Source organism: Mya arenaria, chromosome 16, assembly GCF_026914265.1.
Source record: "Mya arenaria isolate MELC-2E11 chromosome 16, ASM2691426v1".
Taxonomy (NCBI): domain Eukaryota; kingdom Metazoa; phylum Mollusca; class Bivalvia; order Myida; family Myidae; genus Mya; species Mya arenaria.
The window spans coordinates 27821253-27882200 of NC_069137.1; the positions used below are offsets into that span (position 1 = coordinate 27821253).

At 33.8% G+C, this 60948-nt stretch overlaps 2 protein-coding genes and 1 long non-coding RNA gene across 13 annotated transcripts in view; 1 reads left to right on the top strand and 2 right to left on the bottom strand.

The window, feature by feature from the left end:
- Window positions 1-11156, bottom strand: part of LOC128221041 (UPF0394 inner membrane protein YeeE-like) — a 57553-nt gene extending 46397 nt beyond the window's left edge. The window contains exons 1-2 of one of the 2 annotated variants that reach the window (XM_052929448.1): window positions 10748-11156; window positions 3792-3829 (exon numbers count right to left, since the gene is read on the bottom strand). The gene's annotated coding sequence lies outside the window, so the exon portion shown is untranslated. Of the gene's footprint in view, window positions 1-3791; window positions 3830-10743 lie in introns of both variants that reach the window. The other variant, XM_052929447.1, reaches the window with a different exon arrangement.
- Window positions 11157-20428: 9272 nt separating this feature from the next.
- On the bottom strand, window positions 20429-33609 carry LOC128221190 (uncharacterized). Of its 7 annotated transcripts, XM_052929666.1 has the most exons (14): window positions 33272-33609; window positions 32572-32608; window positions 31477-32344; window positions 31094-31216; window positions 29515-29673; window positions 29058-29276; window positions 28789-28944; window positions 28339-28484; window positions 26937-27095; window positions 26467-26685; window positions 25097-25244; window positions 24539-24723; window positions 23440-23634; window positions 20429-23315 (listed from the first exon to the last, which is right to left on the bottom strand). In XM_052929666.1, exons 3-8 carry the CDS (start codon window positions 32102-32104, stop codon window positions 28357-28359), a joined length of 1413 nt encoding a protein of 470 aa, XP_052785626.1. In that variant the 5' UTR covers window positions 32105-32344; window positions 32572-32608; window positions 33272-33609; the 3' UTR covers window positions 20429-23315; window positions 23440-23634; window positions 24539-24723; window positions 25097-25244; window positions 26467-26685; window positions 26937-27095; window positions 28339-28356. The 7 variants fall into 7 exon arrangements, with proteins under 7 accessions (XP_052785626.1, XP_052785627.1, XP_052785624.1 ...); XM_052929667.1 differs by having other exon boundaries at window positions 20429-23634; window positions 33307-33609; XM_052929664.1 differs by having other exon boundaries at window positions 20429-23634.
- A 5225-nt stretch (window positions 33610-38834) lies between these two features.
- LOC128222129 (uncharacterized) lies at window positions 38835-58678 on the top strand. Of its 4 annotated transcripts, none has more exons than XR_008259078.1 (8): window positions 38835-38917; window positions 39421-39542; window positions 39799-39936; window positions 40185-40286; window positions 40514-40645; window positions 40824-42652; window positions 43978-44092; window positions 58279-58678. It is a non-coding gene; the product is annotated as an uncharacterized LOC128222129 (long non-coding RNA). The 4 variants fall into 4 exon arrangements; XR_008259077.1 differs by lacking the exon at window positions 58279-58678 and adding an exon at window positions 45903-46030; XR_008259080.1 differs by lacking the exon at window positions 58279-58678 and adding an exon at window positions 45903-46030 and having other exon boundaries at window positions 43981-44092.
- The last annotated feature ends 2270 nt before the right edge of the window (window positions 58679-60948 follow it).

The window sequence follows — 60948 nt, forward strand, 5'->3', positions numbered from 1 at the left end:
TCGCTCGCTTCATTTATGCATGTTGCATTAAATCTATTAAACAAGTATTTCATATTTGTAGTTGGTATGGTTCAGCTACATTGTGTTTTTTTCGAAACCAAACATATAATGAAAATATGCTCGTCAAATAAAACGAAGAATAGACATTTTGTCAAATGTTTGAAACGATATAAAACCATTTATGCAACCATACAATTTGAAAGTTAACCTTAGTCGCCCATCTAAACAAACAAAAGATAAATCTGATATTAGACACAGATAATATGTCCGCTTTGTTTACTTTCGTGGGCTGAATTCACGTTGTCAGATAGTTTTTAACTATATCGAATGTGGTTTTGACTAAAAACTCATCCAGACATGTGAATAACATTTATTGTAAAGCCAGTCTCTATTTTGGTAAACAGAATGCAATTTGACTTGGTTAATATCTTAAATAAATTATATGTTGCACAATGGTACACTGGATCCGAGAGAATGGTACGCAGTGTGCATACGAATTGTTTGCCAGTTAATGAAATGGTACGCAGTATAGTGAATGATGGTACGCAGAACGCATTCCGTGTTGCACACAGTAAGCATGGGCTTTGTCCTGTATATAAAATTAATGGTACGCAGAATATTGAACGATGGTATCGTCACGCATTTCGAATTTGCACGCAGTAAGTTAGGGTGTTGTCCTGTATATAAAATAGTTGATACGCAGTATGGTGAATGACAACCGTATGTAAAATGAACGGTACGCAGTAAAGTCAATAATGGTACGCAAAACGCATTTCTAACATTTCGGACAACTATAACACTAGACCGCTCTCACCCTGGTTGGGCACTGACCCACCTACACACACACACACACACACAACCTCTTGGTTGAGGGGCGGACAACTATAACACTTGACCGCTCTTGACACTGGTGGGGCACTGACCCCCCCCCCCCCCAACCACTACCACAACCTTTTAGGTAAGGGGCGAACACCTTTACCAATTGACCGCTCTCACCCTCTTAAGACACTAAACCTCTTGGGTGAAATGTGAACATATTGACCACAAGACAACACTCAACCTTAGACCACTCTCACCCGCGATATACTTAATGATGGTACGCAGAATTACAAGTTACATTTGGCTGATTGTTAAGAACTTTGTTATAATTAACAGTTTAATTCATGAGATCGGTGTTTACTTTTAAACGTGAATTTTGTGATAATGTACTGAAATATTTAAAATCAAAAGGGTACTGACCAATAATTGTCTATAATATTGCAAGAAATGCTGCAAATCACACGAATGTCAATTAAACTTCCTGAGAAGTAAAGACTTGAAAGTTTACAAAGATTATGTTAAAGGTCTAGTTTAAGGAATGTTTGGCATGATAATCCCCTGCTGTGCATCTCTTGCTTATTGCACTGGTGGCATCGTAGGGGCCAATTGGCTCAGGATCATTTAGGGTCAATTTCTATAATTAAACATCCAAAACTGCATAGCAGGATACTCAGATCGAAGATCTGATAAAAGGGATCAAGGCAAGTAGATTAGGATCAATAAACAGAGGCTGTGTACTGTACATAGTTTGGGGGTGGGGGTCACTTGTATAAAGCTTAAACAGAGGCTGTGTACTGTACATAGTTTGGGGGTGGGGGTCACTTGTAGAAAGCTTAAACAGAGGCTGTGTACTGTACATAGTTTGGGGGTGGGGGTCACTTGTAGAAAGCTTAAACAGAGGCTGTGTACTGTACATAGTTTGGGGGTGGGGGTCACTTGTAGAAAGCTTAAACAGAGGCTGTGTACTGTACATAGTTTGGGACTGGGGGTCACTTGTAGAAAGCTTAAACAGAGGCTGTGTACTGTACATAGTTTGGGGGTGGGGGTCACTTGTAGAAAGCTTAAACAGAGGCTGTGTACTGTACATAGTTTGGGGGTGGGGGTCACTTGTAGAAAGCTTAAACAGAGGCTGTGTACTGTACATAGTTTGGGGGTGGGGGTCACTTGTAGAAAGCTTAAACAGAGGCTGTGTACTGTACATAGTTTGGGGGTGGGGGTCACTTGTAGAAAGCTTAAACAGAGGCTGTGTACTGTACATAGTTTGGGGGTGGGGGTCACTTGTAGAAAGCTTAAACAGAGGCTGTGTACTGTACATAGTTTGGGGGTGGGGGTCACTTGTAGAAAGCTTAAACAGAGGCTGTGTACTGTACATAGTTTGGGGGTGGGGGTCACTTGTAGAAAGCTTAAACAGAGGCTGTGTACTGTACATAGTTTGGGGGTGGGGGTCACTTGTAGAAAGCATAAACTGTTAAATTTGAACAAAGGTCGGAACAATCTGTCCATTGTTGTCTATAAATATGCAGAAGCTGTCGCGTATTTGGAAGCTGGGTTGTTCAAATCCAATATTGTTGATATGAATAATTTATTTAAATTCTGAAACATTATCTGTAGACAGCTCCATCAGCGAATGGTGGAAATAAAAACAACGGAATTGAATTGAATTGCATTATCAAATATTAATTATTTAAGGATTTACATAGCTTTATAAACGAAGTGGTTGATTCACAAGTTTTAAGCAAAACTAGTTACGATTTTCCCTTAAAGGGACTGGACACCAGATGGTCCCAAAATCGGCGAATACAGTTTTTCCTCTGAACAAGCCTAAAACATCAATAGGAGCGGGCATGGGTCCGATAATACATTATTTTAAATTATTAAAATAATATTTTTATCGCTGTCTCAGATGAGTATACCCGTTTAAAAATAGCGCATACTGGTTTCCCAGTTAATAGTGTATATATATATATAGCATGTGAAGGTCCAGTGATTAGTACATATGCCAACGCTGTGTTTGAATTACTAGGATTTATGTGGCAGACAAACCCAGTAAATATTGCATAACAAAAATATGAAATATTCAAAAGATATGCTTACATGTGTCGTAAGCGATGAGATACATCAGTTAAGTATGATTCAATGCGTTGATCACAACGATATAAATTTTATGTAAATTTGTGACAATTTTATATTTTTTTCTTGCCATTGGACCATCTGGTGTCTAGTCCCTTTAACGTAGTTTGCACATACGATAGCGTACTAGGGTATAATACTTCTATTACAAGATAAGTGTTAAGTTTCTTTATCAGTTTGACCTAGACACGTCATGAAACTGAATATACTGCGTTTTGTCTGTCATTTTGATTATAGCATAAAGCTTTCATTTAAATATTTCAATCACTTAAGTAATAATATAATATAGATTCCTATCAGTAGAAATTCCTGAAGAACGCTCATTCACGTTCGCAAAATATTAACTTTTCAATAACTCCGCTCTAGTTTAAAAACCACATCGATTTTATTTAAAAGTCATCTTTATGCGGGTTTTTTTTTCTTGTGGGCGTGAAAGGTGGGTTTTCGAGAGTTTATCGAAGTAAGCTTTCTGGTTAAAAAGAAACACATAATAAACAGGATTTCAATCGGTCAATCGACCAACCAACCAACCAACCAATCAATCAATCAATCAATCAATCAATCAATCAATCAATCAATCAATCAATCAATCAATCAATCAATCAATCAATCAATCAATCAATCAATCAATCAATCAATCAATCAATCAATCAATCAATCAATCAAAATATATCAATCAATCAACCAACGTACCAATCAACGTACCAATCAAACAAATCAATCTTACAAGCAATCAATCAGTCAGTTAATCAATAGATTCCATGAAGACGGCATTTTTAATATTAAAAAAATATATTCAATAATCAAAGTCATTAATGTATTAAGACACGGAAACTACTTACAAAAGCATGTCTGAGTTTTTAAAATCCAACGGGTAAACCTGAAATAAAAAATATTGATATTAATAATATTTCTTAGAAAGAAGTTTGCTTCATACTTCATCACAAATCTATAATAATAATTTAGAAATCTTCATCTTTATGAATTTACTTAAGATAAAACCTCAATACAAACGATGACACAATTATGCCAATGATGATGATGACAGAGATGACGACGACAACGATGATGATGATGATGATGATGATGATGACGATGCTAATAATGTCCCAACTATTGCGCACAAGTTTAGATGCAGAATTAATTCAAATTGTATGTTTTCCTCCCATGAAATTTGGTCGACTCACACTTTACCTGATGTATCTCTCAGAAAAACAATCACATACGAATTAGAAATGAAATGTTAATAACACTTTTTGGTAAGCCTTATTCGTAACGTTTTGGGCTTCGACCAAAGATTTAAAGGGACATTGTTCAACAGAAAGAAGCCTTAATTTAATTAAGCATTCAAATACCTCACGTAGACGATACCATTAGAATTTGTTTTATTTCTTATGTCGACTGTTGGTAAATTGATGTTTTTAGACATATGAAGCAATGTCATGTTCTAAATGTCATGGTCAAATGCTATGGTCTAAATGTCAAAGTATAAATGTCATAGTCTAAATGACATGGTCAATATCATGGTTTAAATATCATGGTCTAAATGCCATTGTCTAAATGTCATGGTATTTTTGTCATGGTATTTATGTCATGGTATTTATGTCATGGTATAAATGTCATGGTATATATGTCATGGTTTGAATGTCATGGTCTAAATGACATGCTATAAATGCCATGGTATGCATGTCATGCTATAAATGTCATGCTATACATGTCATGGTAGAAATGTCATGGTCTAAATGTCATGGCCTAAATGCCATGGTCTAAATGTCGTGGTTTGAATGTCATGATATACATGTCATGGTCAAATGTCAAGGTCTAAATGTCATGGTCTAAATGTAATGGTCTAAATGTCGTGGTTTGAATGTCATGGTATACATGTCATGGTCAAATGTCAAGGTCTAAATGTCATGGTCTAAATGTCATGGTCTAAATGTAATGGTATAATCGTCATGAAATGAACGTCATGGTATCAATGTGATGGTATAACTGTTAGGTATAATTGAGGTTATAACCCCCACGTTGAAACCGTCCATATGCAGCCGAGGCTGATTTCGTAGATGGCAGAGGAGACCCGAATGTTTTTGGGCACGTATAAAATGCGAAATTATTAGTTTTCTTCATTCTTGACTGAGCCTTTGAGCAGTAAACGTTGAATAAGGAGAATATCAAACTCATAATGACTTAAATTGTTGGTTCATATGGTGTTTTACCAGCGGATGCAAAGTCTTATTCAGAAAAGCAGTTAGACCCTGGCAGTTGATGGTTGAGCTAGTGGAGGTTAATGTTGGTATATTTCAAAAGTTTTAAAGATATATAGATGGTGGTTACAGTGAGACGATATCATTTAAACGCACCTCTATTCATATCCTAGGAAAAGGTGGTGCTAAAGTAGAAAGTGCTGCAGACGGTATTTTATGTGATAGTAATGACTGGGCTGCTTGTTGTATTCCTTAAAATAAAGTCTACACTCGATATGTCGAAGTCTGTTATCTCGGTGATCTGGTTACGTCGAACTTTTTTCAAATGTTTTTGGTTAATTAGACGTGTTTTGTAATCCGGTAATGTCGAATGTTCTTTATCTCGAAGGATTTCCCGTGGTCCCAACGACTTCGATATATTGAGTTTTGACCAAAATACAAATGCCGCACGTACTCCAACTCATTTGTGTGAATATATGTCTATAGCTATTGTTAAGATTCAGAGACATGGTTGTCATATGCACGATTTAATTACAAGTCGTGATGAGATTCAGAGATGGTAGGATATTCACGCATTCGAACCCCGCTGGCTCGAACTCGCTTGGCTCGAATTCCTCGTTGGCTCGAACTCGCTTGGCTCGAATTCCTCGTTGGCTCGAACTGGATGTAAAAGATCGATGTTTTATACTGAATGTAAACATTTCCGCTTGGCTCGCAATTTTCGAGGCTCGAGGTATTTTCGCCGGTTCCCGGGAGTTCGAGCCAACGGGGTATGACTGTATTATATTGCCTGATAAAAATCTGTTGTTGAGGCTATGGAACATTATAGCAATTGGTAGTAGGGGTATGTTTGAGGTCAACATAGCATTTAGGAAAATAAAACTTTTGTTTCTTTTGTGATGGACTGTTGCCTAGACTTTAACTACCATTGCCTAATGAACAAATTAACAGTACAAACAATGAACTAGAAAAAATATACTTTAGACTAAGAGCTTTTGACGTATGAAATGAACTAATCTACGCTAACACGTGGCATACCGGTAAAGAGATGGACTTAAATACACATTTGGATTCTGGCTGTATACCTTTGGGCGTATTTGCTAATAGGCTTGCCTGTAATAAGATTTCTCTCAACTTGGCTAAAAAACTTTCAGATTCTTTCTCGGGTATTCAGCCCAACATGTAAAGCAAGCTATCAAGACATTTTATTTGTTCAACAGAGGTTTATTTACCGCCTCGGTGGTAGAGTGTTCGCTTCGGGCTCGGATGGTCGGGGGTTCAAGCCTCGGCCCCGTCAAACTGAAGTACGTTAGCATATGTTACTAGTAGCTTACTTGACTAGCGTTTCGCATTAAAAGGTAAGTAAAATGGTGTACTAAGTACTGGTTCAACCAAGGAAAGTTGTATCCCGTGTAGCGGTGTTTTTTCACCGCTCTTCGCAAAGAGCTAGGGTATCGCACCCGGTATCTCACTCTGTTTCTTTAAGTTTTCCAATGTCTGGATTTGACTGCGAATTGCTGTTCCTACTTTCTCGTGTCATAACGTATTCAAACTTATTTTTAATGTTAAGGTAATTTTCGTACACAAAAATAAACTGATATTTTTGTTTAAAGAAAAATAGTGTCCCTTTAATTTGTTCATATTCCAGATTGTGTTATAACACAATGACTATTCAGTTTATTGCATTATATATTTTAAACTCATACTAACACCTAGATTATCAATCATTCTGATATACTAATACGATTTGTCAATTTCGTTTTTAATCTGGGATTAATTGATTGTGATTCAGATTGCTAATCTACAATGACACGACAAAATTTGATTGTAAAATTACGCTTTATCAGTTATAATATAACATTATTAACACTAAATTGATGTTAGAAAGGGTATACAATGACTGAATTGTAGATATTCTGAACATTGAAACGAAACTCTGATAACAGAACTCTGACATAATTTTTTATGCCCATTGCAAATTTTAAAATGTTTGTCATTGAAAAGTATCGTCACAAAAATCCTATACAAAATGATACTCCTTGCCTCTTGGCTACTTTCAAAAAAGATTTTCAATGTTTCTGGCCAACTTTCAAAGGTGATTTTCAACGCTCTTGCTCACTTTCGAAAGAGATTTTTAACGCTCTTGCCTACTTTAAGAGGAGATTTTCAACACTCTTGCCTACTTTCAAAGGAAATTTACAACGCTCTTGCCTACTTTCAAAGGTGATTTACAACGCTCTTGCCTTCTTTCAAAGGTGATTTTCTTTGCCTCTTGTCCATTTTCATAACGCTTATATTAAAACGAAACTTTCATAAAAGTGTGTCCAAAATATTTTTTTCATGAAAACAAAATTCGACATTGTTTGTCCAAATCTATTCGCGAATATATCTATATATAATTGCTTACTTTATGTTTTCTTATCTTATTATTTAATATTTTATTGATTTTAAAAGTGCTATTAAAACGTACATTTTATCACTAAATGTTATCTTCAATGTTGGCTAAGTAAACACTATATGTCAGCCCTATGTCTATGAGGTTTAATAAATTGTTCAAGTGATCCATCTATAATCATAAACACATAAATTGAAACGTTTTGGACACACGAATTTGAAAATCTAAGCAAATGATCTGAAAGCCTGTATTTCAACTGAACATCAAACGAGGTTTACATTTGAAGGGCAATGAAATATAAGGTCAACCCATATTGATTTTATCTCAAGCGTCAACAACCAATTGAACAAAATCTTAAAGATCTACTGTAAAGGTACGAAAAAAATCTACATTAATATATAAACACATATTTGGTACTATGTTATCTTATGTAAGCACATGCAAATGTTTTGATTGGTTAATATATATACTGGGATAAATATTGACCAAACAACAACAAGTTGGCTAACTTTGACCAATACTCGGCACCCCAGCGTATCATAACCTATATGATACCCTGGGCAAATTGGCTAGGGACAATTCGTAAATCTTGAATATTCATAATCATTTTCCGACCAATGAAAAAGCCAATAACAAAATGGAAAGGATCTCCTTTGTGAAGAGCTATCGGCATATTATACAATATCCTGCCTAAACCGATATTTAAGTCGTGATCTCATTGGATTATTTCAAACCGAGATTACATCCGTCACTTCTCGGCCATTTCCATAGCACATGAGGTGTGTCTCATACGACCAATCAAGCGGCCTTATTTCACCTCATTCATTTTTCATCAGTACGAGATTTTTACAGCTGATTTGCACAGGGTATATCATATATGTTATGATACGCTGGGGTACCGAGGATGACTTTAATCAAACCTAAGAATAAACCAGCTTTCGCCATTGGTTACTGGTTCAAAATTTATAACCTACATCGAAGCAAAATAAAGCGCTGAAAGCGTTAAAGCTGCACTCTCAAGGATTGAACGTTTTGACAACTTTTTTTATTTGTTTGTCTTCGAACGAGCCAATTTATGCAAGAATGCACGGAAACCAGTCATATAAGACAAACATTAGATCGCAGATTTTTATATTTAAGTTCAAAAATTGATGTTTTATGCATATATTTTTAAACCGTTAGTAACGGTTTAAGCCATAAAACATTAATTTTCGAACAGAAATATGAAAATCTGCGATCTGATCTTTTGTCAGCAGTTTTGTATCATTGGTTTGCAGATATTCACGCAAAAACATGCTCATTCCAAGACAAACAATAAAAAAGTTGTAAAAACGGTAAGTCTGTGAGAGGGCAGCTTTAAAAGGCTGATGGCGCGGCAAGCCGATTTTTTTAACAATTCTGTACACAGGCAATAAAAATAGATTCTTTCATGCTTTACGATGAAATATGGGGTTTTAACAGTGAAATAACAAAAGTGAAAATATCAATTTGATATTTTCACTGCAAAATAAGGAGTGAAAATATCAATTTTCAGAACTACTTTTAAAATCCTTTGTTGTTACATATACTTGCCTTGGTCAAAACAGAACACTGGACTTCAGTAAATTATGTCAAAAAAGGTTAAAAAAATAAAGAAATATTTTATAAATTTAAATAAATATATAATTGGAAATTAACAACTTACCGTTTATTACCGGTTATCCCGTTTATCAAACATTTTACTGATCTTTGAAGCTGAATGTTCGAACATTTGCTTTCATTCCAAACAAATTACAGACAGAAACAACTGTTCGAACATAAATAAAATTTTATAGCATCGATCAAATGTATTTTGAACTGTTAACCGTTGTAGTACGTAAAATGAGCTTCCTGGAGAATTCACACAGCAATTTACAGATAGATCCGATATTTTTTACCCCACCCACATCACAAAATGTGTCAACAAACTAGCGTGGCATTTACTCTTTATCTGGTCTATGACAGTAAGATGACTGTATATTAACTTACTTTAAAAACACGCGTATATGCAGTCTTAAAACTAAGAAGAATGGTTATTATCCAATGAGTATCCACATTTGTTTTGCTAACACATTCGACCTTCCAATTTTTCATTCTATAAATAGCGTGAAAATATGTTTTTCTATGACACTCGTGAAATAAAATACGATCTTACACTGAAATAAACAAATATCCTCTATATCTTATTGTTTTTAGAGTGCCCCCGAATTGTACCAGATAAGTGTTTGTCATAACATAAGAATAGGTAATGTTGATTGATGAATTTGTATTACAATTAGTTATTTACGTATCAATAACTGGTAAACCTATACGTACTAGGATATATGAAAATTTCTTTCATCTCACAAGTGTTTTGCTAGAGTTAAGTTTATTTAATAAAACCCGATTTTACTGAGGACGTTATGACTATTTGAAATAGGTAAAATAAGGCAGGCCAAAACAGTCAACAGTCAACCCGTTTCGATTTTCCGCGTAATTGTCTATTATCACCTATTGCAATCTTATGAACATATTTGAATAAAGTATTCTTTTAATTCGCACTATTTTAGACCGCATCACACCATACATCCAATATATTAACCTCGGCGCATTAATTATTTCAACATGTCATGTCAAAAAGTAGATCTTATGATACCTGATTACGATTCGCGCTACTAAAGAATGTAGGCATGTGGTCTACAGCCTACAAAACATACAAATGTCGAGAGAAAAAAGGTATTTCATGGGTCTCTTCGCAAAAGCTACACCGACAAAACTATATACTTACAGGTTAATAACGTATTGAAGCTGTATAAGTTTGTGGTTTTTAGAATTCGTCTTAACTTGTGTTGATGTCATATCAGGTTCATACATGTATTTTAGTTGGCTATAAGTTGAGTTTTCATAACTTTTGGCTTTGAATAACATACCGCTCGAGATGTCGCTACACGTTTAATGATTTTCATTCGCTCATTGAAATAATTCTTGGATTTCTTTTGAACATTTTTGAACAAAAACACAATATGAAACAAATGAATTTCTATATACGCAGCTGCAGCAACAACAGCAGCAGCAACAACAACAACAACAACAACAGCAAAAGCAGCAGCAGCAGCAGCAACATTAACATCAGAAGCACCAAGGTTACGAAGAATGATTACTATTTTGATAAAGACATAAACAACGATAAGTCATTACCTACGATAGTTTGCGTAACTCCAACGTCATCGTTATGACGTCATCTGTATGACCTCGGTAGTAAAGAATAATGCCACATCAAGCGTTTGTTCTTCACACGTACAATGTCGATTGAAACGAGTCTTGATACCTTAAATTAGCTAAATCTTGTATATATTACACATAACTATCAGAATATGTTCCGTTCAGTTTCGGTATTTTCCGTTTGATTATACGAACCAAATATTCTAAAGCACGGTCGTTCTCCCACAATCGTTAACACTCAGCAGTCCCCGACAAACTCCAGATACTCTCAAAAGTTTCCGTGGGACTTTTTAAACACATTCAAGTTTAATAATTATCCTCCAATGCTAATAATGCCGGTATTAACTAATGCAATTGTGCACATCTAAATATTTTACAATACACTAACCCAAGCAGATATTCATAATTGATAACCATACTGTATTTCGACACATATTGAATATCAGCTCATTCTTTTAAATGCATGTGCATATGTAGTTTAGACAGAGTTGATTATGCAACATGATATTGGGAACTTTAGTACTTATAAATATATAAACGTATGTTCTATTTGGATAACAAAATCTATTCTACTTTATGAAATGGAGTCTATAGGCCTCTTTTATTTTATTATACAATACTTACTATTCAAGTTATTGACCTATCATCGTGGTTGGGAGAAAAGCATTCTAAATTAACCAGTAGGATTTTCAATGAATTTAAAATAGGCCTTCAGGTAGCTAAGGCCATTCCAATTTGATTTATTTTAAGTTTCTTGGCCTGGTCTTCAGAAATTGTTAAAATCCTTATTAGTATGCAATGAACTATGCTTTCCTTGTTATTGAATATTTAAATTACTATTATTAACTAATCACTCAATATATTTATCAGACACGGGGTATGTTTCATTTTCGCGATTTATGGACCAATATGCAAAGGAGCTTTATTGTTAATTTTGCTATCTAATAATAACAATGTTAAAACATTCAATGGTTTTTTCCCTGCCTCAAATGCAAACAAAACAATTGTAAACAGTTTTTCTATCTGTAGATTTTGATTTCTAAAAATTCTGAAACCGTAACAGAGAATAACCATTCGCCTTGAACTACAGCGGCCATCGTAAAAACACACAACCACACTCTCGCGTGACCTTGGGCCAACAAGAGTGATTAATATAATGTTGTAATAACTTGCTTCTCAATCGTTGCAAAATAAATAAGTTTAAACTAAAGCGCTCCTAATTTAGATATCGTAAAAATGACAGACTGTCGCAACAGCGGAATTTGTAGAAGCGACCTACTATCGCTACAGCGGACATCATAGCGGCAGCTGACTGTTGCAACAGAGTACATTGCAATCTGCTACGAAGTGATCTCCCCTGACAAGCAGAGTTAACCTCTGCAAACATGAGCGAGTATAAAAATATCACTGTGTGTATATCGTACAACGCTCATATAAATATTATTGCTTGTATATCTTATAACGCTTATATAAATATCACTGTGTGTATATCGTACAACGCTCATATAAATATTATTGCTTGTATATCTTATAACGCTTATATAAATATCACTGTGTGTATATCGTACAACGCTCATATAAATATTATTGCTTGTATATCTTATAACGCTTATATAATATCACTGTGTGTAAATCGTCAAACGCTTATTTAAATCTCACTGTGTGTAAATCGTCCAACGCTTATATAAATATCGTTGTATGTATATCGTGTAACGCTTTCTTAAATATCACTCTGTGTATATCGCAAACGCTTATATAAATATCCTCGCGTGAATATCTTATAACGCTTTTATAAATATCATAGTGTGTATATCGTCAAACGCTTATATAAATATCATTGCATGTATATAGTGTAACGCTTGTATAAATATCACTGTGTATATATTGTATAACGATTTTATAAACATCACTGTGTGTATATCGTCAAACGCTTGTATAAATATCACTGTGTGTATATCGTCAAACGCTTGTATAAATATCATTGTGTGTATATCGTATAACGCTATTATAAACATCACTGTGTGTATATCGTATAACGCTTTTATAAATATCACTGTGTGCATATCGTCAAACGCTTGTATAAAAATCATTGTGTGTATATCGTATAACGCTATTATAAACATCACTGTGTGTATATCGTATAACGCTTTTATAAATATCACTGTGTGCATATCGTCAAACGCTTGTATAAATATCGTCATGTGTATATCGTATAACGCTTATATAAATATCACTGTGTGTATATCGTCAAACGCTTGTATAAATGTCATTGTGTGTAAATCGTTAAACGCTTTTATAAATCTCACTGTGTGTATATCGTATAACGCTTTTATAAATCTCATAGTGTGTATATCGTATAACGCTTTTATAAATATCACTGTGTATATCGTATAACGCTTTTATAAATATCATGGTGTGTATATCGTATAACGCTTGTATAAATATCGTCATGTGTATATCGTATAACGCTTTAATAAATATCACTGTGTTAATCGTCAAACGCTTATACAAATACCACTGTGTAAATCATCAAACGCTTGTATAAAAATCATCGTGTGTATATTGTATAACGCTCATATAAATATCACTGTGCCAATAGGTCAGCACTAACAACGAGCTGATACATAATCGGTTAAAAACGCTCAAAGGCTTCAAACAATCCGGTGCTCACATGCTTTAATACTTCATACCATTTTGATAGCTATCTTAGTGGTAAGGATCATTCTATCCGACTAAAGTCCGCTGTATTTTGATAAATTGTTATCTATGAGTTTAGTCTATCTTTTGACATGCCAATTTTGTATGTCATCAAAGCATTTATCGAACTCATTGATCAGATAAATGATCAATACTTGTTTGCATCGCAGTTCAGTAAGTTTTGAATGAGTAAAAAAAAATACAATAGCAGTAAAAAGGCCTTTAAAGATAAATTCATAACATAAAAACATAATAACATGATAGCATAATTCAATCTTTATTAACATTTATTAAAGACAATCTTAAAAATTGATCTGATGTGTTTTTGGACAGAAATGTTTTTATACATTGTTAAATATTATTCTTTATTTCAGATAAAGAAGCCTTTAAGGTTGTAATGACGATGTGAACATATTGATTTCGTATTTTTAAAGCCTTCTTTCATCATATATGTGCTTTATGACGTGCATTTCGTAGACTGGCGGGCTATTATAAACAATTGCCAGACCAAGTCAGACCCAAATATGACATTCAATAATCATACTTATCACCTTACAATGAAAAGTTTTAGAGGAAATCCTTAAAAATCACTTTGAAACATTTTGGCCTTTTTTGTTAAAATAACTATATCACATACAAGTAACCTTAACATATAATATGTTGGCAGCATAATACACCCTTGTTGTAGATGAATGAATTTAAATACTTTATGTTTAGAAGCACTCGCTTCTAACCATGCGATCCAGGTTTGATTCCCGGTCTGGGCTCCTGTGAGTTTGGTTGGTGGTCACCAAATCGGGCAAGTAGGTTTTCTCAGGTTTCTCCAGTTTCACCAACAACACAAGACCACACTCTCACGCAACATCTGCCAACTTAGTATAAGTTAAGATACCTTCCTTCACAATCGTGTAAAATACATAAGGTTTAACTTAAATGCATAAACATGCACTATTACTCCCAAATAAGATTTAACATAATTAATAATATTGTTTTAATTTTCCAAAAGGTATGAACAAATGTCGTAAACTTGGGATCTTATGAAGGATACCGACTTTGACTTGAAAGAAATGAGCAGAAAACACGGTATTTCAACCTTATAAGACTATAGTAGACCACAGTAAATCTTTTAGCATTCACCAATCATTTAATATATTTGCGTTTTCTGCTATTAAATACACGGTTACAATATTTTATCAGTAATAAATAATTTCAATAAATGCATTATTTAGTAAGTAGTGAAAGGTTTATAAGTCAAAAATAATGTTTATTACATTTGTGTTTGTAGTGATTTTGAATAAGAATGTCACTTGTAACAAGCAATGCTGACTTGTTTCATTATTGGGAACAAATGAGCTGGTCTCGATAAGATTTGAGTCCAAATAAAACTAAAGGGCAAAATCCAAAGTTCTTATTTACTTCAGGAGTTACCTCCCTTAATAGGCGCTTATGCCTCTATGATAAGAGGAAATGATTCATGAATACAATTTTGGGTTCAGCACTCCTGTGCCAACTATGAAACATCAATATCTTACCTCGATAGTAATTTCCAAAAAAATCATAGTTTCGTTTGGCAATTCTACAATAAAAGCCCGCGTGGAGCTATCATCAACATAAACTTAGAAAGTCACATTTTTAACTGACCCCATGCTTTGGTTGATTAACTGTCAAATGTTTTATCCCTTCGACTAGCAGGCATACAGGTTTTCAGGAGTTCAGCAGAGCAGTAATTTCGAATTTGGAGATTATGTTTAACGCAATTAAGAATATCAAAGTACTGAAAGTGCTGAAAGGCCTAGGCGATGATTCTTTCGAATGACTATTCAAAATCATAGAATTCAAATGAATGATATCATGGAACTCGCCACAACCACCGCCACCTTTTATACAATTATCTTAAAATGTCTTGAATTTTATTGAAATTATCAAAACAAATTGATTCGGTGTATTTCACGAGTTGGAAATGTTATATTGTAATCGTATGAGTTAAACTTAACCATAGCAAAAGGTGGTATTCAGATTCAAATAGTGTGTTATTTTATTTAGCCTTCCAACTTCAATTTCAAGACAATTTGAGTACAATTGTAGTGTAGATAATATTGTTGTTATTTAGAACATAGCTTTAAAAAAGACGGTATTACAACTTATTAACATATAAGACCAATTATCCGTAGCAATGCTATATGGAAATAAAAATCATTAAAATGTTCATTAACATAAGAATAAACAAGAAACGCCGCAGTGCGGCGAAATCAGGTTTTTAATGATTGGTATAAGAAATTCAGCCTTCATTGTGAGAATCAGTTTCAATCGTTTTTTCTAATTTAGGTAACAGTGACCTTGACCTTGACAACAGGGGCCGCCCCGAAACGCAGGGGCCCTAATAAACTCATCTTAAATACCAAGTTTAATCAAGATATGTCAACCCTAACAAAAATTATTCGGGTGCAACCGTTTTGCCCTTTTTAGTAAAAGTGACCTTGACCTTGAACCCAGGGGCAAAATGGCAACCCATTAAAGGTCTCTATGAACTTTTCCTTAAAACCAAGTAAGTCGAGAATTGTCAACCCTAACTGACGCTATGAAGTATTAACTATTTCAGTTTTTAGTTACAGTGACCTTGACAAAGGGGGCCCAAACGCAATCTCATGAAAGATATCCATAAATTCTTTCTATATATGAAGTTAAGTCAAGTTATGGCAAACCTTACTAGATTATTCAGTTTCTAGCTTATTCCATTTTAAGCAAAACATGCTGACGTTGACCCCAGGAACCCCAATCGCGATTCTATGAAAGGTCTCCACAAGGTCTCCACAAATTCTTCCTAAATATAAAGTTTAATCAATATTTTTCAAACCTAAAGTTATTTAGTTTCAAATGTTTTTCTATTTTTAGTAACAGTGACCTTGACCTTAACCCCAGAGGCCCAAAACGCAATCCCATGATATCTCAATAAACTCTTCCTGAATAATAATTTAAGTCAATATAGTTTTCAAACGTTGTTTTTCATTTTAAGTATCAGTGACCTTTACCTAAACCCTAGGGGCCCATAACGCAAGGAATTCTTAATTTCTTTCTATGTGCAAAGTTTGGTCAAAATATGTTATTCATAATTAAAGTTATTCATTTGCATATGTCAGTCTGACGCCGCCCGGCCGCCCACACGGACAACGACGTACGTCATTCTAATAACCAGGTTTCACCATGTAAAACCTGGTTAAAAAGTAAGGATGGATGATTTTTAAACTTGCACAAAATACCTCATATTATACAATATCGTTCCAGTGAGATTAAGAAACAAGAACTGCCAGGATTTGTCCAGTTTATAGGAGTTTTTTCCCCTTCATATCCGTGTTTTATGAGTGGGTTTATTGTTAATATACGCAAACTATTACACATTCTTGCTTCTTATTGTCATGAACTTATTTTGTTTATAAAACATTATTCAAGGTATAATTCACAAACTGGTTTTTATTGAGGTTTGGTCCTCAGTCCAGTTGATTTTTGTTGTATATTACAAACCTCTTGAGCTCAAGGCCAGGCCTATTAAATAGACGTTGATGTTAAAGAGTAACAAAAAAGAGGCTTATGAACTTTCTTCCTGTGTTAGGTGAGTTTGATGCCACCCTCCCTCCGGCCACCCGAAGAACCAAGTTTTAAACCTCGATCAAGGGCCGTAATCTGCATTTAGAGTAATATGGGGTTATGCAACCTAATTGTGTGATGGCCGTTAACAACTGTGTGGAGTTTAAGGTCAAATGAATAAAGGGTATAGAAGATATTAGTGAAACTCCTTGCCTTAATTATGTTGCATTAAAACTTAACCGGACACAACGTTACCAAGATCTTTAACCTAAGATCTTAAGTCAATCAGGGGCCATAATTTGTATTTAGGATGTTATTGTTAGACGATTGTTAATAATTGTGTTAAGTCAGTTGAATTAAGGGTATAGAAGTTATAAGAAAATATCACAACTTGCCCTAAAACCTGACACAATGTGCCCAAAATCTTTAACCTTAGTTGCTTAGTCAATCTGGGGCGATAATTTGTCTTTATGATAATATGTAGTTATGTACGTCAATGTGTGATGGTCCTGGACACCTGTGTGAAGTATTTAGTGAATTAAATAAAGAGTATTGGAATTATAAGGAAAAATGTCGGCTTGTCCTAACACTTAAAACGGGCGACGATGCCTTATTTTTCGAATAGTCGAGCCAAAAAAAATTAAACCTTAAGTTCCTAATTGTTAGAGCACTTGGGATTTTAAGCTCCAAATGGTGGCATATAGTACTCTGATCGTCTGTCATTCCGTCCGTCTCCATGATTTCCGATCAACATCATAAAAACGCTTAGGCCTTAGGGTTCTTGAACTTTGCAGGCAGGTTCATCATGACCTGTAGATAAAGCCTTTTGATTTTGAAGTCTGTTGGTCAAAGGTCAATGTCGTGGTGACCTTAAGCTTATTTTTAGCTGACCATCGGTTCCGATCAATTTATGATGAACGTGTAGGCCTAGGGACCTTCAAGGTAGGTTGAACATGACCATGGTATGAGCTCTGTTAATTTTGAGCTCAGTGGGTCAAAGGTTAATGTTGTGGTGACCTGCAGTTGAAAATCGGTTTGGTCGTGACCACAAATGAACCAAATTAATTTTCAGGTAAGTGGATTTAAGTTCAAGTTGGTGGGGCCTTTAAGCTGAAAATTTGTTCGATTAATATCTGAAGGACGCTTTGGCCCAAGAACCTCAACCTTTCTAAGCAAGTTTATCATGACCAGCAGATGAACCCTATTATTATTTAGGTCAGTAGGTTAAAAATCAAGGTCGTTGTGGCCGTAAACTTAAAATAGGCAGTTTACTACCAATAATTGAAAATCGCTTAGGCCTAGAGACCTTGACCTTGGTATAGAGGTCACTCAAACAGGACCAGCATCCTAACTTCTTGCCACTGTTGGTCAAAGGATCAAGGTGACCGTGACGATTTTGCACAATGACTGAAGATTTCTTGTAACCAGGTACCACAAACGTGGTACGCTGGTGAACTGCTTATGTTTCCTTTAAGTCGTGTTTCATAAACAAAAGCGGCGTTGTTGATGCTTTGCATCAAAATTAGTATTGTATTAACCTGTAACAGTGTTAATTGTTTGTTCGTCAAGACTATTTTCGTTACCAATTTCTTTCCAAAATTACATTAAATTACCGCTTACGATATCCGATGAACAAACTAACATTCATTTCACTGCTCCATGGTGACTGCTAATCTATGTGGCATCAATTTAAAGCGTATTGCTTACTGATTACATATACGTAAAGAAATGAAGGACAAATGCATTACAGGAAAAAGTTATGCGAGATTGTCACCAGGCATGAACAGTTCACTTCCTTGTGCATCGGATACATTAACCCATGAGGCTTTAATGGATTTGTTTACTATACATATATTTGAAACTCTCGCACCACTGTTTTTCGATTGTTTTATTTCTAAATTTTGAAATTGAACTCTTTTAATGAGATTATTTACTATGAAGGAATGGGTTTAAGTATCCTAAGCCCATGCTTTTTGAGTTGTTGAAATATTCAATAAATCCATATGCAAGTCTTATGTTTTCTATATTTTATTCTGTTTACGATATATTTTGTTGCAATTTTATAATCTACATTAAGTAAACCTATTGGTCTCAAGTTAGATACAATCTCCAAATCTCTGTCTCGTTTTGGAAATAAAGATATCAGGCATTGTTTTACCAGAGCCGATAAATCGCCTTCTTGAAACATTGGTAAATTTCATTAATTAAAAATAATGTTAGATTGTTCAATTTTTTTCTTCTGTACACTTCAGTAGAGAAACCATCAGAGCCAATACTATCTGTGATTTTACACGTCTTTTAACTTTACATTCATGTTCTGTAAGTAACACGCCACATCTTGCTTCATCGGTGAATTTTATCTTGGAGTTGATAAGAGTATATCTTTGTCAATTTCGTCTTTAGTTTATTACTTATTGTAGAATGTTCGTTGGGAATTAAGGATTTCTGAAGGTTTAGTTTTTATTTTGCTATCAACTAGATTGTAATAATGTATGTGTTGTTTACCTTTCGGCATGCAGTTGTTCAAATGTTTGCAAATTGGTTTTTCATTTTTATCTACATATTATGTTTTTTCGTTTGATATCATTCCATTTATTATTTTTGTTACAGTTTCTTCCAAATTTCCCTCAAGTTTTGAAACACTTTCTACAAATTTGTGATGTCTGTATATGTTGTATATTTATGTTACATAGCTGTTGTACAGAAGTTGAACTGATGTTAAACATACGATGTACAAATGGTAAACATACGATGTACATATGTTGTATTGATGTTGTACAGATGTTGCACTGATTTTGTTCAAATGTTGTACAAATGTAGAACAATTTTTGTACAGATGTTGTTCTGATTTTGGACAGATGTTAAAATGATGTTGAAAAGATGTTACAGATTTAGAACTACTATAGTACAGATGTTGTACAGATGTTGAAATGATGTTGTACAGATGTTGCACTAATTTTGTACAGATGTCGCACATATGTGGAACAGATGTGGAACAGATGTTGTACATTCGTTGAACGAATGGTGTACAGATGCTGTACAGATATTTAACCGATGTTGTACTGATGTTGTACAGATGTTGTACAGATGTTGTGCAGATGTTGTACTGATGTTGTACATATTTTGAACAAATGTTGTAGAAAGCTATTGTATATACGTTGTACAGATGTTGTACTGTTGTGTTTATAAGTTCTTTCCGCATTGTCTTTTCCTTTTAAATTTTAAGGAAACGTCTTGCTGATGAATGCAGAGTTAATTATTTGAATTGCCAAGTTTATTGTGCGTGTTTTTTGTGGTTGGTAAATATAGCATCCGTACGTTGGTCTCGCGCACAGTGTAGTGCCTCCTTCTTTGGAAATAAAAACAAACACATTCGTTAATTTATATTCTTGATTATTATACTTCTATTAAGGTTTATTTCCAAAATACAATGTGCACTCATCAACATTCATACTCTCACTAAATCTTCACAATACGCTACAAAACATATAAAAACATTTTGAAAATAGTTATTCTAGATCGTTTATGCTAATATCATTAACTATTTTTTGGTCTAAAGTCTTATTCATAAACAGTTAAAATCCATTCCAGTGGTTACATTTTGATAATTATTATTAATTTAGTTTCTTCAAACCAAAAACATTCCCTTAGTAATGGATCCATCTATAAAAAAAACTTGTATATGAAAAGTATTAATTCATTACCCTCTTTAACAGGATTTGCAGTAAGCATGGCGATCTACAGAAAAAGAGAGTATGAGTAGTCCGGGGTAGACCGCTCCAGTGTCTGTGGAGCCTCGAAATTCGACTCTAACTTATTTGGCATTTGTTGTCGATCTACGTTCAATTTTTAAAAAAACCCAGTACATTTGAAACCCCCCGAGTGTCAATGGCCCAAACAAAAATCAGACACCCAGTTCATGCTATTTTTAATACTGACACAAGATTTACAAGTAAGCCTTGGAGAAAAAAGGCGACAGAAATGAAAGTAATTAAAAACAACACTTAATTGGCTATGGCCCATACAAAAATGGAGACACAAAACACGGAAACGGATAGTTTACTTATGATTCTCAAATTTGACAGGTACTCAAAACTTTTCCTTAACTGCTATACAAAGATATATTATGAAAAGTTATGTCTCTATGTGTTTAAAACAAGAAAAAAACAACGTATTTTCGATGAACTAAAAATTGATTTTGGAAATAGGCGTATGAAAGTATAAGGGGAAAGGCAGTAAGCTATTATAGCATTGACGTGATTTTAGAGGTTCCGATTTAAGATTGCCATAAAAAAACTAAACAAATGATGTGAGGAAAAACACACAACTTTACATAAATCATACAGAGAATTGCATAAAAACAAGATAATTCAATCATTAAACATAAAACAAAAGGTTTATTTAAACGGAGTAATCATGTGATATTGTTACGTTAAAGTTGTTTTGTTATATAAAAGTAAGACAATAACAAAACAAAACAAAATCAGGTTTTGTAAAACACACGTTGAAATAGAAGATATAAACGAAACATAATAAAACCGTAAGATTTTATACATCAATATGGCAGATATAACATAATCTAAAAATACAACACAAACGTTTTATTTCCGTTACGGGATATAAATTTGAAAAGAAAAAAAAACTCTGTTTTTACTAAGAACATAAGACGACTCTTGCATGTGAACCATCGCTATATGTCCAGCAGACGGACAGCGCAAAATATATATCCCTCCGCCGAAACGTCTGGTTGGGGATAACATTCATTTAACAAAAATGGTGAGTAACACAACTGAATGATTTTATGATCTTATTTACAATTATGTTTGCTCATTATTTTATAAAAAAACAATTAATTAAGGGTACATTAAATGTCACCATTGTAATAGAGAAGTTGCGAAACGCTACTTGAACGTGCTGGTGTCACGTCATCTTCATGTTGAGTGCTTTACAATATTTAAGCGTGTATTCGGTATTCTGATCACTTGTTACATTTGCGATCAACGTTTTACAGGTATGAGAAGGTTCATGCAAAGTGAGCGGTGATGACATATATAAAGTCACATGAGAAGAGCGTGCTATACGAGAATCAATGAACTTAACGGTATACATGAAAAAAGACGTTTCTTATTTTATACGTACAAGTTGTATTCAACAACCTCTCTATATTTATAAAACGAGTTATAAAACGAGTTATGTGATTAAGGCCCTTTCAACCACTTCGCGAACATTCAACATTTCACTGTGGTCATATTTGCCTGTTTAGGCATATACATAGGAAATTTTATACTGTTTAAAGTGACACTCTTATTCAAAATCAATACATACACATTTATGACAAACATACATTTTGAGTGATAAACCTTAAACTACTAACTAAATAATGCATTTATGGAAAATATTGATTACTGATAACAATATTGTAACCGTGTATTTTATAGCTGAAAAACGCAACATTATTAAATGATTGGTGAATGCTAAAAGATTTACTCTGTTCTACTATAGTTTCATAAGGTAGAAATACCGTGTTTTATACTCATTTCTTTCAAATTAAACTCGGTATCCTTCATAAGAACCATTGTTTTCGACATTCATTCATCCTTTTTGAGATATCAAAACAATATTATTAATTGTGGTAAATCTTATCTGGGAGTAAGAGTGCATCTTTAATAATATTGCAGACTTATCTAAGTTTCAAATATTCACTTTGATAAATTTTAAATTTTGAAGCATGTTTGCCTCCTTCAACACTAAATCAACGTCTAAGTCGAATGAACCTTCGTGCCTGTGTTAAGATGACGAGCTGTCAAAGTTACGTCTGTACTGCCAAATGAGCTGTTCGTTATGTTGCCAGGACGATGACCAATTAATAATTAATTACTTCACATACTTGTCTACACTTTTTGCCGGTTACGAATGTGATTTCATTTTGAAAAGACGAATATTTTTTTACACTGACCGAACGCCTATCTTCTACTAAACAGAAGGGAATCGACACTTGGCTGCCAATATTTTTACATTTATATATTTAATTGTTTTGACACAATACATCTTTCATAAGTTGTCTGTCATTTGGATCTTCTAACAGGCGCTGCTTTATAACCCCTCATCACTGCAACACCGTGACTATACCTCAGTAATTAGTTTTGGCAAATGCCCTAAAATGACAGCTCCTTTCATGATTGCTAATTCAGCATCCTCAGGGCAATACATTGTAATATGTGGGAACGCATCTTGAAGAGCATTGCGTACCACTGGTGATTCTGCGAAACCTCCAACCAAAAGAAGATTGGCAATGAATTTGTTGACTTCCACCCTGTGTAAATGCTTTCGTAGGTAACTAACAATATGTTTTGTTGCTGACTTGAAGAACTCTAAAAACATATTTCCACTTACTGAAAGCGTACCCCTTGTAAAGTCTATGTCGCCATCCAATCCTGCCTTTCGTATTAAAGAAGGTAAAGATCTGCCAGTGAGTTCCTCCACTGCGCTTGCAAACGAAAGAGGAAACCTGAGTCTCACTGTTTGACTTGCTTTTGTAATTTTGCGCTTCTTTGATTCAAAATGATTTTGAATTTCGAAAAAGTCTCCCTGTAACCAAATAACTTGTCAATTAATATACATTTACAGACACGCATTGACGGTAACGGTTTATAATGTAGATTTATTTGAAGCATGTCATTCCTGGTTATCTTGTTGGTACTTTTAAACTATATGTCTTTACCGACGATAAGCCGTAGCATCTCAATGTAGCAAGGTGCATATTTCAGTATTTTATCAGTTTGTGTGTTTGGTATTGTTCTATATCGTATATTGTTTTGAATTGTTTGTGTATCGTCGTGTTTAGTGTTGTGCTACGTGGTTATTGTCCTCTTTGCGTTCAATGTTCGTCAATGTCCGTCAATGTCCGTATATGTCCGAGTGCGTCAGAGCGTGAATACTGGTTATGCGAGTTTGTCTAAATTCATAAGAGTGATTGATTGGTTCATAATGCATTTTCCCCTTTTTACCGCTTCATTGCACACGCCCTTATTTACATATACACAAAAATCATTCCGTTCTGAATCGTCATCGACGCAAGTCAAGATTGCAATTGTAACAGTTGTTACTATTTATTTAATATTCGCTCTTATCTTTGAGCTGAAATATTTAACTCATTTATTTAATAGTCGCTCTTATCTTTGAGCTGAAATATTCTTTCGTATATAATTATTATTTAGATGTGCCTGGTAAGTTCATTACTCATAGTTCTTAGAATGTTTTATGTATTTAACCGCGAAGTCTCCCTTGATATAATTACCGATCACTGTCCATTGTCTTTGTATTTTGTGTTATTACTTATTAATAATATGATTAGCATATACTTTTATATGTTTTATTATATGTTTTAGGTTTCACTCGACAACGTAAATAAATATTCTTACTCCGAAGTTGAGTGGTTTCGTCTTTGTTAACCCACACTACAAATGTAGATTGTGTTTGAAGCATGTAATACCTGGTGATCTTGTTGGTACTTTTGAAGTATGTCTTTGCCGACGATAAGCCGTAGCATCTCAATATATGCATCATTGACCATATTTCCTCCGCAATCTTCACCACCAGCTTTGTGAATTTCGCGAAATTTTGTGAAATTTATTGCATCAAATTCTACCTCGTAAACTGTAACATTCACGGTGTCTCCTGAACATGAATGGAAAAAAGATTATATGATATCAATGACAAACCGGCACTTTTCAAAGTTACAATTAGTCATATATGTTAAGAATACTTATTGTTATGGATACCAGCATGTTCCTACATTTTTCATTGCTTAGTTTTACCAGGACATCTAAAATGCCGATTTAAAACAATAAACTCGCGATTCGAACAATCCGAGAATGGAAAGTTGTAACGATTAAGGTACAACTCCGGCAAAAAAAACGGAAACGAAAAAAGTATACAGAGAATGGTAACACATGGCATATATCAGTCGTTTTATGAATCATCTGTCCGCTTGATTACCGAATATTATAGAATAAATCCTAATATCAAAATATAATTTCAAATAGTTTACCTCCGAGGTCGAGCAAAACAAAACAACTCTCACTTAAACACAATTCCGGTGACATCTGTGTTGGCGTTTGTAATGCTAGAGTTTTGCAGTAAATACTTCCAGCTTCAGCTTCTAGTCTTAATTGCAGACTGTTGCCATCAATGCCAGCCTAAACAATCGATTATTATGCACATAAAAACACATTTAATTAAATTAACCTCAATATTCAAACGAAATTGTGATAAACCACAATGGATTGTTCTTGCAGAAAAGAATTGTAATCATGATTAATACGACAATAAAGAAATGTAACGTAGAAAATGCCACGTATTCAGTCTTTTCAGACGCCTACTTGCACATAAATAGATCGAGATCCCATATTCATGCATTTATCACACTGACTCTAAAAGTGATGTTTAACTTTAGAAATGGAGAACGAATTTTCAGAAACACAAACATTTCTATAGTTTCGATAAATTGTAATAGAGCTTAAACTCTCATAAATACGATATGATTTAAGATTTGAGACTGCAGTCTTAAAGTGACACTCCTATTCAAAATCAATACTTACACATAAATTATAAACATAAACTTTGACTGATAAACCTTTAACTACTTACTAAATAATGCATTTATGGATAATATTAATAACTGATAACAAGATTGTCACCATGTATTTAATAGCAGAAAACGCAAACATATTAAATGATTGGTTGCTACAAGATTAATTGTGGTCTACTATAGTCTCATAAGGTAGAATTATCGTGTTTTATGCTCATTTCTTCTAATTAAACTCGACATCCTTCATATGAACCATTGTTTTCGACATTTTTTATCCTTTATGGAATATTAAAACAATATTATTAATTGTGGTGAATCTTATCTGTGAGTAAGAGTGCATTTTTAAAGCATTCTCGACTTCAAAGCATTACATTGATCACTGAGCTCACAAAACTCTAATTTCCAACTTCACATTGGTTCAAATCGCACTTGCTCTAACCAAAGAAATGGATGATACTAGTTAATATAATCGTTTGGGTGAAACAACATGCATGATTGTACTAGTCTCCCGAGCTTAGCAAGTAAACTTTTTCTCATTATTAATAAATGTCTCTTTACAGTCATTGAAATTACGTCGTGGTAAATATATATATAAAACAGACATTCCGTTATATCATATCGTTGCTCTAGCACCTAGTCCATAGAATTGTTCCTTGGTAGGCGTTTAACTGCTTGACTTAGCCCTAGCGTTTGATTTCATTCAGCCCACACTATATAACATCGCTTTCATATAGCATTTCTGCAAAACTCAACTCTAAAAAAACGTAACGAGCGTTTTTGCATATAACATAATGTGCTTGATAGTAAAACAAATCCCAATACATTGTTACCTTTATCGCAGCTTCCCACATAAAGCGTTTAGCAGAATCATTCCATATTGCAGGTATCGTCAGAACCCATTTAATGTCATTATGTCGAAATGTTCCATTAATGGTTTCCAACTTTCGATGAACAACGTCTTTGAAATAGGTAATGATCATAGTGAAAACTGATAAGACTTTCATTTCCTTCCCAGTTACGTCAGCGAATTGCATTTTAGTTGAAACGTTCTGTTAAAATCACAAGAATTATGTATTTCGAATTATCAAAACTACATTCAGGAAAGGCTCTATCTACATCAACAGTTTAAAAACAGCAAATTTGGTTTGATTAAACCTGTTTATTGACAGATATGAAACATGCAACAGTCAAAGCAACCTTTTATCGGCTGAAGCGGTATTTTTTTCTCAAGAATCAAAAATATATATTCAGTGATCCATTAGAAAAAAATCATAAAGTTATTTTGTTGAACTCTTTTCACCTTTTGTTTTTCCAACTGTATCTTGATGTTTTCAAAGTAAAACCAGTCTTTTTGTTCTCCTTTGTCCACTAGCTTGACGTATGCAGCTTCCGCTTCAAATCCAAATGAGTGAAACAACTCGTCCGGGGTCAACAAAATCTTCGTAGGCTTCTTACGAGTCTACAACGAGTAAATAATAAAAACAAACAAACATATATAAAAACACTAGTCTTAAGCCCATACCAGAGGGACTTAAGAATGGCAGTAATTTGAATATCGAATATACTATGATTAATTATTTTAATCATGAAAAGGAATTGCACAGCAACTATTATTCTTTTTGTCTTTAGTCCATGTTCTACAAAAGAACAAGGTTTTCTATTTTGATGCCTGTGTGGTCTTTTTGTGCTGTTTGTTCATTTGTGTCTCTCGTTCAGTATCGTTTAGACCTAACCTTGTACCTCTAAACAGGTTTTATGTTTGCATGTTCGACTACTGGGCTTGACCCTGTAGTTTAATTAAATCATTGACATAGAAGTGTTACATAGGCATGGTCTCACTTTTGTAAACAAAGTTAGTCTGATTTAAAAACAAAATCAATTATAAATACAGTCCACAGTTCTTACCAGTCGAGATATATCCCAATCGGGAGAGTATCCTTATAAATACCATTTTTATTGTATTTCATTTCAAAATTCACGAATAGCGTTTATTATTTGTTTATTTAATGCATACAGTGTACTAGAATTTCTGTTTCTTAATGTTCAGAACAAATGATCAACTTAGTGACCCAATCGATTGACTGGCTTTAACCGAAAAATAAAATCAAGTGTCTAGACAATATTGTATTGGCTTCATTTTCAACCTAAGAGCCTATGTGCATAAATGCACATGTATTCATTAAAGGCATTAAAATCATAAGTACAACACATGGCAACAGCATATAGATTTACATAAAAATAACTTTAGAAAAACAACAAACAAACACGTGCGTGAATTGGAAGAATAAAATATGTATGACCAAAGAATTAGATTTGGCAATTTCGTGTTTGAATACAAAAACAAGTATAAAACTCTCCACCCCAAAACATGCATAGATGTATAAAACTATACTGTAACATTTGGAAACACTATTATTATTAGTCATTGACCACCAGAATTATTTTAAAGTCTAGAAAATAAAATAAAATAAAATGCAGGCATCCAAATAAGCATAACTGTTAATAGGCCTAGGAAAACATAATTTATCTTATTGCTTGTTTGAAAACCTTAAATAAAGATTTAAATATTAATTAGAATGGAGACTCGTCTTTAACTATTTGTTGCTGAAAATGTTCTTTTTTCATGCGATCACTTTTGTTGAAATACTAGTGACATCTGTAGCCTCTTCAAATAAGTGTGTATGTCTTACTAATTAACTTACCTTTGATCGATCACCAGGCTATGAAGTAAATATCTTCAATGGATTAGATTGAAATTCATGCTCAAAGGAAAACGCATATCCCGAATAAGAGGTTCCGATGTCGACAGTAGCTACGATCAGTTTTGTAGATGAACTTTTACCTAAAGCTGTAAGTAAAACATTAAATAGCTTCAGAATTGCTAGCATTTCTCACCAAGAAACACTTTTTTTAATAAATGAACAATAGTACTAGTTTTCACTATTGTGTTTTGCATGTGTTGAGCGAACAAAAAAATGGTCTTTTACATTGAAAGCAAGTAAACTTTGTCTCAAGTTTCTCCGGATTCCTTTAAGAGGATGTAAAGTTTTGGAGCAGACACGAAGAATTGACGAAGAAGCGACAACTATATAATATCTTTTGGAGCATACAGCAAATATAAATTATACAAACTCTGTTTTTGCAAAGTGTACCTCCAGGTGTGCCTGTGTAAGGTGACAAAATGGTTACTTCATTCGATCTACGTTGACTGGGAACCACACTTATTTCACTCGGGTGAATGCTGTGTCTACTGTGTGATTCTGTGTTGATTGCAACGGAATCGTACATTGGCATATTAAGTGCTATACCTAAAATGAAAATCATTTATGATAAATAAGATATATAAAATCATGATTACAATCTCAACCGCATACGAATCATAACGTAACAGATAGAGACGCATCATTTTGTGAAAACTTACAGGCTGTTGTAATATACTCTGCGAACTGGGCATCTGTCATAATAACTTTCAATTCAAGACTATCATTATGAACTTCCTGCCGAAGTGCATCCTGGAGAGGCAAAAGCATCGAGTCGAGTGTTCCCGCTACGACATCCTTTATGTAGCACAAAGATGATTGTAACGTGTTGAACTTGATTGAAAATTCAATGCACCCTCTTCCTAACGATGTCACAAGCCCTGATTCAATGTGAAAAACATAAATATGGAAAATGCAAGTGGAAATATATACGCAAATAAAAAATCAGGGCAACAGCTGTTATAACAAACAATCAGTGTGTGCGCATGTCATTTCCACCATCCGTTGCCCCATGTGGGGTTTTAAACTTCACTACGTCGTAATTTCGAGGTCGGTTAGGTTACACAGATTTCACATGAATAATTTGTCGAACAGTAGCATTACTTATGATACACATACCATACATGATCTTGAGCTTTTCAATGCATCTTTGAAGTGGGTTTCCTATTCTATCATTCAATCCATTTCTGCTAAAGCTTTGCACAACTGCATCAGTCACCTTTTCCTCTTCCTGTTTGTTTCTGCAGTTTTTCGCAATAATTTTTCCTACTGAAATCTCTGGAACAAAACTGATTTAAATAATACTCAAAAATTGCACAATAAAGAACCTCAAAATTAGAACCGTTCTAAAACATATTGCCTTTTAACAATTAATAACATGCAGCCCAACAGATCCATATCAGAAACAATTCGTTATATAACACAAAGACGTGGACATTCCCACAGGGCTTCAATGCATCTGAAATGTCTGTACTTTCAAAACGCGTGACGATTTTTCGTGGTAATATGAAGTTATTTTTTAATGCATGGTTATTGCATTTAAAGGTCATAATGTGTTGGAAGCATATAACGCAAGCGCAGAAATGAACTAGCAGTGAGTTATTTGGATACAGATGGCCCCACCATCGTGCAAATACCAAATGTACTTCATGTGAAGGAAATTGCGAACTAGCAATTGATGCATATTATTTTTCTTTTTAATACACTGCAGTCAAATAAGAGATATAAGTCATAGGGCCTTACTTCTGGTAAAAACGTACACAGCACAGACTTGTTCATTGCAGCAGGGGATAAATGACTCTAAGATTGACACATACTATAAGAGAGGTTGCAATACACTAAATGTATTCGAACGTCTAGCTTCCCGTTAAAACAGAAGTTGCAGCTTGAATTTAAACATATGTTTTCACGTAAACGGGTTGACTGACAGACCATTGCACAAAATATTATTATATTTAAAGAAAATAACAGCGGGCCTAAATAATTGTGATTAGTAATAATTAGGTCATTTGCTGCATTTCGCGATGTACAGACGGACGGCGAAGAGCTATTATGCATGTCATATCATTAGTGGGGCATAACTATTCTGAAATTCCTTTAGTAAATTTGACCCAAGGTGCAAGTTTTGTGATGACGCTTGGCAATTTAGAAATGACGGTTTCAATACTAACGTGCATAAAATATTTGCAAAAAGAAGCCTGGACTTACCGGAAACTGGTACGGACATAACAAAATGAAAAAAAAAAATCATATATTGATAGCATAATTATACTTCCATTCATTTTATAAAGAGCATACTTTTTTTGTTTTAAAGTAGTATATTACCACGAGTGAAATATTTACTTTTGATGTTCACGACATGAAATATATTGCGATCTTACACAGAAACAAAAACAATTTATGATATGCCCTCAAAGGATAGAAAACTATAATTAAATGTTTTTTGAGGAAAGCGCGCCAAATTGTATGCAAACGTAACCTCATTTCGGAAATAACGTCGTTGAAATTGTGTCCCAACAATGTGTGTGCTGACGTTTTATTTGGAGGTACGAATGGACCAAAATTTCAAAACAGCGAAAAATATTTATTTATTTTTTATCAAATTGTTATTCCACTGTGTAAAACAGAAAATATTATTTTTATATTAGTGATAAATCTCTTTTTTCACATGAAAACATATAATGAATACCAAAAATACCTGGCAGTTCCAATTTGTCTTTTGCATTATCTGGGGTAACTGAATATATTTCCTCCAAAACATCCAAAATCTTTTTCAGGGTTTCGGTATTAGTCTCGGTTATCTGTTTGTGTTCTGATTGTTCTTGATTTAAAAGCAAACAGAAACATTCTAATTTCGCACCGTATTAAAAGAAATAGAACTTCAAAGATATATATATATATATATATATATATATTATATATTAAACTTAGATGTTACAAAACAGTTTATTGTAGTCCAGTGTATTAACTTTTAAAAGCAGTCGTACAGTTTTGATGATAACTTTACAAGCTTATGTAACGTTACCATTGAATACGCACTATATAGAAATCTTCGTCCCAAATATCTGTTTCACAACATACCTGAACGTATATTGTTCAATTCCTGTTGCACAATATCAAATTTTTCTAACGTTTCAACGTTTTCCCTGTGACTAGCTTTGTAAAAGTCTACCAAATGCTCTGGCAATCGATTGTCGACTGTTTCCAAATCTTCTTTTATTTCTTCTTCGAACTTGGAGTTCCCTAAGAAGCTAAACATCCGTTTAAAGGTTCCAACTAAAGCAGATCTAAACGCTGTGTACAAATGATCTGCCACCTCAGGTTTTCCTAGATGGCAAAGATAATTTCTTTTATCTTTAATGAAGTCGATGTCATCTGTTTCAGCTTGTGACAAATTGCAGCAATTGTTCAAGGTAAATGAAAGCATTTGTATATCCCAATCTTGAAGGTTTGTAGGAATTGGCTGGTTGTTGGCATCCAATGGAAAATAGCGTTTCTCATAGAGCCTTCCATAACGTCCTCTGGTTAAACATGTTCTGTTGGTTGCTAGAAAATGGTCAATGCTTACACTAGGAGCAATGTTATAGACCTTCTTTACCAAATATTCTCTCAGGACTTTGTGGCAAACCTTTTTTATGGTCATTTGCATCCTTGTGAAGTTTTCTTCTTCTTTGCAACATGCAACTGATGCAAACGAAGCAGTTGCCATATTTAAAGAAGAATAGAAGTCACGGACTAATAGTGGAAGATACGTTTGTTCTGCAACACAGGCACTTTATGACTTAATGTTTGAAACACATTATTGTTTATGTTTGCTGTCCTACATGTTGACTGATCTCTTGTGATTTTCTACACGAAGTCGTTTTTGGAAATTAGCTTCTTTGCCTTCCAAACATCGCATGCATCTTTTTCCACATAGTTCTTTATTTCTGCCTTTTTCGAGTTAATTCTACAACCAAAATTATGCAAACCATATAACAAGAATCCCACGTAGATGAGGGATATTTTCATTAGGGAAAAATCGCTTATAATATATAATAATATATTTAACTCTTGCTTACAGTGAACTACAATGCCCTTTTACTCTCTGCAAATGGGAAACTGGATAACATATATAATAAGTGAGGGAGGAGGAGGGATATTCGAACAGGAATGTTAATCAAATTTGTTTCCTACCTTGCAGTATTTTTGTATAACAAGTGCCAGCATGCATCTGCAAGACAAAACAAAGCCCTGTGACGGTTATTTCCCCTTACACAGTTCATATTTGTTTAGCTGTTAAGTTGGAGAGAAAAACGCGGAAATCAAATGTGTCTGAAATACCTTTTTAATCGAGATCTTTATGTTGTTCATGTTAAACCCGTAGGTCATAGGTGATATTGCTGTATCAATCACGGACGATGAAATATTTTTGATATAACCAAACAACGGACCGTAACTCCACTTTTAAACGCGGCATCGTCCTTGTTTTAGAATATAAAACTCTTTGAATGATGATAAAATTAATCAATTCAATTTCACACCTGTGATTGGAAAACAATAATGTAAGCCAGTGGACGCGGGCAGTTTTGTCTTAAATCTATAATGATTTCCCACGAAGTCTGCGATATATGCACCGCTGTGTTGAACTCCATGTGTATTGTTTTAAAACAAGTCATCATAATCTTTGTTTAACTTATCTGAATATTAATTAAAAAAAAATGAAGATAAACTCAATCGATATAGTTCTCCGAGTGTTGAGACATTTGTTATAGACTTTGGTAGCTTATTATTTGTAACGAATCGTTTTCTGCCTTTAATATGCCTCCCTCCATTAAATTTCGGTCTATTGTTACAAAAACAAAATGGGTAGTCTGATTGCCAGCATTGTACTCACCCAAATATGTATCCGATTTCTAAACTTGGAATTACCTTTTTCTTAATATTCAATTGAAAGGCTAAACACAAACTATGCAGATTTAATACAATTCAATTATGACTCCATTGTAATAGCATTCAGGTCATTCTTGTTTACTTCCTTGTTCACAATGATCATGTAAACATAAAAAGCGGTGTAAGAATCCAGGACATCGAAACAACATACTTTACTTTTTTCGGCATTTAAATAATAGCATTTCTAAATGTAATATTCCATGCTTATGCATTCAAACTCATTCTTCTTGGGTCAGACATATTTATTGACATAAACATAATAAACGCACATCTCCCCTGACAACATGCCGAAGGATCAAGTCAAAACGGCTATATTAAAAGTATCATAATACACAGTTTAACATAATAACGGAGAACTGCAACCAGAAAAGAAAGGTTAACTTCCCCTTTTGAAAAGTCAATGGACAGTTGACAAAACAAACAAGACATTCGTCTGGTCAAATATAGTATTGACAGCAGATGTAAAAACTGGTTAAATACGAATTTTAACCCAGAAACCTTCATAGAATTGTCTACTGGTAGTGCTCCTGAAAATAATAACAATACAATGGAAATAGCGCCAAACAGCAGCCAACATACTATCCCTGTTAATATCAGGAGTGTCCCTGCCCAATATACACCACAGCACGAGCAGCTGGCTGTACACTTACTCATAAACACCTGTTCATTTTTCTATTCCTATATCCAAATGGGGTACAAGGAATTCAGTGGCATTCCGTGTTCAAATTTGTTAATTGACTTTAGAGTATATAGGACGTGTTAGTGGACTTTGTCGTTAAGCGTAGCAGCACAAGAGCAAATGCGCGACGGACATATTGCTGACATAGTTACTACTAGTATGGATATGAACTAATTTGATCAAATCACACTATACGGGAGCGTAAAACCGCATTTGATAATTTAAAAGATCAGCTCGTCTTTTTATTGAGGTAATCCTTACTTTGCTCGATCAATAAGGTACATGGGCGATTCAAAGACAAACCATGAATATTTCGGTAACTCAAAAGTAATTAAATTCATGAATTAATAGAACGTCTTGGACATGTTTACACAGAGCCTGACTGCAATTGGTCCAGTAATAAGGAAATGATCTGTCCTTTACGTTTAAGTGATGTTGTTTTGAATTTAAAATAAAAAAGTTGGACCGATAGATTGTTTTGTAAATCGGCGTGAAGAGGCCTTTGGAACGCCTAAAGGTTTGGGGTAAGAAATAAAGGTCAAAACGTACACTACAAACCACGCCGTGCCACCGCAATGGAGATTGCGTCAAAATCGCGGCGACATAATCCGCGGTAGCAACACGGCGGAACGTGTCATCGCCGCATTTATATGCTGCTATTGCGTACGACTTCCGATAACATGCACGCGGCATATCGCCGCGATGCGGTTTACCGCGATATTCAGATATGTTAAGTGATACAAAAGAAAACATGTAAATTGAGCCGTGGTCGCAGAATTGATTTCACTCGATTGCGAGGGTAAACAATCTCATCCCCGAAACTTGATAATTATGTCGCCGGTATATTGAATGTTTTTAAAGTATTTTTAATAAATAAATTGTCTCGATAAAGAATTTATTCATAATAACAGAAGTTTAACGAGGGCATTCGAAATTATTTTTTTGGAACAAGGTGACAATAGCGACTCAATATTTTTTGTAGATGCAAAGCATAATGTTCAGGGATCAATGTACATTTTGAGTACGAACCAACATTTGTAGATTACGGGTCGAGTTTGTATGAGTTAAATAAAACGGACTAGAATAATATGTATAGGACGGGAATAAAAAAAAGCCTTAAGAGAGTTGACAGGTACCTTAATTACCGTAAATTTACACTTCGCAACGCCGCGAACCGCGATGACTCGACACGGTTGAATGCGGTTGGCTTTATGGCCTGAGACCACAGTTATCGTCACAATATGTTTCATATAGACACTAACCTGGTTTTTCACTTTTAAACAGTCCCAATTGAAAAACAAGTAACTGGCTGCTGTAGGACAATCCAAGACACAAAATTGAATCACAAGAAAACGTATGGTTGACCAATGCCTTGTCTCACAAAGTTCAGTACTGACCCAGAGGTCAAGACGGAATAAGGCTACAAACAACCAATTCACATAGTTCCACAGCAATTATTTTCCAATTTTTACACTGAAAACTCATTTTTTGCGATACAGTGTCAAATTATGCTAAGCTCTACGCAAAAAGGCCACCCGTTTCTTTTCTTTCATTAACCTTTAATTAAAAAATGATACTTGAACACAAGCTCTCTTTTTTCTGTATTCACATCTGGATCTCCATTTCCATCAAAAGCCGCAAACCTTTAAAGAACCATTATTTCCTTATGCATTGGAATAATCTAACCAAGTAAAACTTTCATTGAAACTTTGAATGGTGTCTATAAAACTTCACCACAAAATTGGCCTCCCTACTCTAAAAGATTTTTTTCCAAGCAAAATAAGATTTTTCAACTTTATCGGCTTAGTGTTTTATATCAAAAAATGACATACAACCAAACTGAAATGCTTGACATTGTCAAATTTATGCTTTTCTGTTCCACTTATATTCATAGGTAACAAAACTGTTCAGTTTAACAAAAAAGGTTAGTGAGCATGTGTTGATAGACAGTCTAAACACCACTATATGCCATACTGATTGCTTCCGGGACAAATGGCGCAACAAAGGAAATGGCAAAAAACCCCACCAAAACTGAAAGATTCATGACACGTGCTAGTGTTTTCATATGTGAGGTGGCTACATGATGTAGAAAATGTACAGACAGCATTATTATGCCTAATTTTTTAAAAACATACTTTAAGTATCTTTTTTTCCAGGCTAGATTTGGCATAAATGTGAGAGTACAGCACTTCATCATTGTCTATAAGTTGTTTATTTATAAGTGAATTGCCATAAACTCACTCTTTTGCATAATTTACACACAAACAAGTACTACAGAGTTGACTAACATCTTCTGAAATATTGGATTCAGAGCTGCATATCCTGGATTCAGATTGCAGGACTACTGCCGGGGGGAAAAGCCGCAGCTAATTGCAGGTTATTGGCACATAATAGTAGTGTACAAGAAAGACCATTGATGCAAAGCATCAAAGGGCGCCGTTTAATAGTTTATGCATTTGTTATATGTTGAAAAACAAGGAATGTCAAGGCCAACAAGCCTATTACGGTGCATCGAACCGCATCCATGTGTGTTTTTTTCACTTAAATAAAATATGTAACAATTCAATTTGACAAATGAGACGATTTTTTTAAGTTAGGAAATAGAAGTAGTAATTGTACATAATACAAAACAACAAAACAATTGACAAAGCTCAATAAAACAGGAAATCTATATGAAAACAAAAGTCCTTAAAGGCCATAATTATTTAAACTGAATTAAGGTATTAGTAATACACACTTTAATAAAAGCTTTCACCGACAACATAGTTATTATCATGGTACACTATGGGACTTTTATCCAAATTTTGAAGATTTTTAGCGTGAATTAAAAACGTTATTTAAGTTTCATTACACCCAACCCCAAACACCATAGGTTACAAAGAGCGACAAGTAAATATTTTGTCTATATGATTTTTTTTCACATTATCAGAGATTATGAAATAAACACAACAGTTTATGGTGAAATAAACTTCAGTTAACAGAAAACATAAGTTCAATCGAAGAGCATTATTGATACACATGGAAAAAAATCATTTTCGATGTTTGAAAATATTTAGCAGTTTTATAAATTCATAAAAAATAATTAATTATAAGACAACCTGCTGAAATCATTTTAAATATTTTCTATGATGTCTAATGAACAATTTAAAAGACAATATATGATAGTTTACCAGTCAATTTTGAAGAAAATATACATAATGTCATGTAACCATACATTTTTATAGCTAATAAAAAGCTTAAAAATCAACCTTTTTCTTGTACAAATTGATAAAGCTTTATTGGACTTATTCATAAAATGTAATCATTCAAATAAATGAATTTTACGTATGATATAAACTCAGAATTCAGATTTAAAAACAATGAATGTACTTTCAAATTAAAATAAGTAAAGAAACAAGAACACTTAGTAGGGGGTAATGGCCCTCCAAAAATGTCAGAGTGAAAGTTCTCAACTAATTTGTCTTTTTAATATTATAACATGTAAACAGTCTCTGTGGGTAATCGATGTCTATTTGTTTTATTTTGTCAATGGTTTTCTTACATTTAGAATTTTTCACAATAAGTCTTCACTCTTCAACATTTGAAGTTTGGTCTGTTCCCATGCGTTTGTACTTGTAGTGTGTGCACAGATGATAATTACTCAATGCTGAGTCAATGCTGATTTGGTTTTCATGCCCCTTCGGGTTCTTTACCCATCTAGAATGTTTAGTACTGTAAAGAAAAAAAAAACAACAAAACTTTAAAGCCTTTCTAACTTATTAGTATAGATAATAATACTGCCATACAAAATAAAATATAAATAGTTTAATATTTCTCGACATTACTTAAAAAAAAAAAAAAAACAAGCTGATACAAACATGTAGATAATATATAAAGAAAATTACTGAATTTATCAATAAAATTCATCATCATCATCATCATCATCATCATCATCATCATCATCATCATCATCATCACCACCACCACCACCACCACCACCACTTGATTATTGAATACAGTGAGTTTATAAAACAACAAATACCAACTCAAATATGTTTTATATGAAATACTCATATCATCTCTATCAGATGTGACTGCCTTGTGGATAGACATGGATGTCAAATCCGTCTCAATGATCCAACATAGTAATTAATGCAGGCTGGAATTCTTCATAACCCCAATTTGTTGAATTAGTAATATTCAGTCATTTTCCTGCCTGAAACAAATTATGATTATCAACCGGCAGAAACTACAACCGTTAAAGACAAATGCACATGTATCAATTATACATGCTGCACTTATATCCGTTTTAGCCAAGAGTAAGGGTTGGTAGGCACAGATGTGTAGTTGTTGTGCATATGGTTGATAATGATTCACAACAGTATGGGATTTTAACGAGACCTACACCAAGCAAATGAATGTCGCTAGTGTCAAAGCTGTCGTGGCTTCCAGCCCGAAACCATGTAAATCTTTTCTTACAGGTTTATTTTGAAAATATGCAGTTTGTAAACAAAAAATGGGTATGTTCATGTATTATGGTATATAGTTTAGATCACATACCAAAACACACAATTTTTAAACAAAATTTTAAGTCTAATATTTGTGACGCGTCATGAGACTTTTGGCCCGAAACCGATAGCCTCGATTTCGAGAAAAATGTGCTCAAAATTGAAGCGTAAAAAATAATGAAGTAACGAAGTATTTATCGTAAAAACAACCATTAAACATTTTGTCACCCTAGATTGTTCAATCAAATATATTCTTTAAAATGTAATGTTCATAGAAATAGTGTATTTTAACCACTTTCTTTTCGTATTGTTTATTATTTTCGGTGTTATCTCCCGTTGTTGTCATGTGCTATTTTTTAACCCAAATCTGAGGAAGTAGGTCGAACTGAACCAAAGGCATTTACATCAAATTTGGAATTTGTAGGTAAGTAGAATTATTTTCAATGTTTAAGCATATAATTTTACAAATGTGTATATCTTTGATGTAATGCAATTTATTCTAAATTCGGTCAAATGGATGGAAATTGATCGAAGGAAAAGAAAGCGGAAGTGAAATTTGACAGGCTGACATTGAAAATGTAAACAGAAACAAAATCCAGCAGATATTTTCTTTTTGCATAATTATGATGACTGAAAAAGGACATAAGCAATTTTTCATCATCTCACCGCAGCCAACTATCAGTACAATTATTGACGGATTTTACGAATTAATTTTGAGTTGCAGCTTAGGACAAATATTAATGACTGTAGCTGCAAGCTGCTTTTTGAGTATGCATGACATTCAAAGACTACCAGGAACTTTCTTTGGCATGCAATATTGTGTACATGTTGATCTGCCGGGGCATCACACCAACTATAAACAGTTAAAGATTTGTATTTCTGTAAATACATATTTTTAGAACATTATGATCAAATGTGAAATTTCAGGTCAAGCACCTGCTGTACATAGAACAACAATTCATTACAGCTTTGACTATGCTGAGCAGGTCTTCTACCCATACAAGGCACATCAAGAGGGCACTGCTTTGAAGTGTTCTGTAAATCATATGGTAAATTGTATTTATAAATTGAGTGGTTAATACAGTTTTGCCATCTGACTAAATTATTATAGGGGAAATGGAAAACCTTTATATTTGGTAGATTCACTGAAAAACAGAAAAGCGCTCGAATTTGCTCTGTAGCGCTCTTGTTTAAATACTTTATATCACCTTTATTCAAAGTTCTTACTTGAAAATAAAATTATAGTGTAAATACATATATATATATATACATCTTTTCTATTTCAAAGTGCTGTTTTTTTTTCAGGTTCACAGATATTTATCTCAGTGATAAGGGTTTAGCTGTTATGTGGTCAATGGTGTGGTACCTCATTTTCAACATCATCCATATGGAGAAGAATCTGCATAACTGTGTTGGGCGGAATAAAAACAATGCAGTCATTAAGTATGATTGACAAGAATAGTGTTGAAGTACATCACTTAAATGCACTGCATATTGACACATGAGAACATTAGAATAACAAAACAATGTAACATTTATTATTTTTTCAATACAAGTAATCAAAAATCTCAAAATATATTCATTAGTTTTTTAAAAATATATTTCTGGCTTAAATCTGTTCTCTAACTTCTCTGAATTTCATGGGTTGAAGGCAATCAGTTCAATAAATTGTATGTAATTCTATGTTTAAGGGTCTGATGTATTCTGAAGGGGCTACATAGAGAAATAGTATTTACTTAAATGGGAGCGGGTGACATAAAGTTCTGTCCAGTCTGAGATTTTGTCTGTAGAAGGTAAGTTGTAAGAATGTTGTTGTTGTTTTTTTGTTTTTTTTTTTTAAATTTGGTGCTTTAAATGTTGATTTAAAGCCATATTAAAGGATTTTGTATATAAAAATATTGAAGTTTGGTACTTTATTTAAACACTGAAGTTGGTTATAATACCTTATTATGTAAAAGAAAGCTTGTGTTAAAACAATAGGTATAATATTATGATATAAACAACATGTTTATTTATATAGACCAAATGGAGGCAGCACACATCCTTTGTTGATTGATGACCTTGGCAAACTGGTTATATTCTTTGACTGGTTGGAGTACACCAAGAGACCCCTGAAGTCCATTCCAAACTTGAGGAAATATCATCACTTCAGGTATAACAAAAGTATTATAGGCAGTATTACTGCCTGTGTATGTAATTCTATGAACAGAAGTCAAAAACAATTTTAAACATTATTTCCATTGTATTCAGATGTGAGTTTTGATGTTCAAGTTAATTTGCATAATTTATTCCAAACGCTAAGTATTGTACATATGAACATTATTTTGCAGAACTTTCGCTGACAACCCAGTGAGTGAATTCATGAGAGAGCATGCCAAGGACAGTGAGATTGAAGTTAAAATTGACAAGCCCACAACAATGGCTTTTCCATGGAGATTACCATGAACGCATCCAACTAAAAGGACTTGATGCAAACAGGCTCTGATCTCTTAAGTGAAAAAACTTTTCAATATACTGATATGTGATCTTCATAAACTAAATCTAAGATTTGAGAATGATCCATTACTGAGCTGATGAAAACGTGTATCAATTTTTTATTGACAATTATTTATTCAATAGAAACATGTTTATGTGAAATAAGGCTACCAGTGATTTCGAGTGATAAACTGTGGTTTTAGCAAATGAGTGATAGAAGGGTGCTGCACCCAGTCTTTTGTTGGTAGAACTCTTCTGCCATAATGGAGACCACTATATGATTATTAATTATTAATACAAACTTAAAAAAATCTGGCAGTTTAAGCCTATAAATGCTTGAATTGAAGACATTTATAATATTGTTTGTCAAAATTAGTTACTTCACAGCCTGATAAAATGTATCTGAGCAACCTTTTTATACACATTTAAAGACAAAAACTGGTTTTGCTTCTCAAATTGACTTATTTGATTCAATGACATTGGAAACAGCAAATCTTTTGTGTTTAATTCATTTTAATGGTTCATAATTACTCACCAGAGGAGAATCCAAAGGATAAAGGGATGCTAAACAACACCATATAAAACACTTTTGGTGAAGATTTCTTATGTTTAGTAAACTTCGATTGTGAATAAGAGGCTTTGGTAACTCAACAAAACTAGACCCTGACACTTGTGAATAGTTCACAGTGTGCACAGTTATATTTAATACTTTTTTGAGAACCCACTCAGAGCTTTCTCTTATGTACTTTTTAGAACTTTCAAACATTTTTTGAAATGCTTCATGTAAATTATCTTCATCAAATGTTATTAAATTTAAACTTCTATAAGTCCTTGATCTAAAATGTGGAGTTGATGTGCTGCCTCCATCTTCAACTAACTCGACCTGCACTGATAAATACCATTTAATAGGATAAAATTGAAGTCTTGTTTCTGAAATGTTTTGAATGTTTTTATTTGCATTAGCAAAAACTGCCAACAGATCATATTGTTCTTAAATGGTTTTCCACAAGTATTACACCCAAATCCATTTTTAACCTTTTTATCTCTGATATTCCTCATATTCATGTGCATATTTTGAAGTAAGGTAATCACTAAAACTTTGATACTTCATGTGGCCATGCTTTTTCAAAAACAATATTTGATCGTTTTACAAACTTTATTTTCATTGGATTATGCATTGATGACTGTTCCAATTTTTCTTGATGTAAATGTTTATTATTCTCACTTCTTTAAAATTCCTTCATCATATGCTCATATTTTGATTTTGGAATCAACACTAGTTCTTGAGCCATGACTCACAAGGTTGTATTATTAAAATGAATTGCTTAAAATATTTAATGAGGAAAGCTTTTCTCTTCTTTTGTGATAGTCCTTTTACTACAAACTTACGAATGACATTCCTATATCTTATCAACGACATTTTGATATTGGCTGATATTTTCAGGTTTTCCATGAGAGTATTGTTAACCACTTCCACAATTACACATGAGATGTTGTTAATGTTTTCATCAACATTTTTTGTCACACTCGTGTTTAAAAGAAATTTTAAAAATACTTTTCCTTTTCCATTTTTTCACTCATGTTTTTCTTTTTCAGATCGAAAAACAGTCAGCGTCTGAGATGGAAATATGTTGGTGCGCTAGTTTTACAATTTGTTTGAATGTGGACTTTCATCAACTATTAAGTAAGAGCATTTCTTTTGTGTTGCTTTTTTATAGGCATCCATAAAATATTTCGAATCATCAGGAAACATTTGTCGGACAAGTGTTTGAATCTGAAGTTGATCTCTCTGGATATTAAACAATATAAAGTAATGACTATTCAGGCTTATAGTTCGGAAATACTTTCCTCAAGAAAACAGATTTTGTATCACAAAAAATACAGTTTTTTTTGTGGTGACTGTAAATTGTAAATGCACTAAATCATCAATGACCAAAATCTTAAGTCCAGAGTCGTAAGGCCAAAGATCCATATCATATTAAGATGGTAAACCTTCAAAGAATTCTGTTTTGTACAGTTGTTTTCATGCTGTCGTATAATGGTTGATAAGTTGAATAACAGTATATATTTTTTCGCGGAGTAGCATTTACATGGAATTTGCACTTTTAAAAAATTCAAAAAGAAAGTTAGATTTTCCACTACCATATTTACAATATCATAAAACAATTATCCATTCAATCTATGAATCAAGAAAATTAAACAGTACATTCCACACACATCACTTTACAAACATTGCAATTGCTTTGAATTTGTTATGAGTGATGAACAATTTGATGTATATTAAAGGAAATAGTCATTAAAGTAGTTGACAGGCATTCCATAACCATCAATATATTCTATAGTGGTAGGGTTTGGGAAGTAAAAGGCACACCAATGTCTTCCTGGCTTTGTATGATCATCTGTATTTGCTATAAATCCACATGGAATATTCATTTTTGTAGGAAGTTCATTTGCTGCATAAACACCTAGTATAAACTTTCTTTACAAACGGGGACATTCTATACAACACTGAGTTTTAGATGTATTCATTCTGAAATTATCTCTTTGTGAATTGATTTGGAAAAGAAAACAGGAGAGTAACTATGTACAATACAACTTAAACTGAGCTTCTAAACGCACATTGCCTGTTTTTACAAGAGAGAGAAATGTATTATCATCTGGAAATTTTGGTTCTAACTGAAACGAAAAAAGTGTTGATGTATTGGCAAAGTCCTCTCTGCTTATATCCAACCCAGAGTTTTTGTTCCATTAACCATTTGTTAAAACATGTTTGTTTAGGCTCTCATAAAATATAGCCCTTCAGATGCATTAAAATTTAATTTTAATGGGTTGTCCAACACAGAAACAGCATCCGCATATCAAAATATGCTTTAAATGTTACAGTTTAAGAAATGAAATAGATTCGATTTATAATCTCCAGAGAAAGCCTTTGATTTTTCAAATGCTACAATTACTCTGTTTCGTTTTTGTCCTTGAAACAAATAATATATGTAAACATTGTACTTCCAGCAGCGAGGCTGGGATTGGCACTCTACTCTATCGAATGGATATTTAGCTGTGCTGTTTTTCAACAACTCAGCGTGGGTAACGATGAGAGCTGGATTTACTCTCACCTTTTTTGCTAGTAAGTATATGTCTATAATCTTTATTCTGTAGTCAGGAGATGCATCCCCTGCCGACAAACAAAATGCTGGAGAGCTTTTATATATTTTCAATTTGACATCCACCATTATTAAGTAAATATCTTTTAATAGTAAATATACTGTAATATATTGGTCCTTGAAGCTCTAGAATCTTATATCCTGTAATGTATTTTGATTCCAAAAGTAGATCATTATTAGAACCACTGGCGTCCGTAATATCTGCTCCATTTTTGTCATTATCATCTTTAATATATAATTGATATAATGATTGAGAATGGGTAGCATCATGGCCACTGTGTAACAAGGTCTGAATCATTGCAGTTTATGGATTGTAATTTGAAGAATTACAGCTTTGTTCTGTAATGAGACTTCAGTAGCTGAAAATAATGCCTGTAAGAATAAATTTATCATTTGTTATATCACTACCATCTTGATTTGTCACTTTCAATTTCACACATAATTGTGTTCCTCGCATATCAAGATAGTTCATTAAATTTTGTCCACTTATTTGGAACTCGATAGGTGTATCATCAGACACCTGTGACAATGGTCGAATCTCCTGATAATACTGTAACATATTACATAGTGTTACTGATACCACACCCCAGGGACAGGGTAAGTACTTAGATTGCATAACCCGTCTGGTTCTTGCATAACCGGTCTAGTGCGGTGTGGTATATAATGGTCGGTTTGACTGCTAGTCGAGAGAGAGGCTTAGGGCAGAGAAGCCTTTTAGCAGGGAGAGCGCTAGTATCTCCCTGTGTTATGATCCGGTTGGAAGGGTGACGCTGTTTAGAACTATTAATACATTTATTTACACGGAGCGGGCTTTTGGTTGAACTATACACACCATTAACTGCAACTTGGGTGTGAGAAAAAATCAAACAGTAATAGTTTGTTTGGTACTCCTCACTACATCCGTCATGTGCGAAGTTATTAGTGAATACGTCCTGGGTTATGAAAGGACTTGATGTTTTTCTGTTCACTATTTAAGCACCTTTTTTAAAGTTTTTTTTTAGTTTTTCAAGTTTTTATGGTGTCTTTTTCAAGGTTTTTGGTGCCTTTTTAAAACATTTATTTTAGTAGTTTTTTGTCCTTTTTTCGGTGTCTCTTTGTGTTGTTTTACCTTTTTGATTAAATACTTAACGCTTGGTAGATTGGTTGATGTATAAAAAATGAGATTTCAGGCGTTTTTCTACCTTCTCGTTTGAGTTCGCTTTTTCACCTGGTTTACAGTTACACACACATTGACCAACCCAATTGCGTTCATACCCCGATAATGACATCAACCCCGCAATTCATTCCTTAAATATCTCCCCAACTTTGTTGTATACTCCTTTCATTAACTGCATTTAGCATGTCGCTGAAGTAAAGGCCTATTTTGTGTTCATCGTCATCAGGGTCTGTATCCATGATACAATCGTGATCTTTTTTAGATAGGAGATCCATCTGGCAACCATAACAAGCTGCCTAGTCACAATACCCATAACCTCACAGAGTGCTTTGCATATACAAAGTCAAAGTACGAATTCATTAGCGTGACACTGGTAGTCTCCGAATTTGGTTGACGAATCTCTGTAGGGCCCGTAGCATTCAGGTCAACCTTCACGGACATACACTGTTCAACTTCCTTAATATCTTGAGATAGTTTACTACAAGCCATGTTTAAGTATTTCTGCTATGATACGTCCGCAACGAAAGTCAGTAAAGTACTAAATGTTCATGCTATGTTGTATGTCTTTTGTAGCTACATATTGTAACGGAAATTTGAATTTGAATTTTAATTCTCAGATCTGACACCCCGGGGTATCGCCATATTGAAAACCCGCTGGAGGCTCGGTTAATGTCCATGGTGCTTGAGATGATTCATTTAGGGGTGAGAATCGGGTGTCCTTATGCTGCCATGAAATGTCGTTTTTTATTATGTCCAATTATGTTCAAAAATAAACAACTTGGAGAATGTGTTTTATGTTCTAAAAACGACACGTCTCTTTTCTGCCACTGATGTTATCGCAAACCGCAAGAAAAATACTCTTCTGTGTCATTTCTACCAGTATAATAAAATCCTGCTGAAGATGATTGGAACTTGTTTGGTTCTATCTGAGGTGACCACATGTCGAACGTTTTAAGTCTGTCTTGGTAAAATATCATACTAGGAGAACTATATTCACACTCTAATGGTTTGGAAGTTATCATTTCGACTGACCGTGTAAGAATGAAGCCAACAACTGAACACTTTTCTTCATTTCATAGAGAGTTTCAAAAATATCAAATGGTAATTGAAGCCTTTTGTGACGTGACCCTTTTTTAATATTATTTTAATGCGTCGCTGTCTCTCTTTCACAACTATGACAAATTTATCACAAAATGTGCATGTAATTTCTCTTCTTATTGGTGACCAGGAGACATTTTCAAAACCAAAACCTCTCAAATATGCCTGCTGCAACTCGTTAGATAAACGTATCTGGGCTTGAGTCATTTTGTATTTTTTAACACTTACGATTTTTTAAGTACTGACAGATCGCAAGTACACTTTACAGTCGTTGCGTTGATCGTTAATAGTATGCATCGACTGAAAGCTACACAAACAATGATTGGTACTGTAAAACAGATATCTGTTTTATTGTCTGGGAATATAGTCTTCAGTGTCTTTAATTTGAGAAAATGTTAATAAATATGGTATAAATTTACACTGGTTTTGCCATTCACCACGACTATTGTACTCATCAACTATGGTTTGAAAATCTGTACTTCTTAATAAATCTGTCATATGTCTATGCCTATCTTGCAGCCATTCGTATATGGAAATTGCTTCAAAATCAATTATCCATGGCAGAATAGCTCTATTCTTATCCCAAAAGGAATTTAACATTCTCCTGAGTCTTATGGTGTCAAATTATAACTCATATTAGCGTAAAATAGTGGCTGCAATAATGTTAATATGTGGTCGGGTTTTATGCTACTAACGATTTACTAATAAACAATATCCCTTTGTCTTGGATTTCAAACAATAGTTTACATTATCAACTATCAACTACTTATACGAATGAGTGGTTATAAAAAACAATAGGTCATTTTTCATAGGGTATCATATCCTTATATTGAAATGAATACTGTCAATTAATGAAGACCCCATCAAAAATGGCCGCTAAAGCGCGCTAAACAGCCGGAAACCGTCAAAATGGACGCTAAAGCGCGGGAAACCGCCCAACATGGTCGCAAAGCGCGCTAAACCGCCAAAGCTGGCCGCGGAACTCCTCTTTTTACACTACTCATAATCTGCAAGCAAGACACAAAAGCAATGTTTTGAACAGAATAAAACTATCTGCTACTACTGTTCAAATATGACAAATGCCTGTAAACACTCATGCAAGGCATACACAACCTTTTATGTAGTCATAAATGTGATAAATATGCAGAAAAGTTCATGAATTCAAAAATATTCAGGACAAAATTTATGAAATACATAGTATTTTGGACATTTTGCAATCAGTTATTAACAACTCAAAGGTTAATCTCAACTAACTGAGTATCCAGATGCATTTTGAAAGCCTTGAAACCAGACATGCTTAGAATTTCTTCTTATTTGGAGACGGTATTCCTTTCTCGGAAATCCTTGCCGAGAGCCGGTTTGAAATTCCATACAAGACCACATTTTGACCAGCACTGGTTCTTGTCCTTGAAAATACCTCCGTTGCTTCAGCAACCAGGCTGGCTATAGAAATGAACAAAACATTAGTGTTTTTGCATGAAGGGAAAAGGTTCTAATCTTAATGAAACCGTCTCACTTTTTGTTTCTTTTTGCCTTGAGAAATGTCAAGTTTTTCAATGTATAAAATGAATAAATGAATAAATATATATGAATGATTGATAATGATTGATAGTGAGGCTTCGCCTCGGGTAACAGTATTTACCCGAATGTTGACAATATGTGCTGTAACACTGAAAGCCATGCAATATTTATTTTATTATACCGAAAATATACATATATAAGATTTTTACCACTACCCAACTTTCAAATTTAATCAATTTATTCTGTAATTATTGTTTGTTTACATTATTACTGTCATTTTATTGCAAATGACGTTCAGAAATAATGCAAACACCGGTTGTAACCAGATTAACAACACATTTTTATAAGCGCTAACCACCTCAGACTTGGGAAACCAAAAAAATGCCTATTTTAAGACACGCGTGCTATGTGACAGTAATAATGTCAACCGGTCAAAACGGTACTGTCAGTGTGACAGTAAGAAATTGCCCATGATAGGTATATGAGAAATTAACATGGGCACGTCACGTGAGGTGTAATAATATGAATTAATGAATTAATGAAAGGTATCAATATTTCTTTAAAAAAGGGATCTCATGCTGTGATTGTTGTAGTAGATGTTTTTCTTGTCCATAAGCTGAAAATCATATGCACATTAAATAAAACATTATTTTGCATCATCTGTGTAGTAAGTTTTGTTTTATGGCTTATAGAATTTGCTATTAATGTAATGTTTGCTTAAAATAACAGCAAGAAAGAAATTCATTTATTAATGTAAAAAAGAGTATCAATGAGCTTATATGACCAAACATACTCACCTAATGCTTCAGTTTGGATACAATTTTCCATTATATAATTCTGAAGTACTAACAAATTACCTCATGTTGGCATGTTGGTATACACCAAGTACAGGTGGGCAGCTTGGCTGCGGGCTGGCCGGCTGGTTCTGCATCATTTCCTCCCGGGCCTGTTTAAAATAATAAGAAAGGAAAACAAATAAATGCACAACACCTACCCAAACACACAATTATTGACCCTCTTATAGCCTCTACGACAGACTCGATTAACACATATCTGGCATACCAGTTTAGTTTGATGAGTTTAACATTTAAGTGTTCCACCGCGACCAAAAGTGGCTCACGACAGGTGCGATGAAGCCAACACATGGAGATGAACCCAGTATCACAACCTTTAAACATGCTAGTTATGTCACTTGCAATCAGGAAACCTGAAATTTACAAACCCCATACCTAATAAGGACTGCACGTGAGAGTACATAACCATATTCGGCGGCCATTTACATGTTGGCGTTTGGCCGTGCTTTTTCAATGAGCAAATTTATGTTGCTGATATTTTAAAAATCCCTCCAATTTTACTTTGGAATTGAAAGTGAGGCTTTCTGTCATTAGTTACCAGCCTTTGGAACTATTTCCAAACATTAATTTGAGTGTGAAAGTAGTTTTTTTTAAATGTCAAAAATATATAAGAACATATAGATTGAATAAATGATTGACAATAAAAGCGATCACAGATAATCAGATAAAATAAAGATCAAACAAGTAATCGTATGGAACTCAATTTTTTTTATTGTAAACACACAATTATCTCCCTTGTTGACGACTGTCGTCTGTAGCATCATGGAAACCTTGTCTCGTGGCAATTTTAAAAAAGCAATATTATTATTTTTCGCTTCAAATGACACTATAGAAAAGATTTCGCGCTCCATTCAAGAAATAAAGTCGTCCTCTATTCAGAACTATTTTTTTTAATTATTTACATACTTTGAATCGCTGCGTGCATATCTATGACTACCACGAATTATTACATATTTATACGCACACTATTTTCACTACGCACAAAGCATTTCTAGCGAAAAAGATTTTACTTTTAACTGATGTGGGGGAAAACGCATCTACCATAGCCGTAAGATAGGTTCATTCCAATCCTCGCGCAGGGTGTTCTGCGGAAATTCGGTAAACCTCGTTTCTGCAAAACACCTACGCTCGGGTTGGGATGAACCTTGCACTCTCGGCCATGGAATATACTCATAATCTAAAATGTGATGTTTTATTTGGTGTGTTTAATGCTTTGTACTTGCACAGGCTACTTCTGTGCCGATAACAGTTCCCAAATTCAGCGCACTGGTATGATTTCTCGTCAGTGTGGCCGTCTCTATGAGTCTTCAGGTCTATTTTCCCCTTCATTGAAATTCCACACATGTCGCACGTGTAACGTGTCGTGCAATCTTCTCCTCGCCAATGCCTGTTCAGGTCCGTCTGTGTGGTGAACTCCGGCATGCATTTCGGGCACAAGAACTGCTTATCGGATCCATGTGTGGTACATCTGAATAAATATATATATGCCATTAAAAAGTATCTCTATTTGTGATTGAATTTAAAATACTTGTAATTGCAATATTTTGTTAACCTTTAATAAAAATGCCTAAGCTTGTGACTGGTAGATATTTGCTTAATTATAGAATAGTACTATAATAATATTAAACAAAAATGTTATTATATTATAAACTTACATATGCCGCGCCATACTCTCCGTGGTTTAAAATGTTTCTGACAGCATGTAAATGTTCCTACATCGTCATGTCGTCGCTCATGCAATTTCAGCTCCGATGCCGTTTTCAACGCATTCCCACAAACGCAGTAAACAAATGACATTACTGAAACAGACAATGGCATTCGTTAATTAAGCGTCACTTGATTTATTTCGCAATATATATTACACAATTTGTAGTTTGTTAAAAGAATATCATCTGTAAAGGCATTTTCATCAAAAATATGTCTGATGATACCTTAGTAAAACTACATAAAGCGTTTCACTTTCCCTAATGCGTATGACCGTAAGCACTATAATAATAATAATAATAATAATAATAATAATAATAATAATATATAAATTCAAAAATCTGACCGCAATAGTAATGGATATAAGAAATAGAAGAAATAAAAAAACTCAGTTTTAAAGGCTAGCGACAAATACGTTAACTCCTTATAATAAGATGCCTACGTGCGTTTGCCATTTTAGGTAGACTACGTACGTTTGCCTCATGAAAATGCCAAAGTGCGTTTGCCAAATTTGAAATTCTTCAGAAAATACATTTTTGTACAAATTGCATTGCACAAAATATTCATAAAACAAATAAAAAACATTATCGAGCAATTAAAAGGAATACATTTGAAAGCAATGTGGCTTTTTGTCTAAAGCTATGACATCTTCACACTAGCTACGTGCGTTTGCATTCCTGGACACTATTTGTATCATAGTGTTCTTGGAAACTATGCGAACCTGAATGGTGACCAATACACCGATCGAAAGACAAAACAATGTATTCTTTTTTGCGCTATGTCACTTTAACGAACTCTTGCATATAACAAAAATATCGATAAGAACCTACCTGGATTGAGGATCAATCAAGCCAAAATACTACTTGCGTTTGCATTAGTGGTCACGTGACTTTTTTTGTTCATCACCGGTGAAATATTTAATTCGAAAGTCAGCTGCCTGATGCGGTCCTGCATATTATTTTAAGCGGAATATTCAGTCTAATCAAACAAAATGCAGAATATTTGTTTTTCAAAATGGCTTACTTGTTATTTTTTCTCAAATTTATGATTATGAGATCAGCTCAAACCTATTACTCAGGACAGACAGACAGGCAGAAAATGTGTATTGTCGTTAACATGCTATTTAACTTTAATATAACAGGTCAATTCTAAATGCAAAGTATATATTATTTTCATAGTCTGAGTAATGCTTCAATTAATAGTTAAAAAGGTATGCGAACATTCACGTATTTTAAAAAAAAAAAATCTTCTTTTTTTCGAATGATTTACACCAAGGTAAAATAAAACTTATAAAAACAACATGTACATGTATATCTGCTTTCAGCGATACCGAGATATGTTAACAGCTACTTAAAAGCTGAATCAACAAGTAACTTCAAATCAAATGTTTGCTTTTTTGAAATTTCGAATGATTTAACGATGAACTTAACCTTCATTGGAGCCATGCTGTATTTTATAATCCTTTACAAACACTGTAGTCACGCAACACAGGACTAAGCAAAATGCATTAAAGTACCAAGGCCTTTAACGATTACGACTGCATACTATAATTCATAGAATCTGAATATCTGTATTTGGAAGAACTAAAGAATTTCTCTCTTTTTATTGAACGAATCATTTATTATATATATGAGTTAGAGTTGTATTTTTGGGGATTTGCAAGTAGACATGGGGAGGCGGCAAAAATTATTCGACTTAAGTTAATTTCATGGTAATACATTATGGACTTCATTCACTCTATTGGTCAGTGACTTATAACAAGTTATCCGATTAGCTACATTGTTCTTAGATCGAATTAAGACCAGTATTGAATACAAGCCCAGGCATGCAAAGGTCAGTCAAGTAATCACCGAAATGTGTTTTTATTTAAAGTGACATATATAAAGAAATATGAATGTGTATCATTTTGAAGTCATTCAACATGTTCCCTTTAGCCTGTTTCCCGAGCTTGTGTAAGCACATGCCATATGCAATATTGCGAACAAAATATTTCATGAGAGCGTCAATTAAACTACCAGTACCCGTGTATAGAAAGTTTTCCCAAACGACTTTTAAGGTATAAAGTTTGCATTAGGAACTTTGAAGCGTATTTCTTTCTTCTGCAGGTAGAGTTGGGATCCCTTATCATAAAAAAAACTTTTGGGTGTACGTATTATTTTCAGTATAATTTGTTATCGATTTAACATTTATGTTTTAACTTTCGGGATTGTTGTGATAAGTGTGAGATTGTGCAAACAAATTAGTTTATACCCACATTTTTTACATTATGCTGACCATTCCTTGTGTCGTTGTTCTTTGTTTCTGCTTTTTCCCTTTGTCATTGAGCGGTGTTGAGCATTCTAATACTTGTTTCTGTAGTTTTTCATATACTAAAAGTGCACAGGTAGCTACACGTCGAAGCACAAGTGTTTATCGCTATTTTTTATTGTGTAAATTAATTACCAAAAAGAATCATGGTGTACTGTCATAGTATCGAATATGTCATATTGATTGAACAGTAGATGAGGTACAGGAAATATATCCAATAAATACAATAACTATTCTCTGTTGGAAATAACGTAGGAACATAACAAACATATCTTCATTTAACGTTTTAAATAAAAATATACATTGAGAAAGAATTTCCGCTTGGCTCGATATTTGCAAGGTTCGAACATTGTTGGCCGGTCCGTTGAATATCGAGCTAACGCGTTTCGACTAAAATACAAGTAGGGTTGCACTATATAACCTCCTATTGAATATCATTATAAATGAGCATCATTGGCATACAATATTGAATGCACCTTCTATGCAATGATAGACCATGCAGTAGATATTTTACTTACATATCAAGGAAGAATTCAGTCTTTGAATTTGAATGTGCTTTCATATCAACAGTATACAATAAAACAAGATGGGGTGGGGAGTGGTGAAAATCGACAAACATCAGTGTCACTCGTTCAGTGGTTGTTTGGCGTTCTCTAACAGAAAGGTTGTTTAGTTTTCAAGTTAGTACGCATTAACACAATTTACTTAACTAAAACCACAATTAATATCAAACGACACAAACTTTGGTTTATAGTCTAAAGAGATATGGCGCTCCAAATGGTGACAAAATGTAATGTTTTATTTGAATAATGATTACTTAATTCGTTGCTTGCTTTATCGTCTTCTGAAGTAACTTTAACTTGTGAAATTTTGTTAAGCAGGTGTTTCAACTTTTGCGTTTACAGTATTTAAATAAGATATTGATATTTTTACTGAAAATGTTAGGTAAATTTTCGAGTTTTGGGTAAATGAAACAATAATTGAAGAAAGAGACAATCAAATTGTTATACCAAAAATAAATGTAAAACGGAAGATATTATTTTTAATTCAGTGACAAATCACTACAATCACATGAAAGCATATAATTAATACAAAAAATAGCTGGTAAGTCCAATTTGTCTCTTGCATTATCTGGAAGACGTAAATGTTTTTTCCCGCAATACATCCAAAATCTTTTTCAGTGTTTTGGTATTTGTCTCGGTAATGTGTTTGTGTTCTGAGTGTTCTTGATTTGATAGAAAATAGAAACACTTAAATTTCGCTCCGTTTGCACAAAATCAATTTAAATTTCACAGTTTATAATAGCCCAGTGTGTTAACTTCAAAAAAGAAGTCGTATAGTTTTGATGATAACTTTACTAGCTAAACAGTATCCATTAAATACGAGCTATTATATAGAAATCTTCTTCCCCCAAAAAACTGTTTTAATAAATACCTGAATGTAAATTGTTCAATTCCTGTTGCAAAATCTCAAAACGTTTTAAAGCTTCAACGTTTTCCCTTTGATTGGCTTTGTAAAAGTCTACCCAACGCTCTGACAATAGATTGTTGACTGTTTCCAAATCTTCTTTATTTCTTCGAACTTTGAATTTCCTAAGAAGCTAAACATCCGTTGAAAGAATCCATTTACAGCAGATCTAAACGCTGTGTCAGCCACCTCAGCTTTTTCTAGATGGATAAGATAATATCTCTTTGCTCTAATGAAGTTTCAGCTTGTGAAAAATTGAAGCATTTTTCAAGATAAATGAAAGCATTTGTAGATCCCAATCTTGAAGATTTGAAGTCATTGGCTGGTTGTTGGCATCCAATGGAAAATAGCGTTTCTCATAGAGCCTTCGATCACGTCCTCTTGTTATATACGTTATGTTGGTTGCTAGAACATTGTAAATACTAACACCGGGACCAATGGTATTTACAAAGAATTATCTCCAAACTTTGTGACAAATCTTTTGTATGGTCATCTGCATCCTTGTAAAGTTTTCTTCTTCTTTGCAACATGCAACTGACGAAAAAACTGTGCAGTCGCCATAATGAAAGAAGAGTAGAAGTCACGAACTAAGTGTAGAAGATACCTATGTCTCTTGTGTAATACATTGATATTGTAAATTGTTGAAGAGAAGGAACGAGGATATTAAATTTGTCTGAACTACGTTTTAATAAATGTGACATGGCAGTATCCATAAGAGATGGTGAATGAAATCGATATGAATATATGTATGAACAGACGCGTCGTTTTAAGAATGAGCGATACTCATAAAATCCTTTTGAGAGACAACGATAAAGTATGCGATATTTGCACCGCTTTGTCGAAATCCTGAAGGCAGAATACGCAGAAATAAAAAGCGAAATAAAAATCAAAACATTCGAGAAAACATATTTTACCTTTCATTTCAGAATTTGAATTCTAGAATTTACAAGTTTTAAAGTCCATGACTTTTTTGTGAACTCACTCATTCATCTTGAGCAATGATTTCGCAAAAAACTAAGTTGTGTTACGACGGTGTTCAACCTGCAGGAAACTATCTATCAACAAATAAAACATAACAGCAACGTATTCGTAGGCATGCTCGACCAAAAGGCTGGTTTTGACTCTATATGGCACGAAGGCTTCTTTCTTAAGATGGGACGATTTGGCTTAGTTCGAAAAGCATTACGAACACATTTATTTCTTGATATCGTGACTTAAAATGTTTAGTGAAAATAAACGGTAATGCCTCAAAGAGCATTACTATACGGAAATCAGTCCGCCAAGGAGGCGTTCTATCCACGTTTTATTATTTACTATACATGGACCAACTACTAAAAGATCTAGACAACAGTAACTATAGCTGCACCGTACAATCAACAAAGGCCGGCAACCCTTCATAAACAGACGGCATAGCTTTAATAGCATTATCAACCCTCAACCTACAGCGAATGATGGGCATCGTATATACATACTGCCAGTCATGGAGAATCGATATCAATGTGAACACATCTGAAATAATTGTTTTCAGCAAGAAACGTTAACTTCCTTATGTCACGATTATGTTTGGAAACAATATTATCACACAGACTCATTCGGCAACTCACCTGGGTGTTAAGCAAATTTCCAACATGAAATGTAAACCTACAAAAGAAACGAGATGTCAGAAAGCTAAAATGCATTATACGTAATGACCACTCAAGGGGTCCTTCCATATGGTTGAAAGCCACTAGTATCTGCTGACCTGTATGTCAAAACCATTTGTTATACCATTTGTTATATTGTAGCGAATTGTGGAATAACATAACAGCTAGTTACATTACTACAATCAATCGACTCCAACACTTTATTGTTAAGAAATTTCAAGGATTTCACTTTTCAACTAGATCTGATATGTGGGTGTCCGTGCTGGGACTTAACAAGTTATATTCGTCGGTTATAATCAGGAATTCGTGTTTTTACATCTACTTCTATGTCTTGACTCTAAATGTACTAGTAAAATATATTATAGGACGATACTTCCAGTACGTCCAAGAGGGGAATTATATGTGCCTTCGGACTTTATAACTTTATTAACCATGCTTTAATACACCCTGAACAAATGCCATTAAGACACCAATGGAAAACTACTGTGAGCTGTCTTGTGCGTTCTGAAGAAACTTTGCTGTGGGCAGATAGAACTATGTCGGACGAAGATTTTAGATATTTCAAAGTGTTATACCCAAATATTTCCAAAGCAACATTGTATTATATTTATATATTACACGAACTATTTCAAACTCATCCGAATGTTAATTTCTAAGCTCTGGTGCAAAATAAAAACGATCTGTCTTCAACGATACTACAACTGTGGTGAAGACGTTAATAACGTAGAAATACACAGCGCATATGAATGCAGTGTACATGAACGGGATAGGTGGTGTTTCATCACAAACGGGATTCTTTAATCAGAAATACACTCACATTCAAAGCAAATGGTTCCAAGAAAAAAAAAATGCGCCAGCAAAATACATCTGGCTTCAATGTTTTTATACACAAATCAAATAGTAAAAAAAACACTGCTAAAGAGCAGTCATAGTGTCCGGAACCACTGCTGCACCCACTCTCAGACTCAACATCACTTGCACTGCCATAGTAACAGAAAATTACCAAACTGGAAAGATACATATGCATGAGACAGTATTCAAAGATATTGTACGCAACATATATTCTAGGTATAAACATCCATAGTAAATGAAAATTTGACAATTTGAAAGAAGTTTATACTATCCCGTCTGAGCGTCGAATGACCAATTCAATACTATAGAAGCACGAGGAAAACTACTTATTTACGCACGAGTAACCAAATATATACTAAATAGTACTCTTATAATCCTATACCGCAGATATAATAAATACATTTATGTTTTCCATTTCAATACATTACATGCCAAACATAAATAATTTATTATTTACCTAAAGGATAATAATATAAAAAGAAGACAATGTAGGTGTGCCACAGACGGGATACTTTAATCGAATGAAAAAGAACGGGAATCTTCTTGTTCATGTTTTAAACAAATTCATATTTTTTTACAGTTGATAAAAGTTAAACTACAAATAGTCAAATATCATGACAGAGAAATATATTTTCATATTCATACAGATAAATAATTATATTTAGTATGTCATCTGAAACATATATTCATTTAATATTCCACTGTTCTATTTAAATGTTATTACTGCTCGTTAGCTTTATATTTTAAAGCGTAATATATAACAAAACATCTCCGACTGTAGCTAATGTAACAACATTAGTAAAAGCAAACTAGTGTAAGACATCTATCACGCTGATAAATCATATTTCATCCTAACTGTAAAGATAAACAATATTTATATAACTATAAGATGTAAATTTTAAAAGTTATGAAAGGAAAAATACAAACAAAACAAAACGATACTATTCAGAGACATCGTAAAATATTTAAATGCCTTCGGTACACTCATTTTGATTTCTACATATCTGTGCTTAGCACTGTCGTCCGTGTTTTTTAAGCATTCTATCGGGCACGCCATTTACAACAGTCGCGGTAGCTCCGCCCGAACGAAAGGAATGAAGACCATATTGTTTACTATCAATGCCAACAACTTTTAGATTGGTAACTTAAATTTCCCTAGCTCTATTGTAGGAAATTGGTTTGCCCGAACATAGAATATGTTTGTTCAATTTACGAGAGTATCTGATATTACGATAAATATTATCACCTGAATTTTCATTAATCTCAGCTTCAGTGAGATATTTCTCAAGGAAATAAACTTGACAAGAATATCTGCCTGTTCTGACAATAAAAACCTTTTCTCCAGCTTTGCGCTGATCTGTTTTACTAGAAGAAATAAAGATTTCTGCACAATGACACAGAATCTTTACATCAGATCTTTTTAAATGCGAAAGTTCGCCAAATCTCAAAAAACCTGAAAAACTAGTAGACACATACTAATAAATCTTAAATCCAACAAGTTTTTTGTACCTCCAAAATGAGCAGTAAGTTTTAGCAAATCATTTCAGATTTTTGTTGAACCAGTCTCCCAGAAACTCGCAACAGGCCATTTTAGTGAAACTCACTAAATTAGAAGAGCAAGGATCAGTAAACCCCGAAACCTTATGCGTCCACGAAATACTGTAAATAATAGCATTTACTGTTGATGCTGACGGTGAAGAGCCCTTCATGGATGACAGAAAAAGCGCTACATGATAATCGGAAGCTGGAAGCGGTTGAAATTCATAATTTGTACACCATATGCATAACGATTTAAATTAACAGTTGTATTGTTTGAAAGTGTTGTCCGATTTCGAAAGTTTCACTAGCGTTTGCATTTTATCATGATGTGTTTTAAGATCATCGGGCAGAGATTCTTTGTGAAAATTCCTCCATAATCCAACCTTGAATGCATCTGTCAAATGTGCAATATAAGATATTATTAGCAAATTTAGTGCTTAAAAACTAAAGCATTCTTTACACATATTATAAATAAAATAAATTGAAAAAATAATAATTAAAACACATCTTTCTAATACTCTTCGTGTACAGTACACGACTTCATTTGTAACAGGTACAAATTGACACTCCGGTTCAACAGACCGACTAAAGAAAAAACCATGACATTCCGATACAACAGACCAAATAAAAGTCATATTCGCAAATTTTGATCAATTGTAAATTGTAAGGATCCGATACCGACATTGTGTAATAAGAACTCTTTTAAAACTATTAAATAGGGGCAACAACCCACATACAATGAAATACCGTATTGTTCCAATTATCTTTCTTATATGTTTTAATACTACTGATATTTATAGTTTTATGTACTGAATTAATACATTTTCTTTTCATAATACATAATCGTGATAACACACGAGACACAAATTAACAAACAGACCGAGTTATTTTGAAAACAAAACAAACGAATTCCTGCCTAAAAAGGGCTTACGTATGAAGCCAAAAATATGCATTGGAATAACACAATTATAAACGGATAGCTAGAACTTTACTATTGAAACGCCTAGAATTGAAAAAACAATCACCCATACTATCAAAGATTGATTGTCCCTTATCGAACTCCAAGACCTCCAGGACAAAATCTCTCTTTTGGCAAATTCGCTTCAAACAACATTGGCCAAAATGCCGCACTAGACCACTTAGGAACAACTAACGTTCCGTGAGCAGAACAAGCTAATAGATGAAAAACAGCTCTATTGACTAGATAAATTGGTGGAACCAGCCAATTATTCTCACTGGCCCAGTTATGTGTAAACGAATCAACTGCCTCATTTTTAAAATCATAAAATTTTGAATTAAATCTGCGTATTTTCCTATTACTATAATTAGCAAATCTGTCAACTGTGAATGATCCCCATATCCTATTCCTATAACTGAAGAACTGAGGATTAACCTCCCATTCATCCGTATTCCTGTACTTACTAATATCATCAGCAACATGGTTCAAATCCCTGGGAACCCACTGAATATCAAGGTTAATCTTGTTTTGAACAAATAGTTTAAACACCTTTAGAGCTAATTCCTGTAACTCTAAAATGGAGCTACCAACCTTAATAACATGACCACAAACTTGAGAATCGGAGAACCACTTCACTTGATGGTTTGCTAAAATATGCCCTTAAACTCTCAATGCTAAATATACAGCTTTCATTTCCCGAAAAGTTGAACTTTTTTCTGCGTCATCTTGAGACCACATGCAATGAAATACAAAACCTGACATGTTAACAATGTGAGCACCACATGCGAAACTACTAGCATCAGAAAAAACTTCCAGCGTATCTACAGCAGAACTTTTGCTTAAAGATCTGTAATTTAAATTGTCTACATGTTCAAGCCAGACTCTTATTTCGGATATACACAGAATGTCTATTTTTAATGTGAATGGGCAGTCCCAACTATTCCTTGAACAAATTTGTATTTACATACACCTAGACATAAGACGTGCAATATTACCAATTACCGGCATCATTGAAATAACTTTCCCAGTACACTTTGCTAGCAGTAACAAAACGAAAATAATCTAAAAGTTCTCAAAGTGACATTTTGAAATCATCATTCTACGTCCAGGAATGCTGATGAACCTATCAATACTGTTCCACACCAAACCAATCCATTCTAGGTTTTGTACCGGTACTCATACGGACTTTTCCTCATTTATGATAAGCCCAGCCTGATTAAGACTATCTTTCACAAACAATGCATCACGAGTAGCTAAATCACGACTCTTGTTAGTACCCCATCCATCATCAAGAAACATTACCATTTAATGCCATTAAATTTCCAAAACTATTTCACGCAACAGTTTTGTGAAAACAAAAGAGGCGCTTGACAATCCAAAAGCAACGACTGAATAGCGGTAAAATTTTCCTTCTAAACTGAAACCTAAGAATGTTTGATGTTCTGGAAAAATATCAATATGATAATAACCCTTAGACAAGTCAAATATGAATCTTTTTTCAAACTACTCAACGCCTACCTTTCAATCTTCAAATACCATCTTTTCCTTCCATATATATTTATTTACTAACCTAAGATCTAAAATAAGTCGTTTCTTGCCCGATTTACTGAAGGACACACTTAAAGGACCGACTACGTGTGGTGGACAATCCTGTTGTACTATAAAACCGTTTTTTTAACATTTCATAAATATATTCTCTTACAAATTCAATATTGGACAG

Excerpts from the sequence above, each read along its gene's own strand:
- LOC128221190 (XM_052929667.1), bottom strand. The coding sequence starts at position 32,104 with ATGGCAACTGCTTCGTTTGCATCAGTTGCATGTTGCAAAGAAGAAGAA. Across the intron at positions 29,674-31,093 it reads AGACAAATTGGAACTGCCAG|AGATTTCAGTAGGAAAAATT; the intron begins GTATTTTTGGTA and ends GTTTTGTTCCAG. Across the intron at positions 28,485-28,788 it reads TTACACAGGCACACCTGGAG|CTTTAGGTAAAAGTTCATCT; the intron begins GTACACTTTGCA and ends TTTTACTTACAG.